The 72089-nt window shown below is 43.5% G+C and overlaps 1 protein-coding gene across 1 annotated transcript; it reads right to left on the reverse strand.

Moving 5' to 3' along the window:
* Nucleotides 1-12282: 12282 nt before the first annotated feature.
* Nucleotides 12283-55765, reverse strand: LOC308305478 (calpain-1 catalytic subunit-like; the record flags this gene model as incomplete). The annotated part of the gene is made up of 20 exons (XM_080750274.1): nucleotides 12283-12309; nucleotides 13384-13436; nucleotides 15852-15968; nucleotides 17438-17516; nucleotides 19664-19732; nucleotides 22677-22738; nucleotides 23110-23167; nucleotides 23926-24000; nucleotides 25646-25694; nucleotides 27574-27782; nucleotides 29503-29684; nucleotides 30346-30506; nucleotides 31974-32048; nucleotides 42739-42824; nucleotides 43117-43191; nucleotides 46694-46868; nucleotides 48984-49117; nucleotides 51562-51680; nucleotides 54997-55066; nucleotides 55529-55765. The coding sequence occupies 20 exons, from the start codon at nucleotides 55763-55765 to the stop codon at nucleotides 12283-12285; spliced, it is 2112 nt and encodes a 703-aa protein (XP_080606400.1).
* Nucleotides 55766-72089: the final 16324 nt, after the last annotated feature.

Here is a 72089-nt window from a genome sequence, read left to right on the forward strand (position 1 = left end):
TCGCTCTGTGACACATGTCCTTAGTGTTGCGTCAGACTAAAGCCTGGGTTTCTATTCGCTGCTCGGCGCGCACATCCGGTCCAGAGCCCGCCCACCGCATGCGGTGAATTCCGCGCACACACACATGAGCGGACCGTCGGCTGTTTCCGTATCCGCTCTAGACCGGATATGTTAAATGCAAAGCAAATTGATCCCAGTCTACGTGACAAACAGGAGAGCAAAACTCAGTGAAATTCAGTGAAAGCAAAGTGAAATTCTAATGAATTTAACCATTTTTATTACTTTATTATTATGCAGATGAAGTTAAAAAAAATCAGTGTTTTAGGGACAAGCTCAAAACAGTGAAGTTTTGCAACTTTTCTGTTTTCAACATACTGAAAATATTTTTACAATGTCATCACTGACATAATTCTCCAAAAACCTTTCGTTGAGCTCAGGGCGTCTTCAAGGTAGAGTTTGTGTTCATAAAGGGACAGTGTTTAGTACTGTTTATATTTCCGAAAAATAAATAAACCAAATAAAATCCCAAACGTGGACAGAAAAGAGCGACCTCTACAGCCATAGGATTCCATAGGACACCAATGTCAGTGTGACAGGCAGCCTGACTAAACAAACTCTCTCTCTCTCTCTCTCTCTCTCTCTCTCTCTCTCTCTCACACACACACACACACACACACACACACACACACACACACACACACACACAGAGTTTGATTGATTGATTGAAGAATTTATTAGAAGTTTGCAATAGAAAAAAGTACAGTTTCATGACAGTACAAATCACTGGTACAAGGTCAACTAAAAGGAGATCCTAGAAAGCCGAGGCTTATTTCCACAGGAACCACACTTTAAGTAGGTCTATATTATATAACATTGAAAGACAGACGGATAGAACATAGTACTTCATCTAGGAAAATATCAGTTTCAAAAGCATAACATCAAATACAAAGGCAGAAAAAAGAATAATAAAAAAGGGGGGGGGGGGGCATGGGGGCTTAGTCTATTTACAAGTCACGGGTAGCAGCTATATGAAGGTGACTTTTCATACCAATTTTGAAGGAGGCTAGGGATTTGCTCTCCTTTAGGGCTTGAGGAAGGGCGTTCCACATGTTGATGGTGTAGCAGGAGAACGAGTTAGAGCCTTGTTTAGTGTTAAATCTACGTTGATGATGATTAGTGGAGCTGCCTCTGGTGTTGTGATTGTGAACATCCTTGACCTTTAAGAAGTAGTTTGTCAGGTACATGGGAATCTTGGAGGTGTAGTGTATCTTGTACACCAGGCCCATTGCAAGATGCTGTACTCTGTCAGCTACTTTGAGCCATCCCACGCTTTCGTGGTGATGCTCGGTAAGGTGGGTCAGAGGAGGGAGACCAAGCACAACCCTAATTAGTTTGTTTTGGGCTGTTTGGAGCTTTAACTTTAAGGCAGCTGGGGCGTCGCGATACCAGACAAGGACTCCATAATCAATGAGGGGCCCAATAAGAGCACCTCCTAGTGTCTTTCGGGATTTAATATTGATCAGCGGGGCAACCCTTTGCAAGAAGCGAATTCGTTGGTTGACTTTATTGATTACCTTGGTGGTCATTTTTTCACTGGATAGGTTAGAGAGAGAGAGAGACAGAGAGAGAGAGAGAGAGAGAGAGAGAGAGAAAAGAGAGTTGGCTATATGAATTATGTTTTTTTCTCATGAGCCAATATATTATAATAGCGGCCTATATCTGCTATGACATGCTAGTTGCATGCATCTGAAGAACACTTGTTTAATCTTTATTTTATCGTATTTTATTTTATTTTATTTTATTTATTTCTCAGATAAATACAATTGGTAAAACCCTCCTTGTTGGCTGTAGAGCAGGAGAGAGGAGTTTAGTCTTGGCAAGGAGGAGATGACAGTGATTTGTATTAGAGTATTGGAAATTGGAAATACTCCAGTAAAGTAAAAATACCTAAAAGTTGTACTTAATAACAAAATAAATCAACCCATAGATGCACCCAGGACGTATCCTCAGTGTAGCCCAAGCTCAGCAGGGTTTCGGGTCAGGCAACATCATACCCCTCACCTGGGTGACCCAGCCGGGGTTGATCAAGTCCCGACTATCGGACTTACGTCCCAGTAGCTCCTGTACCTACGATCAGTCCTATTAGGGAAAAAGGTATTGGCAAGGCAAGCTTCCTGAATTCTGAAGCATGCTTCCTTCTGCGTGCGTCACAGAAGGGGACGTTCAGTAGACCAATCAGAGGCGGGACTCCCTCTATCCCAGAGTCACTTGCTTTGGCAATGTAAACATTTGCTTCCTCATGCCAATAAAGCTCTTTTGAATTGAATTGATGAGCCGAAAAATGGTTCGTCCCTACATGCTGCCATTCAGACGCCCCCCCCATTCCGACACTAACCCTATACCTAACCCTAACCTCTATGGAAGTGCCCCCCCCTCCCCCGGGGAAAGATGAGCTGCAGTGATTGGCCAGTATAGTCACTTTGACTGGCAGCGTGCTTTCCAAACTTGCGCACTTCCGCTAATACTTTTTGACAGGTCAATGAGGTATGAGGTAGCTTTTTATATCTGAGTAGGCCTACAACCGGTACACAGGAAGGTCCATGAGGCCAGCAACGGTCAAGGCCTCCAGGGCCTCCAGGGCCTCCAGGGCCTCCAGGGCCTCCAGGGCCTCCAGGGCCTCCAGGGCCAGCCAGGTTGTCCTGGTGGAGCTCAGCTCTCTGGACATGCAGCATTACAGCAGCTTCTGGCTTCTTTTTTTTTTTTTTTTCTTTCTTTCTTTTGACACACAGTTGTTTTTTTCTGTTGGTCTGCAGAGTGTCAGTCACCTCCTCCCGCTCTGATTGGACGATTCAGTTTGCCTGGCTGAGTGAGAGGAGATGTGGTTGGACGGAACCGGTCCCGACCGGGGCAGAGTCGCACTGCCCAGATCATATCACACACACACACACACACACACACACACACACACACACACACACACACACACACACACACACACACACACACACACACACACACACGCGCACACACACACACACACACACACACTGCCCAGTTCACACACACACACACACACACAACCTACCCACGCACACATGCACACACACTGCCCAGTTAGCTGCACAGCATGGAAGGAGTAGAAGTACTCTGATTATTGTGTTTACTGAAGTAAAAGTAGCAATGATACCACAAAGTAGAAATACTTTATTTGTTGCAAGTCAAGTCAAAGTCCAGCATTTTAGCCATGTCTGGAACTGTCTGCTTAGAGGATTCTGGCTCTCACATACATGCTCACACACGCACGCACGTGGACCCCATCTGAAAACGTTTGGTGCCAGGGACCACCCCATGCAGAAGAAGAGAAGATGTGTTAAATAATAATCATAACTATTTGTAAATGCTGCATGGGTTCTTGGATTCCATTAATCTTCAAACAGCTCTAAGTGCACTGATGTGTGTCTTCAACACAGGCCAAGAATAAGACAAGTTGAAATGTGTGCTTTTTTTACTGCTTCCCAAGACCGACATGTCGCCACTCCGAAATTGACTTCTTATTGTCGGAGTGGCGACACTTTAAATCCCTTTTAAAAACCCATTTCTACCGAATGGCCTTTTTATCCCCTTGAGTTATATTGTTCTGTTATTCTGTTTTAACTGTTACTTTTTATTGTTATTTTTATTGTTATTGTATTTCTGTTATGTAATTACTGTTTGAGTTTTTTGATTGTTCAAGCACATTGTAACTTTGTTTAAAAAAGTGCTATACAAATAAAGCTTTATTATTATTATTATTCCATAGGGGTTAAGTTTAGGGTAAGGGTTAGAGATAGGGTTAGTGTCGGAATGGAGACATGTCGGAGTGGCGGGTGCAACCGCTTCCCAAAGTGCAAGTGCATTATGAACAACAACAAACATCTTCTTGGCATGATCTTCTCCATTGCACTTATGGTAAAATCACACCCGTGTGAAGTGGAGCTGTGTGTGTGTGTGTGTGTGTGTGTGTGTGTGTGTGTGTGTGTGTGTGTGTGTGTGTGTGTGTGTGTGTGTGTGTGTGTGTGTGTGTGTGTGTGTGTGTGTGTGTGGATCATGTGTACCGATTTTTGTGACATTTGAAGAAAATATGTAGGAAAAGGAGCAAAAAGTGTGTTTTGGAGAAAATTCAAGATGGCGGAAAATCTATCATGGCGCAAATGGGCGTGGCCTATATGGGGAGATGCGTCATGACCCAAGGAATCCAGGGAAAAAATATTTTTAATTTTCCGACCTACGGTTCAAGAGTTACAGGCCAAAACGTAAAGTGGGGTGTTATGGCGCCACCATGCGGCCAAATGACACAATTATTTTTTATTTAATCCTTGAAAGCATTATGAACCTCCTCTCCAAGTCTTGAAACTCTAGCCCCTATGGTTTGCGAGAGACAAATAATTGAATGTGAGTTTTTGCAATTCCCATTATAAGTCAATGGGGAAAATTAATTCACTAATAAATTAATATCAATTAAACTATAGAACCTTTCTCTTAGAAAAGTAATAGCCCACGATTCCTGAGTAAGCCGGTCGATTTGACATATGGCGCGAGTGTGTGGTGGCAAAACTGTGGGACTAGTGGCGTGCCGAAGTTTAGGAAGTTCAGGCTACATACACACAGACAGACAGACAGACACACAGACAGACACACACACACACACAGACCCACACGGCCACGTATAGGGAGCCTGTGTTTCACACAGCTCCAAAAAGTGTTTGTTCCCAACTGCCCTCCCCCCTCACCTTCTCCCTGATATGCCCTCTGTACCAATCACCCCCAGCTGGGGAGAGGCTGCCCGCATTGGCAAATCAACCAAAGTAGCCAATCATTTCCTTAAACCTAATAATAATAATACAAAATGAGCTAAAACAGTCAAAATGGCTTCTACACTATATGTTCCAACCATTTTCAATATATTTTTTATATACTTTCCTGTTTCATTGTGTGTAGGCTATATGTTTTCTGTGTTATGGTGTGTACTTTGGTTGACCTCTGACTCAGAGCAGAGAGACTCCAGTTGTTCATGAGAGCAAAGACTGACAAGGAAAGAAAGGAACCCGGGCATATGTTCAGAAAGAAACAGGAGGTGGTATAAACTAACTTACCATAGCCTCATTTCTAAAGTAGTGAAAATAGTAGATCTACAAGTGTAACGGCCAGGATTTCGTACCCGTTCTCCCTTGTGGAGGTCTTACATCTTAACCACCAGAACAAAGGGACACCAAATGCATTTGGGTCTCCATCCAGAATCAATGTGGCTAAATCGATTGACAAAAAAACAATAAAATATTATTGAACTCATGTCTCCATGGGGTGAGTCATTGATAGAATAAAAGTCATTTTGGGGGTGAACTACTCTACTCAACATCTGAAGCTATTCCTCACAAAAACATAAGTAAAATGCATGTACTATTGTTTTTGGTGATCATTATAATGTCTAGAACATTGCTTGAAAGCCAGTATTGTATTTATCATTTTAAAAATGATTTAAACTAGTATAGTGAAAACAGCTGATCTACAAGCACACAACGCCTCGCGGTTGAGAAGAAACGTACACATTTGAAACTTGGAGATACAAGGTTTCTTCCCGACAGTGACGATATTTACACCCCCGTATTATGTTGGTGTGAACATGGATTCTTGGTACATGAAAAGTGTGGCCATGCAGAAAAAAGGTTGAGAAACACTGACCTACCCACCTGCCCACTGACTCTTATGTAAGAGAGGATTATTACCTCCCAACATTCATATCAAGCATCAAATGCATATTTTGAAATTAATTTATTAGGAATAAACCCTTGAGATGTATCATCTCGTTTTGGAGCGTCTCCAACAGATTTACATTTTCATACATTTAACAAACACATACAGTTCAGACAACATCAACAAGACAGAGAAACAATGCAAATGCATGAACAGTAGAAAACAGTGTGTTGTCTACTGGGAGCTTATCCAGTAACTACGGTAACCGTGGGGACTCCTGCCCTGTCAGAGAGGCAATGCTTAACATGTAGGTCACACAGATAGTGTTTCAGGTCACATGGTACAGTAGGCCTAACAGTTATGGCCTTTTTTACAACTTTACAAAGAACCTTCCTTCCTTCCTTCCTTCCTTCCGTCCTTCCTTCCTTCTCCTGAAACTTAAAACCTGTCAAGTTTCTGTGATGGTTCAATTATTGTTTACAAACATTGAGACTGAATTTACAGGTTTAAGCAATAGAGGGTATGCGCATGAGGCATGACGTCATCATCATCATACCTGGAAGTTATGCAGGAACGCCTACTGAGTGGCATAAAACTACTTTCTGGTCTTGACAGCCCAAACATCCAAACTGAAAGGTCCAGTCTGATTGCATTAAACGACATTAAACTCACTTTGCCACTCACTTTGCCACTCACGTTATGCATGCGCATACACTCTATTCCCAACAGATCTCCAAACCAGTTGTTGGGGGATCACAGCTGCTTTCAGTTCATTGAACCTCGTCGTGAGTGTTGTCTGTTGAGGTGCACCCTAACTAGACATTATATACTTCATCGTGCAACGGTATTGTGTGCAGAGAATAGCTAACATACAAGCTCACATCGCGCCGCGGATGCGACCGTCGTGAGCTTGGAGGTTTGCTGTTCTCGGCGCGCAACACCTTCGAGAGACGGAGCTTAAATTAGGCTTGATGGACTGCAGCAGCGGCGCGAGGAAGGTTTGAAGGGCGACTGTTTTGAATCGTTACATGTTTACACACAACAGAAACCAAGGATTACTGTATATATTTCAAGAGCGAGAAATCAAAGTAAAAGCATTCTTCCTCCACACTGGGAGAAAAACAGCAAGTAGAGATGTGCCGTTTGATCGGTGAGTGATCGCGATCGGCCGATAATGCCTCTATCGGCTTTGATCGGTATCGGCTTTGCCGATCTACAAGCTAGATCCGCTGTATCCGCTCACAATATTTATCTGTGGGACTGAATGTAACCTCAGCTTCAACCCCTACAAGTGGACCTCAGCCTACAATCTCCTAATGTTTATACTTAATATACAATGTCAATGTTTTGTAAGAAGAATCATTAAATATATAAATGCTGCTACAGTAACACAATACATTTAAGAATTTATGGATTTGACGCTGTGATCAGGTATCGGCAGATGCTGATTCCAGTTGATCGGTGATTGGTATCGACCACACAAATCGGAGCATCTTTATCCGAAGGTTTGATGGGTTGCATGTGTACTTGCCCCTGCCCTGAGTGCACTGACAACTTATACATGGCATTTTATGAGCAGTGGGGTTCATTTGGTGCTGACCTGTGTGCACATTGGCCTACTTGTTGTTATCAGGGTGGCGTTGTATGATAGATGGTTCATTCATAACTGTACCTTCTGGCTTCCCAGAACCAGGGCATTTTTCACATATTGTCCCCAAGAATTGTTTTATCAGATTAATGTGATTTCTGGTTTCTACATGTGACAGGCGTGTTATAATTTAGACAAGCCTTTTATTGTTTAATGCAACCATTCATTTATTAATCACTTTCAATGTGGCATCCCTTTTTATATTTTGATGTTGATACTTTTGTACTTTTACTGATGTACATTTAGAATGTGTGACTTTTGCAGAGTTGTTATCTACATTGCAGTGTTGATTATTTTATTTAAATAAAAAGTGAATAAACCCACTGGAGTCCTTCTCCCACCACTGCTGTGTGCAGTGATGATGACTGTTGTGTCCTGTTGGCAGAGAAACCAGGAGGTCAGTGGTCTGTATTGATCCGTGTGTCCTCTGGTTGACGTCCCGTTTACTAAACTCATGATGCCCCTTAATGCCCCTTGATGCCCCTTGGTCCCAGCTGGCTGCCCTCTGCTCTGCTCTGCTGTGAGGGACGTTGCTTTTACCCTGCTATGACCTGCTGCTTTAGCAGCTCCTTTCAGAAGCTCTCCCTACGCCACAGTATACGTCTCTGAGATGAGGTTCCTCACAGTAAAGCCCTTTGCACACAGGCACGTTTAACCGCAAGGATAAAACGGACAATATAATTTTTTGAAAAGAAAACAATGATTCTCTATGACCTCATGCACACCGGCTCCGAATTAGCCGTGCGACGAGTGGCTGCCGCCGTGCGTTTTTTTCTCGATCGAACCCAGTTCGATTCGTGCGTCTTGTCGCATGCGGTAAAAAACTCATCACTCCTTTTATGACTCCTTTTTGGATCCGCAGCGCCGATTCCGCACAGCCTTGCACACCAAATCCAATGCGTTTTATTCATGCCGCAAACGAAAAAAACGCAACTGTCCTGTGTGCAAAGGGCTTAACACAGTCATTTGGCCCAAATTAGATTCCGGCGATAATTCGCCACGCTTACAAGATTCTTACCTTCACCAAACATCTCATCCAAAAAGTAAAGGTCCCATACCCATCTCTCTACTTTTTAAGCTTAAAGCCCTTTTGGAAAAAACGGACAAATCCATTTTTTAAAAGAAAACAATGATTCTCTATGACCTCATGCACACCGGCTCCGAATTTGCCATGTGGCAGGTGGCTGCGGCTGTGCGTTTTTTTTCCCGATCGAATCCAGTTTGATTCGTGCAATCTTGTCGCATGCGGTAAAAACTCAATGACTCCTTTTATGACTCCTTTTGGGATCCGCAGTGTGGATTCCACACAGCCTTGCACACCAAATCCAATGCGTTTTAATCATGCAGCAAACGGAAAGAAATGCAACGGTCCTGTGTGCAAAACCCTTTACTCACTCGTTTTGTCAGCCAGTTTATTTCCCCAATGACATTTTACAGAAGCAGTAATCCTCATGCGTGACTGGCTATTAATCTGTGTTGCAGAAAGGTTTCACCACCAAGCGGTCGGGGCAAGAAAACTGTCCACAAGCCGACTAAAACATGGAACAGGCTGACAAAATAGCGATTTAAAAGTATTGTTTCAACATCACATCGCTTCGATGTTCTCCAAAGCTTAAAAAGCAGACATCTGAGAATGTGTTTGTGCAAACCAGTTCTTGTGGCATATTAATAATATATACTGTAGATAATATAAAGATAATATAGAATCTGAGGTATTATTTTTCTACCACGAGTAGTAGGCGGCATTGGGGTTTTAGATCATAATAGGCCTTATGTTTGCTGCATGCTCAGCCAACGGCTATCTTAGTGTGAAGAAAAACAGTTTTGTATCTAACATACTTTTGTCTTTGCAGTGAGTGAATTGTGTGCTTGTGTGGAGGAGAGACTTTCACCTCTTCTCTCTCATTCCATGTCTTCCTCCTGTGTGCCAAACCTTTGGCTCCTCAGTCACTAGTATAGTATAGGGTGGTATTGTCATTTTGATCCTTGTGATATGGATATATTTTGGAAGTACATTTTAAATGGTCTTTTGTAATTGATAAATAAGTCTAGTGTAGTTTTAATGTTATAGAGTTATGTAACTGTTTCAGAGTAGTTTTTAACCCTTTAAAAGTTAGTGGCATTAATCACACACTGTCATTGACAGGCTGAAACCTGCTGTTTGGACGCCATCTAGTGTCCACCAGCGGTCACTACATGAGGATATCATGGATGTAACTACTGTACTGTATGTGTTAAAGTCTGTTTCTCATTTTAAATAATTGATTTTTTTGTCTAATCAGAGTTCCAACTTTATTTTTGTCTGAAATTCAGTGCCTGATGAAGGTCTAAAATAGACCATAACAATGATTTATCATTGAGAAACTTTTTTCATATTAGAGAATAGCTTTAGGGCTCTAGCAGTGATTCATATTAGAGAATAGCTTTAGGGCTCTAGCAGTGATTTTCAAACATTTTAATTTCAGGGACCCCCAGTTTGACATGCATTAGGCTACGGGCCCCCATTTAATGGCATTTCTCTGGGACCCCAACTTAAATTGTAAAATCAATGTTAATTTAACTCCGAGAGTGTACAAATGGAACCAAATGGACCCGTTAGAGTCTACTGTAGTGTTTCTCAACCTGTGGGCCGGGATCCCCAGATGATTACTGCATCATCTGGTGCAACATTGTTTTCTCACTCAACAGAAAACAAAGTTTAAGTGTACAGAGGGAATTTGCATTTCTAAAGCGACAATTTAAGGACTTTTTAAAATCTATAAAATGACAAACCTTGGCCAAATTGTCAAATATTAGAGGCAGAAATTGTGAAAATAGCAGATCTACATGACAAGAATGGTTACTTTGCTTACACCAGCTAAACAGAGACACCCACCCTGCCTCGCACTGGGGGTAAAACTATAAGCATTTTATAAGAATAAGAGTCAAATCAAACCAATGTGTTTAAAGGCACATTTATTTGTTTAAGAATCGGAAGAGTAATACGTACAACAAGTAAAAAAAGAAGTAAAAAACTAATCAGTAACTGGATATAAAGACAGTACAACTATTACTGTAGCTATTCTTAAACATAGACAATAGTCTGAAGAAAAATACATATACATGTAATGTAATGCAGGAATATTTTGCTGTAATGTTTACAATAAAACATGCTGTGTTAAAGATGTCATAAGTCATACTGTACATGTATAGTAAAATAAGAGTTGAATAGCTTATATTGATAGGACTCATTGCTGTAGAGTTTGTTCACTAACACAAGACAGTTGAGTTCCCTTTCTCTGCAGCTCTTTAATTAATAAACAGAAAAATACATTGTCTGAGCAAACTCACGCGGGATACAGAAGAAACACTTGCCATTGCAAATGAAGACACAGAGAAATGAAACTGGAATAATATCAAACTGAAACTGATGAATGTCTCACTCTTTTCTGTATGTTCTGTTTATTAAGAGAGCTGGAGAGACAAGGAGGTTACTGGACAAACACAGATTTATTATTATATATCTCTATTGATTATTATCATAATATAGAGATATTTAACTCTTTGGGGGGGTTGGAAAAACATTTTGTTTTAATCAAAAGATATCTCTTAGTTACACCAGCTTCCAATGTATCCATTTGTAACTCTGAGAGTGTACAAATGGAGCCAAATGGACCCTTGTCCAACCGTGCGTGCGTGCGCGTGTGCGTGTGCGTGCGTGTGTGTGTGCGTGCCACCCGTCAGGTGATAAGAAGCGGCCTGCTCACTCCTCATGCACTGAAGGAAGCATGAGCTCAGAGGTAACTGGCACTGGGGAAAATATGGGTTACAAAATCGTGGGATAAAAAATGTAAAAAATACCCGGTTTCTGGTTTGACACGACCTTTGACATGACCTTTGGCCTGATCCTGTAGGATCTACTACAGTGATTTGACACAGATATTGACCTTTATATGATATAGGTCAAAGTTCTACTTCTCCCATGAGCCAGCAGACAGGCTCTTTTAGCTCAGTGGTTTAAAGAAAAGAGATGATCTAATCTCACAATGCTACAGAATGTTTTGTGAGCTTGTAGATGAGCATTCTTTCATATAAAACATATGAAATAGGGCTGAATGTATATTTTATATTCATAATCTAACTTATTTACTAGTAACTAAAATGTACAAACAACCGTAGTGAAGTAAAAAAAAAAGAAAAGAAAAAAAGAGTACAATAATTGGAGTAAAAGTACAAAGTACTTTAAACCACTGTGTGTCCAGTTATAAAGCTAAATGTTTGTTTTGTTTTAGTGTAGGTGTTATAAAGCAAAATGTGTCCTGTGTTATTTTGTGATTAGGTGTTATAAATCAGACTGTGTCCCGTGTTATATTGTTATTGTAGGTGTTGTATAGCTACATGAATCCTGTGTTATATTGCTTTAGTGTAGGTGTTATAAAGCAAAATGTGTCCTGTGTTATATTGTTACAGTACGTGTTATGACTCAGACGGTGTCCTGTATTATATTGTTACAGTAGGTGTTATGACTCAGACGGTGTCCTGTGTTATATTGTTACAGTAGGTGTTATGACTAAGACGGTGTCCTGTGTTATATTGTTACAGTAGGTGTTATGACTCAGACGGTGTCCTGTGTTATATTGTTACAGTAGGTGTTATGACTCAGACGGTGTCCTGTATTATATTGTTACAGTAGGTGTTATGACTCAGACGGTGTCCTGTATTATATTGTTACAGTAGGTGTTATGACTCAGACGGTGTCCTGTATTATATTGTTACAGTAGGTGTTATGACTCAGACGGTGTCCTGTATTATATTGTTACAGTAGGTGTTATGACTCAGACGGTGTCCTGTGTTATATTGTTACAGTAGGTGTTATGACTAAGACGGTGTCCCGTGCTGCACTGCTCCTCTTCAGTCCTCCATCCTCATGTGTACATAGAGATGTACATCCACTGCAAAACACAACAAACATGCTTGATGAACACAGGTTTAGGTGTTTTTTTTTAAAAGTAGCCTACAGTACCCTTCACAAGCAGTGGAGGAGAGAAAAAAACCTGTATTTGTATCTGAAAAGTAACATAAGTCGAACCTAACCTCGCCTACCAGGCTTTCTGGGGGAAAGCCTGGTGTTCGTTCACAACAGGCCGTTTGGTTTCCGCCTAAAGCACGGAAACCACTAGAAGAAGCGGCGTCGCTTTGTTTTGGTTCCCCCCGTTTGTTTCCCCAATCCCTATTAAAATGCTGGAGTAGCCTAGTGTAGTCTTGCCAGTCGCTACCAGTTGGACTAAAAGATGCATATACCAAACGATATTTTCAAAAGCAAAACTACTCCGCATCAAGGAGTTTATTAGGTAGGCCCTAAAAGTATGTCCTTGAGCGCAGGGGAATTATTTTGGGTTAAAACTGAATCCAGTTTGATCTTTCCGGCAAATTGTAGTCCTTTGAGGACTACAACATGACGTTTTGTGGTTTCCGCTCCAGACCGGTTACAAACCCAAAAAGTGAAGTGATCCCACACTAAGTGGAACCAGACCTGTTTCAGAATAAAACCATTGTGTAGAACTGGATAACTGATATTGACCCATGTTAATCATAACTATAAAAACAAGTTGTCCATTCTGGAAAAAACAAATAAAAAAGAAGGAAAATGATTTTGAAAAGGCAACAACGCCTCTTTATTCCAAAAACTAGGGATGACCCTATGACCCCATATCTGACCTTATGACCTTATGACCTTATGACCTTATGCCGGGTGAAAACCCGTCCAGAACTGTTACTTTTTCAGGATTCAAATTCAAAAACACCAAAAGTAGCAGATATTCAAGAAAGAGTTAAAATATTGAGATATGATGTGTTGTGAAGTCTGTTCCTCTCAGAGCCATGTTCTGACCATCTGACAGTGTGTGTGTGTGTGTGTGTGTGTGTGTGTGTGTGTGTGTGTGTGTGCGTGTGTGTGTGTGTGTGTGTGTGTGTGTGTGTGTGCGTGTGTGTGTGTGTGTGTGTGTGTGTGTGTGTGTGTGTGTTACCTCTGACTCTCTCAGAGCCATGTTCTGTCCATCTGACAGCTGTTTGAAGATCTCTGCAGAGAGAATGAGAAACTCCATCACATGACTGACTTACAATATTAACTCCATTACATGAATGACTTACAATATTAACTCCATTACATGAATGACTCATAATATTTACAATGTATTCATTATGAGCGATTTATAATAATAAGCAAGGCCAGCACAAGGTAATTCATCAAATGCATAAAGAACAGGTACTAGGTACTAGGTACACCAAGAAAGAAGCTATTCGTGTTGTGAGCTTGGAGATCAGCTATTTCCAGTGCTTGATAACACACTAAACTAAGCATAATCAAGTGAATACTGGAGATGTGGCATAACGGCATGGATTTCTACACAGAGAGGGCAATTCTTTCAACATAAGATGCTGCATTCAAGTTCAGGAGAGTTTGGACAAGACAATTCTCTTGAACGCTGCCTTCAGGTATGGCATGGAAAGAGGAGGCATTTGCATTTCTTTCACCATAGTGAAAACTGCATTCATGGTCTGGAGAGGGCACTTTTTACAGACGGATTAAAGGGCAGGGGCTCAAGCCTCCTTTGATGTCTATGTGTGCATATGCCTGGATAGGATGCCAAGATGAAAACGGTCAGGCATCAGTCTGTATAAAAATGCTAAATAAAGTACATTTTAGCCTTTACCCTTGTATGTGTAAAGGCAGATCCCAAATGAGTTGGAAAACATGGCCAACAATGAAAAACTCCCATACTGTACCATACTGTACCTCCTGGGAGAAATACAACAATGTGCGAACACAGCAGCAATATTTGTGAACTGTTGTGATAAAAAAAAAGGCTAGAGACTGGAACACAACCACCCTAAGGACTACAAACCATGGATTGGATCAGAGCTGAAACAGAGCTGCTACCTTTACATGCATTTTGAGAAAAACAAAACAAAACAATGCTGCTATTTGTACCAAAAGCTTTATACCCTGTATATACTGTATGTAAAATGTCACAATGCGACATAGCTCTGTTTACCCAATGTATATATGTTCCCCATTTTCAACTGTTTTTATTTTATTTTTGACACTTGCTTTGGCAATGTAAACGTATGTTTTCTCATGCCAATAAAGCTCCTGTGAATGGAATTGTATAGTCATCGAGGGTAGGCTAGTATAAACTCCAATATAAACTCCATTAATTTACATTACATGACTGGGGGAAATCTCGCTCTTTCAAACGACCGTCATTTCGCCAACAGAGCGTTGGGAGGGTTAGCGACTCACCCCATGGAGGTTAGGTTAGGGTAAGAGTTAGAGTTGGGTCTCGAACAGATGACACGTAGTAACAGCGAAACGCTCCCACATGACTGCACCAAATTAAATGGAAATACCCAAGTACCTCCAAAGTGTACTTAAGAGTAGAGTATTTAATATACTTAGTTACTTTCCACCACAGAGTTCAGTCTCCCCCCCCTCCCTGCTGAACACATACCCTGATCCACCAGCAGGGGGCACTAGAACCCCACAGGCTGCCAACTCCCAGAGTCTGGAGTTACTGATGTAAAACCTTATTCCTTATAGGTTTTACTATACATTCAATCAGCACTGATCTTCTGTAACATGTCAAAGATTAAAGAGAAAACGTCCTTCAATAATAATAGCAATAATAACAATAATAGTAACTAGAATGATGCAATTGGATATTGCAAGTGTGGTTGCCGTGACGTGAATTTCGCAAATGAATTTCATCTTGAATTTTCCCCATTCAAGCACAGTCTATGCATTCCAGCACAGTCTATGCATTCCAGCACAGTCTATGCATTCCAGCACAGTCTATGCATTCCAGCACAGTCTATGCATTCCAGCACAGTCTATGCATTCCAGCACAGTCTATGCATTCCAGCACAGTCTATGCATTCCAGCACAGTCTATGCATTCCAGCACAGTCTATGCATTCCAGCACAGTCTATGCATTCCAGCACAGTCTATGCATTCCAGCACAGTCTATGTATTCAAGTCAACAGGGAAAATGAATTCACTAATAAATGAATGGACATATATGGAGACCAGTCCTTGTCCCTTTTATGTCCATATATGGAGATTCCTGATGTCATCAATATTAAGCCCATATCTTGGACATACTGCGTCAGTCTCACGTGGTCTATGATCCATATTTGGGAAACGTTTAATTTTGAATTAGTGTGGTTGCCCCCGTAAGGGCAACCACACTATAGTTCTTGTCCGACTTTACTCCATCTGTCTGGCCTTTCAGCGAGCCTACAATAACAATATTAAGAGACTTACTGGCCATGCACTCCAGGCGTAGGATGATATTAATAATAACAATATTAAGAGACTTACTGGCCATGCACTCCAGGCGTAGGATGATATTAATAATAACAATATTAAGAGACTTACTGGCCATGCACTCCAGGCGTAGGATGATATTAATAATAACAATATTAAGAGACTTACTGGCCATACATTCCAGGCGTAGGATGAGGCTGATGAAACAGTCCAGGGTCATGTGACCAGAGGAGGCGCCGTAGCGCAGAGCCATGAGGTTCAGCATGTCATCACTCACCCTCATCCCTAGTAGACATGCACAAACGCGCACGCGCAAAAACACACGCACACGCGCACACACACACGCACACGCACACGCACACACACACACACGCGCACGCGCACGCACGCACGCACGCACGCACGCACGCACGCACGCACGCACGTGTGGCATTATGATTCATTTCATACAATTACACATTCAAATACAAATCAAGCATCTCTCATGTGTGAATTTAATATAGGACGACTTACAGTATCAGATATAGATATGTATGCTATATGCACAGCCCTTCCCCCGGTCCTATACATGTTTGGTAGTCTTTCTTTTGCCTTTCACCATGCAGTATCCTGATGATATCCTGTACTGTAACTGAAGTGTCCACAGTGACAGTCAGTGAGTGAAGACTGCTTCCAATCCAACATGTGTTCATGTTGGATTGGAAGCTATCTACAAGCTCACACGCCACAGACTGAGACACACCTGATCTCCTCTCGCCTGCCTCGTCACGGGGAAATCTCGCTCTTTCGAACGACCATCATTTGGACCGGAGGGTTAGCGACTCACCCCACTGAGGTTAGGGTGAGGGTGAGGGTTAGAGTTGGGTGTCGAAAAGATGACAGGTAGAAACAGCGACACGCTCCCCCTCGTCACACCTTCTGGAAAAACACTGAACTGGTCAGCTGTGTGGTCGCTGGCATGGGGGTGTGGTCATGGTGCCATGGGGGTGTGGTCATGGTGCCATGGGGGTGTGGTCATGGTGCCATGCCAGTGAGGCCTGGCATGGGGGTGTGGTCATGGTGCCATGGGGGTGTGGTCATGGTGCCATGGGGGTGTGGTCATGGTGCCATGCCAGCGAGGCCTGGCATGGGGGTGTGGTCATGGTGCCATGCCAGCGAGGCCTGGCATGGGGGTGTGGTCATGGTGCCATGGGGGTGTGGTCATGGTGTGATGCCAGCGAGGCCTGGCACGGCTGCCTTGACAAGGCCGTGTGGCAAGGCAGCCGCACCGAAACAGCCACGCCTTTTCATCTTTAACCACTGAGCCATTAAAGATGACTGTTGAGTGTCTAACAACATGAAAAAAATAATCTTGTAACAAAGGGTTTTGGGGAAGCTACTTATAGGCCTAAGCTGATCTAGTTCTCTTGGGGAGGAATCAAGTAATTCAAATAACAAGACAATGTACATGTGTATGTGATAAGAAATGATGACAAATCAGCTTAAATGAATAAAAGGACAAACTCGAATCGAGTGCATTTCAACCACATACTGTACAGGTCATTTCCTGCATAAACCAAAGAAATATAAAACCCAATATTCCTGGGAAAGTGTGAGGAATGTCAGCTTTGGTTTAGTAAACAGTGTTGTGTATGCAGCGTACAGCGGCAGTAATTATATGGGTCTCTCTCTGTCTGTGTCTGTCTGTCTATATCTCGCCCTCTCCCTCCCTCCCTCCCTCTCTCTCTCCGTATCATGTGATTGACAGCTCATACCTGCAGCCATCACAGCGTTCCTCAGCTCACTGAGGTCCAGGGTTCCTGTGCGATCGTCGTCTGTCTTGAAGAAGATGTCCTGAATGGAGAGAACAGTATCAGTCTCTATACAAACACAACCTCTCTCGCCCAGAGAGAGAGAGCACAGTATCTTTCAGTCTCTATACAAACACAACCTCTCTCGCCCAGAGAGAGAGAACAGTATCTGTCAGTCTCTACACAAACACAACCTCTCTCGCCCAGAGAGAGAGAACAGTATCTGTCAGTCTCTATACAAACACAACCTCTCTCGCCCAGAGAGAGAGAGAGTGCACAGTATCTGTCAGTCTCTATACAAACACAACCTCTCTCGCCCAGAGAGAGAGCACAGTATCTGTCTCTATACAAACACAACCTCTCTCGCCCAGAGAGAGAGAGCACAGTATCTGTCAGTCTCTACACAAACACAACCTCTCTCGCCCAGAGAGAGAGAGAGAGAGCACAGTATCTGTCAGTCTCCCTACACAAACACAACCTCTCTCGTCCAGAGAGAGAGAGAGAGAGCACAGTATCTGTCAGTCTCTACACAAACACAACCTCTCTCGTCCAGAGAGAGAGCACAGTATCTGTTAGTCTCTATACAAACACAACCTCTCTCGCCCAGAGAGAGAGAGCACAGTATCTGTCAGTCTCTATACAAATGTAGGCTATACGGTATGTGCGTTGGCTCTCGCCAACGTGCCTGGCACTTTGGCTGACTGGTCAGCGTGCATACCTGGCGTATCGGGGCTCCGGGTTCGCCTCCCGGCCGTGACGCTACATTGGTGGCAGCGGTGCAGAGGGGAAGCATTCATCCCCGGCGGCGGTGCAGGCCTGCCCGGCTAGTAGTCGACGACTGTTCCCCCCTGGTTGTGTTTGCACCCCCCGGTTTCAAAGTCGATCTTAGATCCTGGCCGGCGCGCGTGGTCGCGCTTCCAGATAGAGGGGACGACTGTAGGCTATACGGTATGTGCGTTGGCTCTCGCCAACGTGCCTGGCACTTTGGCTGACTGGTCAGCGTGCATACCTGGCGTATCGGGGCTCCGGGTTCGCCTCCCGGCCGTGACGCTACACAAACACAACCTCTCTCGCCCAGAGAGAGAGAGCACAGTATCTGTCAGTCTCTATACAAACACAACCTCTCTCGCCCAGAGAGAGAGAGCACAGTATCTGTCAGTCTCTATACAAACACAACCTCTCTCGCCCAGAGAGAGAGAGCACAGTATCTGTCAGTCTCTCTACACAAACACAACCTGGGAAATGGGACAGATCCATGTTGAAATGACTTTAGAGATACTGTACGTGTACCGAATCGACCTGATGGTGGTGCTAGAAGAGGGCCATGTGAGGAATGAGGGGTGGAGGTTGTGATTTGCCAGCCAAGGAGTGAGTGTGCAAAGTTTGGCATGGATGGGGGCAACGGTGCCAGAGATAAGAGTAGGGGAAAAAGTGTGACGTGACGGACAGACGGAGGGACTTTTCATAGTAACTTGCGACATGACGGTCGCAATAAACACAAACTCACAATATCTGTCAGTATCTGTCAGTCTCTCTGGTCCCTACAGCAGTGGGCAGTGGTAGATTTTCGGGCCGTGACGCCCAAAATAATCATATTTTAACACGGTTTGTTTACTGTTGAGTGAGAAAACAATAAGTTAATCATCTGAGGGAGCCCCAAAATAATTTGGGGACCCCCCTGGGGAACGCCCTATCGAAGGCCTTAAAGGAGGGTAAGAATACGTTCCTTTAAAAGCACTCTGAAAAGCCTCTTACAGGAGGCTGCTACTCCAAACTGCTAACAATAAACCTAGCCTGAACACCTGACCTTTCTATAGTAAATACCTTTTATTTTATTTGTTCTTATTATCTCTGCATAGCACTGTGTTCTGTTGGTCTGTCATTCAATGTTATATGAGTTATAAAAAGGATCTCAATTAAAATAAGTCATGTGCTTACTTGATTCTTTTAGTTGACCTTGTTGAAACAGTGAACTGTACTGTCGTGCAACTGTACCTTTTCCTATGCAAACTGACAATACATTCTTCAATCAATCATGTCCATACCTTGTACATTGTTAACACATGACATCGTGTCCATACCTTGTACATTGTTAACACATGACATCGTGTCCATACCTTGTACATTGTTAACACATGACATCGTGTCCATACCTTGTACATTGTTAAAAACATGACATTGTGTCCATACCTTGTACATTGTGACTTTCTTCCACAGACGAACAAACTCTTCGCTGTTCAGCTTGCCGGTGATGGAGGACTGTGAAGCGTGACGTTAAGGTGGTTCTTGTGTTTGTTCATAGATTTTAGTCTTGAATTCTTAAAGGCCAAATGATGTGTGTCGTTCCAACGACAAGTTGGAAAACATTCTAGTTTTGTTTGTGTGACTACGGTATGTGAGCGTGATTGAGTGTTCAGAGTTCAATTTGTTCAAAACGCATGCAAGACGTTACACCTTCGTACAACAAATAGTGAAATTAGCCGATCTACAAGCTCACAATGCATCAACATGTCAGTATGGTTAACATGCATTCCATTCTTCATTAAAGGACAACTTTGTTTTTTTGTTTTGTTTTTTACATCAAGATTTTATGTTTTAAATTGTCATTAGAGAAGAGAAAAGACATTACCTGACTTTCGCCAGATGGTGGCAGCATTGCGTTGCATTGCTTTACCATCTGGGCTCGGTCCGCCAGCGTTGATAACACTCGTAAAGTCCCGGGCCGGACCAATCAGCGGCAGCTATGGGCGGGCTCTGAGCGGCTCTGAGCCAATAGAGTGACGTTGCCTGAGTGCATGACGTTGCCTGTCTGCAACGTCATGCAGACAGGCCAATATGAGTGGTTGGAGTTGGCACTCCCAGACTGTGATAGAAACGGCCACATCCAATCACCTGCTACAGAAATTCAAAAAAAGGCCCGCCCCTTACATAGAGTCTGGCCGAGAGATCCCAGATGTAAAGCAGAGCGTTACGCACTGCTGCAACTATCTGGCGAAAGTCAGGTTAGAAAAGACAAGGTTAGTGTTAAAATGTTTTAATTTACTGCTTTCTATCGTTTTAGTCATTTTAAGGATTTGGGGGCATTTTGACAAGTGGCTAAATATGTCTTTTTAGACACAATAATCCAATTCCCAAGATGCACCACAATCTTTCATGGGCAGATGTGACCTAGTATACCGTAAATAGTTATAAAGAAATTGCTGGCTTATTGTATCTAAAAATACATATTTAGCCACTTGTACGCATGGCCCCCCCCCCCCCCCCATGCACTGAAATCAACATCATTAAACTGATAGAAAGCAGTGAATGAAAACATGTTAACACTCATCTTCTCTTTTCTCTGATTACAATCTAAAATATGAACCCATAAAAAACAAATTTGTCCTTTAGAGGGATTAGTGCTTTTATCAAACATAAATCAATCAAACATATCAGACATTTAATTCAGTCAGGGATCAAATGTACCTCAAGCGGTGCACTAAAGTAAATGTACTTTATAGCAGTGGTTCTCAACCTTTTCAGGCTGTGACCCCCGAATAATCATATTTTAACTGGGGACCCCCAGTTAGAATATTGCGAGGCGTTGTGAGCATGTAGATCTGCTATTTTCACAATTTCTGCCGCTAATATTTGACAATTTGGCCAATGTTATTTGTCATTTTAGAGGTATTAAAAAGTCCTTAAATTGTCATTTTAGAAATGTGCAGATACCCTCTATACACTTAAACTTTATGTTGGTTTGTTTACTGTTGAGTGAGAAAACAATGTTGCACATTAAGTTAATCATCTGGGGACCCCCCGAAATAATTTGGGGGGTCCCCCTAGGGGTTGAGAACCATTGGATTATAGTACAGAGTTATGGAGCACTTTGGAAGCAGGGTGGAATTCACACACAGGTCTGAGCCTGTCCTCCAGTCATAAACATGTCTCTGGTTACCTCAGGATCCCACCAGTAAATCATTGTATTTCTGTCACACGGTCGTATAAGGTTAAGGTGCTTTAAGTGACACTTTTCTGGTTGTTGTTTAACAACACATGAAGTGCTTCATGCATGGTAGTAATAAACTCATATTCATTCTGGTAGTAATAAACTCATATTCATTCTGGTAGTAATAAACTCATATTTCAGGTCAGGGGATTCCACACCGGCCAACATGTCACGCTATGCAGCGAGCTGCACCCGCAGTGCACGAGCCACCGCACGCAGAGGCGTGCGCACGTGCACAGACACTCCCTTTTTGTCACTGCCTTCGTTTATGTCAGCCCTGCTGTTTCATTCTCTGCTGTTAGTACACTTGTCCCACTGTACACCATTTGTTAATTGAGTACCTGAGAAAAATAACCCTAAATATAACCCTAACCCCATATTTTAACATTTTGAATATAGATATTTTTTGATTTACCAGACTGTAAACCACAAACTAGAAGTTTTGAATCTGTTAAATTCTTAATGCACTCCACCCTCATTTTGTTGAATTAGATCTTTTTACTTAAAGGAGCTATAGTCAACTTTTTCATTGTAGGGCCAACACTTTGTTTACATCCTAGTCTATAGACTAGAATGTTAACAAAGTGTCGGTCTGACAATGGCCAAAATGTTTATTTTATCATTATTTTACGCTTTTTGTGGTCATTTTTGAATAGAAACACATATATGAAGCTTTTTTTTTTTATAAAATATTTTCGAAACATTATTTTTATTTTAGCATCCGTTTTTCAAGAAAAAGTTGACTATAGCTCCTTTAACTCATTAGGAATCATAAGTCCGTACAAGCAATATTCAGCAGACAAAGGGAGCAGATAACATTAAAACAGACAATTGAACAAAATGAGGGGGGGGGGGGGCATTAACAATTTAACAGATTAAAAATGACTAGTTTGTGGTTTACAGTCTGGTAAATTAAGAAAATATCTATATTCAAAAAACTTCAAACATGGACTTAGACTGTTATTCGTCTCAGGTACTCAATTATGAATAGAAGATTACTTTCAGATGCACATTATATAATGACTAAACAGACAGACAGACAGACAGACAGACAGACAGACAGACAGACAGACAGACAGACAGACAGACAGACAGACAGACAGACAGACAGACAGACAGACAGACAGACAGACAGACAGACAGACAGGTAGGTAGGTATAGTAAGGTATATATAAGGAAGGCAAGGTAAGGTGTATATAATGAAGGTAAGGATACATCCATCAGAGCCACCATGCTGCGACAGGCGTCCAGACTGAATCCTTCACCTCTCATCTCCCCTGAGTGACATGGGACACCAATCAGAACAAGGCTTTCACAGCATGTCATACAGCCAATCAGAACAGAGCTTTCACAGCATGCCATAGAGCCAATTAGAATGAGACGGGACACAGCCAATCGCGAACCAGAGCGTTCGAACATTTTGCTGAGAAATCACTTTTGTCAGCAGCAGGCTGTATCACTGTTTTAGTGCCGAGTTATGTGTGTGTGTGTGTGTGTGTGTGTGTGTGTGTGTGTGTGTGTGTGTGTGTGTGTGTGTGTGTGTGTGTGTGTGTGTGTGTGTGTCACCCAGTCCATTCATGTCCTGACAGGCTGACAGGTTGTAAAGTTGTGCGTGCGTGCAGTGCAGAAGGTTATAAAGTTCACTCACCTTGCAGGATCTGTTCGTTCAGCAGCCTCTGCAGCTTCTCTGCATCAACCTCTTCATACTGGGAAAGAAAACACAACAAGATGCTCCTGGTCAGCTTTACTGCTTTAGAGTTTACTGTTGTTTTCTTTCAGTCGCAGTGCGACACGATGTTAGCTTGAGCCTTGTGAAGATCTGCTAGCTCACCCTACTGTAGATACACCCAAGGAGGATGCTATGCTGTGTGTAAATGTAGGTGCTATAAATACACCATTTAATAATCAACTATACAGTATATATCTGTACATGTGTGTTTGCAGAGAGCAGCCTTTTCAGACTGCTGAGATGAAGAACTGAACGTTCCATGTTGAATGCTCAAAGGCAGCCAAATGCAGTGAATAAAACACCTATGCCACCACATACATGTGGGGATTCTTGATAGGAAAACGTTTGAGAACTACAGGGTTGACTTAAAGGCCCTCCACACTACAGGCGGTTGCCGTCGGGGTTGCCGCTAGGATCAGCAGTGGCAGCACCACTGTGAGACACAAACACACTCGCTCAGTGAGTAAACGCTGCACGGTATTTCACAAAGATGAACACAATCCATCTCTCACAGCCCGGTGCCCGTGTACGCATGCACAAATGAGCACGCTCGCGGTGGATTCCGCGGGACCGCGCCTGCTCGCCCGTCGCTGAAAAAGCCGCCCGCCTCTCATTGAAAATGAATTGCTAGGAGGCGGTGACCGCGCCTAGTGTGGAGGGCACCTTAAGTGTCAGAACAGGACTTAATGGATTATTAGACAGTTCAATATGTTTGGTATTAAACTATTCTCTCACCTGGTCAGAGTACTGACGGAACAGAACCTTCTTGTTCTCTGTATCTGCAGTGTGGCCGTTCTCCTTTTCTCTGGGCTGGAAATGAAACAGAAATAATAATGATGTAACTAAAACTATGATATTGACAAAATCTTAATAAAAAACTAAGCTATGATGACTAAAACTAAGATAGGCCCATTGATAATTCCGTCAACAAATAAAAACTAGACTAAAATGTCAGGGAGGGACTAGTGGAGAAGAGATCTAGTAGAACTAAAAGACAAGTCGTTTTATCTTTGGTTGTTCGATATGCAAGTTGTAGATCTTCTATTTTCAGCATGCAACCAAGTGTAAAATCAGCCATTACCACGCCTTCAAGGCACGGCCAAACTTACATTTCTGATGAGTTTCAGTAAAAATATGACAGTGTTTGTATTGTGTATTGTATCATAATAATATGACTGTTTGTATTGTGTATTGTATCATAATAATATGACAGTGTTTGTATTGTGTATTGTATCATAATAATATGACTGTTTGTATTGTGTATTGTATCATAATAATATGACAGTGTTTGTATTGTGTATTGTATCATAATAATATGACTGTTTGTATTGTGTATTGTATCATAATAATATGACTGTTTGTATTGTGTATTGTATCATAATAATATGACAGTGTTTGTATTGTGTATTGTATCATAATAATATGACTGTTTGTATTGTGTATTGTATCATAATAATATGACAGTGTTTGTATTGTGTATTGTATCATAATAATATGACTGTTTGTATTGTGTATTGTATCATAATAATATGACAGTGTTTGTATTGTGTATTGTATCATAATAATATGACAGTGTTTGTATTGTGTATTGTATCATAATAATATGACAGTGTTTGTATTGTGTATTGTATCATAATAATATGACTGTTTGTATTGTGTATTGTATCATAATAATATGACTGTTTGTATTGTGTATTGTATCATAATAATATGACAGTGTGTATTGTATCATAATAATATGACTGTTTGTATTGTGTATTGTATCATAATAATATGACAGTGTTTGTATTGTGTATTGTATCATAATAATATGACTGTTTGTATTGTGTAATGTATCATAATAATATGACAGTGTTTGTATTGTGTAATGTATCATAATAATATGACTGTTTGTATTGTGTAATGTATCATAATAATATGACAGTGTTTGTATTGTGTAATGTATCATAATAATATGACAGTGTTTGTATTGTGTAATGTATCATAATAATATGACAGTGTTTGTATTGTGTAATGTATCATAATAATATGACAGTGTGTATTGTATCATAATAATATGACAGTGTTTGTATTGTGTATTGTATCATAATAATATGACAGTGTTTGTATTGTGTATTGTATCATAATAATATGACAGTGTTTGTATTGTGTATTGTATCATAATAATATGACTGTTTGTATTGTGTAATGTATCATAATAATATGACAGTGTGTATTGTATCATAATAATATGACAGTGTTTGTATTGTGTATTGTATCATAATAATATGACTGTTTGTATTGTGTATTGTATCATAATAATATGACAGTGTTTGTATTGTGTATTGTATCATAATAATATGACAGTGTGTATTGTATCATAATAATATGACAGTGTTTGTATTGTGTATTGTATCATAATAATATGACAGTGTGTATTGTATCATAATAATATGACAGTGTTTACTGTACTCACCTCTTCAGTGTGGATGCCATGGTCGTGGTCGTGATCCCCGGAGTTCTCACTGTTAAGAACATGGCAACATTTACCAAGATATCATTTATATTTACAGTATACTATGGTCATGAAGTGTGTAAGCACGCCTAAAGTCGTCCACCTTCAGTGGTCCAAATTAGGTTAATCTGTGTGATTTACTGTAAGCAGCAGAACCTCTTCAAAAGCCTATATTAAGATACATTTTTAAGCAGTAAAGCAAAATTGCATACACTGTTAGCCCTTGCTGTAAATTTATAGCAAAATCTGAACAGTATTATACTGTATTAGTATCAGACAGTATTATATTGTAAACAGCAAAGCATTCTGGGAGAGAAAATTACTTTTTTACAAAAAAATAAGAAAATGTCATTATCATAGGAATTTCTCTAAATTTGCTGTTAACAGCAAAGCATTCTGGGAGGGAAAAATACATTTTTACAGCAATTAAAGAGAATATCATTTTTGTCAGGAATTGCTGTAAATTTGCTCTTAACAGCAAAGCATCCAGGGAAGAAGCATTTGTCTAGTTATTAGGGGCATTTTCTAAGCCTCTGGGAGCTACAAATGCTTAATGTGTCATCTCCATGTGTCTGCCTAGGCAAGCTGACTGACATTATGTCAGAATTTGATTTATCAGTATTTGAGCCTCAACCCTAACCCTAGCTGCTATCTCTAGGTTAGGGTTCAGCTCCCTCACCCTGGTGGTTGGAAAAAGAAAACTTCTAAGAACTCTAACAGGGTTCTCTGTATTGTTCCAATTTTAAGAATGTCACAGACATTGTTAAAATTGGGACTATACAGAGATGATTAGCATACCATGCAAATCTTCTCTGTGTTGTCCCAATTTTAACAATGTCAACATTCTGCAGAATCTGCACATACTATAGATTTAGTTTAAATACTATAATATACAGTAAGTTACTGAGACACTTTGAGAAGGAATACAGTAAGTTACTGAAAAACCTTTAACAGGAATACAGTAAGTTACTGGAAAAACTTTGAGCAGGAATACAGTATTTAACCTTTACATCTATTTTCAGTAATATACTGTAATTCCAAATACAGGAAGAGACTGCCAAAAAGACAGCAATTAAAAGATAACGTGCTGCCAGTACTTTACTGTAATTCTGCAGTGAAAAAGTCTTACAGTGTAGGGTACAGTATACGTACTGGACATGTGTCTCTGCCTTGGACAGAATGGACCAGGTTTAGAGTGTGTAGGGTACAGTATACGTACTGGACAGAATGAACCAGGTTTATAGTGTGTACGGTACAGTATACGTACTGGACAGAATGAACCAGGTTTAGAGTGTGTACGGTACAGTATACGTACTGGACAGAATGAACCAGGTTTAGAGTGTGTACGGTACAGTATACGTACTGGACAGGATGAACCAGGTTTAGAGTGTGTAGGGTACAGTATGCGTACTGGACAGAATGAACCAGGTTTAGAGTGTGTAGGGTAGTATACGTACTGGACAGAATGAACCAGGTTTAGAGTGTGTAGGGTACAGTATGCGTACTGGACAGAATGAACCAGGTTTAGAGTGTGTATGGTACAGTATACGTACTGGACAGAATGAACCAGGTTTAGAGTGTGTATGGTACAGTATACATACTGGACAGAATGAACCAGATTTATAGTGTGTAGGGTACAGTATACGTACTGGACAGAATGAACCAGGTTTAGAGTGTGTATGGTACAGTATACATACTGGACAGAATGAACCAGGTTTATAGTATGTAGGGTACAGTATACATACTGGACAGAATGAACCAGGTTTATAGTATGTAGGGTACAGTATACGTACTGGACAGAATGAACCAGGTTTATAGTGAGTATGGTACAGTATACATACTGGACAGAATGAACCAGGTTTATAGTATGTAGGGTACAGTATACGTACTGGACGTGTGTCTCTGCCTTGGACAGAATGGACAGGATGAAGGAAGCGGTCTCGTTGGGTTTGAAGGTTGAAGGAACGATGAGGTATTCTCCAGGCTTCAGCTGGAAGAACTCCATCACCTCCCTGGCGTTCATGTAGTTTTTACTCTGAGCCACCGGCATGTGACTGCTGAAGAACGACGCAGGGAACTTCCCTCGCAGCTTCTTGTACTGAGAATCAGGAATGTTATCAGGACACATTTATAGACGTACGGTAACATACTGTAGATGAGAGATGTTTATAGTTTGGTATAAAAGAGACACTTACCTCTCCAGTCACCTTGGGTATTTGGGTTTCAATGAGAACAGGAAAACATGTGGGGGGTGGGGGGGAGACAGAGAGAGAGAGAGAGAGAGAGAGAGAGAGAGAGAGAGAGAGAGAGAGAATGAAACAAATAAACAGTCAATTATTTTTTTCAAAGTTTCACTTTGTTATATTGAGATTGATACCGGGAAAGAATCTTCTTACTAGATTAATACTGAGCTTTTCAGTGAACTCATATATTGTATGTCTGGTTAACTATTAATTAAGTGTTTCAGAAAGACTAAAGACTACTTGTTGAACTTAACACTGGTGAGAATCTCCAGGCCTTACACTAGTAGATAATCGGGCGCGATTGAATCGGGTAGCATTATAAACACTACAGGATCATTATTTCAGATTCTCTGACAAGATAATCTAACCGCGCTCACACTAGCCGGTTTGAAAAGTCAGGCGCTCCGCACGCCATAGGATTCTATCCAGATTGAGTCAGGCTCGAACACAGCAACAATAAATAATATAATGAATAGAAAATTCCACGGGGGCTGTTATCCACTCACTCAACACAACACCGCCTCACGCAACGAAAAAAAAAGCTTCAATTGTGTCCCATTTTGATGATAATAGGAGTTCACTTGGACACGTTTCATGTCCATCCATGGACCAACTCTGACATCTCTCTCTCTCCACTTCTAAACTAGTCAAGTGCTGTGTGTCGTCTGCTTCTCATGGAGCCTGATTTATGATTCGTATGACTGTGTAGCGCACAGAACATATCAGATCTCTAAGACCAAACTGTGTCCCTCCGCGCCACGTTGTAGGCTTGTAGATCAGGCTGGGTGTGTACTTTGACTTGCAAGGGCAAAGCGAGATGTGCTGTTCGCACTTCGCAGTATGTGACGGGTGTGACAGACTGCAGTGACTGTCACTGGTAGCGGTTATTTCTACTGTTTGTGTTTGATAGCATCCTAAAACAAACCAGCTACCGTTGAGTTTTAATTCACATCCTAATCATGACACAACCTAATGGACGGACAGACGGACGGACGGACAGACGGTATGACTATGAAAAGTGTGTCTCTGTGTGTGTGTGTGTGTGTGTGTGTGTGTGTGTGTGTGTGTGTGTGTGTGTGTGTGTGTGTGTGTGTGTGTATGTGTGTGTGTGTGTGTGTGTGAGAGAGAGAGAGAGAGAGAGAGACTACTAGATACTATGGTCTTGCGTCCGCACAGCGGCTGTATTTTCCCCCGCTGCTGTTCCAGACCAGTAGTGATCCAGAAAATATCAAACATTTTTGAAAAGAGTCGGGCTGGCCCCGATCGTCCTCCGAGCCACTCAGCTGGGCTCAGATTGGATCTGTGAGACCTCGCGCTATACGGCATTTATGCCCGATTCAGTCGCAGGCAGCCCGATTATCGGCTTGTGTAAGGCCGCCTTTAGAAAATACAAGTAAAACGCTGTAATGGCGACTGGCGACTGTCAGTCTTAAGTCCTTAAATTGTGACTTCACGTCACAAAAAAAACAGCAACCCGTGGAAGGGGGATGGAACAGACTCATTCTGTTTAAAGAATGCACAAGTGTTTAAGTGTAAGATAGTATATAGTATGATATAAAAACAATACGAGTACACACTGTGACCTCTCACCTCGAATATGGAGAAGCCGATGTGGAGGTTCTTGACCAGCCGGCGGTTCCTCTTGTCAGGTTTCTGCATGAGAGAAACCAGCATGTTGTTCTCTCCCTGCATCTCCTCACACTGCTTCTCCAGGCCCTCGATCTTAATGCGGAACTGAGGGTTGGTCCAGAAGCTATCTGGAGAGGTTTAAGAACATAATTAACTGATGGTTGGTCTAGAAGCTATCTGGAGAGGTTTAATAAGAACATCATGAACTGATGGTTGGTCTAGAAGCTATCTGGAGAGGTTTAATACGAACATCATGAACTGATGGTTGGTCTAGAAGCTATCTGGAGAGGTTTAATAAGAACATAATGAACTGAGGGTTGATCTAGAAGCTATCTGGAGACGTTTAAAGGACAACTTTGTTTTGTTACAGGCGGTGATATTTTTGCCCATTCCCAAGATGCACCAATCTTTCATGGGCAGATTTATGGGGGCTGGTAGTGTTACTGTAAATAGTAATAAAGAAATCACCAGCTTATTGTGTCTAAAAAGACATATTTAGTCACTTGTAAGCATGCTCCCACCCACTGAAATGAAAATCACTAAAATGGCTCAAATAGAAAGCAGTAAAGACATTTTATGTTTTCTTTGTTCTAATGACAATCTAAAATATGAAACCTTATGGTAAAAAGTTCAAGTCCTTCAAGTAAGTGTACTTTGTTACTTTACACTACTGCATATGTTTTAGAGGCATTCATGTGGTCTACCTGCACAGTCTTTGTGAACTACTAATATCACAATCTACCTTTTGGGCACCGCTGCTCTATAATCTAAATGATGGTTTAAACATACCTCTATAGTTCATGCAGCCTCCGGCGGTGGTCCCCGCCACCCAGCGCCCGTCGTAGAAGGAGGGGGTCCAGTGGCAGGAGGAGTTCCCGTCCAGGAAGTCTGGACACAGACAGCAGATGTCCAGGTCAGAGTAGAACCGGCAGAAATCCTCCATGGTCATCCTGTAGGGAGGAGACACAGACAGACAGACGTCCAGGTCACAGTATAGAGAGAGGAGACAGACAGACAGATGTCCAGGTCACAGTATAAAGACAGGAGACACAGACAGACAGACAGACGTCCAGGTCACAGTATAAAGAGAGGAGACACAGACAGACAGACGTCCAGGTCACAGTATAAAGAGAGGAGACACCACATGGGGACGGTTGGTTGGTTGGTTGGTTGGTTGGTTGGTTCGTTGGTAGTGATTTTAGTATTTAGATTTCAGTGGGTGGGGGCATGCGTACAAGTAGCTAAATATGTATATATATTAAGACACAATAAGCCGTCAATTTCTTTGTTACTATTTACACCAGCCCATGAAAGATTGCGGTGCATCTTGGGAATGGGCTTATTGTGTCTAAAATATTTTAGCAAAATCGTTAAAATCGTCAAAATCGTTAAAATCACTAAAACGAAAGAAGTTAATGAAAACATTTTAATACTCATATTTTCTTTTCTCTAAAATACGAACCCTTGTTGTAAAAAAAAAACAAAGTTGTCCTTTAAAAGGGTGGCATTTGTTCCTCAATGTAGTGTGAATGTACGTTCAATCGGACGCTGCGTTCATGATTTGCGGCATTGTGTTATCAACGGGCCACTACGTTTTGGACAAAATCTGTAGGATTACAGTAAAGAAAATGTTTTGCTCAAATCGTCCTCCTGGTGGCGCTATAACAGGCCCGTGCGAAACATTGGGAGCAGAGGTTCTGCTCTGCCACCCAGGGAGTGTGTTTCGCTACAGACAGCGTGCTAAACATCAGACATGTTTTTCTGCCTGGTAGAGACAATGTTTCACTAGATCTCTATACCAGGGGTTCCCAAACCTTTTTGTCTCAGGGCACCCCATAAATATTTTTTAAATCCGAAGCACCCGTAAATTATAATTTTCACTCCCAGCACCTTATATTTATAGCATATTGTCGTTGTCGGGTGGAAACCTTGTAAGTCCAAAACCGTTCGTTTTGTATTTATCATCTATAAAATGTACTGAACTGGTGAAAACAGCAGATCTACAAGCACACATCGCGAGGCGTTGTGTGCTTGTAAATCGGCTGTTTTCACTAGTTTTGTGAGACAGTCTTGTATGATGAAGCAGGGCTTTGCTTTACCAAAAGACGTACACATTTGAAAGGTGGAGATACAAGGTTTCTGCCCGACAGTGAGGATATTTTAGTGATTATGTTGCGAGGAAAACGTTGAGATAAAAGCCATTTTGGTTAGAACTGACTGAAAATAACTTTGTACTTCAAGTTTAAAATGATACTAAATATTTTTTCAAGTGTCCAAATAAATTCCAAATATTATCAAATTATCTTGCGGCACCCCTGGACTGCCGTCACGGCACCCCAGGGTGCCCCGTCACCCCAGGGTGCCCCGTCACCCACTTTGAGAACCCCCGCTCTATACCATGTGTAAGCTTCTCTCACCAGAACTCTCCGTCGTCTCGGACTGACAGGCACATCTCTCTGTCCTGAGGGCTGACCGTCTGCCACAGAGGAGACCTGGAGGACAACGATGAGTTAAATACAAACACATTCATATAAATACACAAACAAGTTGAGCAGATTGCTGGGCAATAATGCACTGTTCAGTTCAGTTCAGTTTCACTGTCTACTTTAGCATGATATTATTATGTCTACAATATGCAGAGGAGAGCGTCATATCTCTCTCCCCCCTCCCTCCCTCTCTCATTCCTTCTGACACAGCTTGTCGTGGTGTCAGAATATCATATCTTGCAGCGTACTGTACCTACTGTATAATAATATGTCCTGTTGCAATCAACAATTTCCCTCCATCTGTGAGCAACAACTCATAAACAGGCCCTCTCTCACGCACGGCCGCTCACTAGTGTTTGGTACAATGGTACACAAATGTTTTTGGCTGTAAATGGCAGGAGTTCAGGACTTTGTGACCCGCTGTCATTTTATTTTGGAGTGGAGGGCAGAAATTAACTGGGTGGTCAAATTGAAATCATTGCAGGGAAGGGCGAGAATGATTATTACCGGTGTGTGTCTGTGTGTGGTTGCATGTGTGCACTGTGCCCGGTGTGTGTGTGTGTGTGTGTGTGTGTGTGTGTGTGTGTGTGTGTGTGTGTGTGTGTGCGCTTGCTCGACACTTAACTTCTGTCGCTGACCATTTCACTCTGAGCTGTGTCCCATGAAAGCGTGATGATCAGAGAGCTCAAATGTGCAGAAACATTTCTATTTGATGATATACCGTTACCTTTACGGTACTGTTACTGGGGACTGCCCATAAGTCTGAAGGTTCATTAGTCCGAATTTAGTTAGGATTACTGAGGCATAGTATTCTTAACAAATTCGGACTAATGAACCTTCGGACCAATGAACCTTCGGACTAATGAACCTTCGGACTAATGAACCTTCGGACCAATGCCATGGCACCACTGTTACCTTTATATATGGTACCGTTACCTTTCACAAGTTAGAGGTACAGTACAACATATGCAGTGTAAAGACAGTGTGTGAGGTGTTTGCTTTGGAGTTGGTTGACGGAAAACAACCGTTGCATTTCAGTGCATTGCAGGCAGCACTGAAATGAGCCAAAGAGGGAGACACCATCTTGGCTCAGAGCTGTTCATGATGGGTGCGTTCGGCTATACATCACAGAGTGTACTGAGCGCACTGGTCAAAACAAACTGACGTGAGTGCGCTCCCGGTACATTTCCAAACACACCCTATGACTAGGCGATGACTAGGTGGTCGGAGGATATGCAGACTGGCTGCATTGCATGCAAGCCGGTGAAGTGGGTAAAATGTATACTCACATATGTCAGCCCCTACTCTACAGTATCCACAGTATACACAGTACAAGGCCTCTCCCATATGTGGCCGTCTCCCATATGACTACGCTTGTTAAAAGATAATTGGCCTGAGGCAAGGGGCCCCACAGCGAGGCCAGGGGCCCCATCTGGTCTTGTTCCATCTGCGTTTACTTTGCACAGAGTAGCCTAAACCTCTTAGAACCAGTTGGAAGTCACAGAGAAGGAAGCTAAGCTTTTGTTCATACAAAGACAGACACCTGCGGTGTTCTTTAAAAAAATATATTATTACTCTCTCTCTCTCTCTCTCTCTCTCTCTCTCTCTCTCTCTCTCTCTATGTATTATTTTACTTGTACAGCAGTTCTTTTTAGCTCGAGAAACCAAAAAAAAAGGGGGAATACGGGGTGGGCCTCAAACTAGTGAAAATAGACAATCTGCAAAGCTCAACAACATTGTGAGCTTGAGATGCTATATTTTCACTCCTTGAAGTTCTTTTGAAATGCTTGTTACCGATGTTTCCTGTTGAGATTGGCACATTTCACCCAGTTTTTTTTCCTCTCACTCACGTCACTTTGTCTGCTGACCTCACTCAGCAACGTGATAAACAGAAAATAAACAAAAATAAAAATAAAACAATTCACAGGAGGGAAGCAGTGACCACCCCATGATGTGCACTGCAATGTAATTTCAAATGCACTGCTTTTTTTAGAGTAAAAAATATAAAAAATTTGTGTGATCGTGTTTGGCAGGTTAACCCAGGAAATGTGCCAATAATCATAAATAATTGTGCATTGTGTGTATTACAGAATACGTGTATTACAGCGTGTGTGCATGTGTGTGTGTGTGTGTGTGTGTGTGTGTGTGTGTGTGTGTGTGTGTGTGTGTGTGTGCGTGTGCTAAACCGGTTAGTGATCACCAGGAGGTGAATCTTCAGGCAGGGAGCAGTATCCTTGGCACGGTGCCAGCAGTCATCAAAGCTTACATAACAGACCTGAACAAAGATGGCTTCAAATCCTTCCTTTCACTGGAAACCCAGTGAGGAGCGCCTCAGGGCTCTCTGTTAGAGCCTCCCTCCACTGCTAGAGCCTCCCTACTATGATCCTATCCTCAACCTTTTCAGGCCGCGACCTCCAAAATAATTTGAACTGTGGACCCCCCCCCACCCTGACGAGCACTAAGAGTTGAGACAATACATTTTGTATAAAACAGTTCTATTGTGAAAACAGCAGATCTACATGCTCACAACGCCTCGGGTTGCGAGGCATTGTGAGCATGTAGATCTGCTATTTTCTCAATTTACGCCTCTAATATTTTACAATTTGGCCAATGTTTAATTTTTCATTTTAGAGGTATTAGACACTAGTGTCTACAGGAAAAAGTGGTACAGTCAGCTGGGGCACTGTGGCCTCAGGGGCACAATTTTTAATACCTCATTTTAGAAGTATTAGAAAAGATACTTAAATTGTCTCTTTAGAAATGTGTAGGTACCCTCCATACACAGTGTTGCACGAATGAATGAATGAATGAATGAATGAATGAGGGCAAAAAAGGGAAATAAGTTAAACTTGTTTTAACCAAACACTACCTTTAAACTGAAGTGTTTTGGCTTTTCAAAGTAAACTGGACAACTGTCTGGGAAAGGGCTTGAACTCTAACAATGGGATTGTCAGTGCATCGCTAATCCCCACATCCTGTATGAGTGCTTTCCAAGAAAGAAGAATACATCCTCTGAGTACTTTCTCCCAAAAAACACATGAAAACGGCACAAGGAGGACAAAGTCTTCACGTTTCACTCAGTGACAAAGAGAGAGACGCGTCTCACACTGTGGAGATGATGAGAGACACATCAAACTGTGAAACGTGAGGATTATGTCCTCTTTACGGTGAATATCCCTTTGTAGTTGTTAAATAAATAACAACAAACAACAAGATTATTCAAGTTGAATGAACACTCAGGATTTCACTGTGTGTTCCATGCCTGGAATTTCATCATTTTAGGGGCGTGGCCATTTTGCCTTAGTGTTGGAAATGTATTTAGGGCACAAAGGCCAAATGCCAGGGCAGGAAGGCCATAAGATCTTAGTCCATTGAAAAAATTAATTGAATGTAATACATGCAATCTTCAATGTTTGATTGAACTCCCCATTGCAGCTAGAACTGCAGACTCACTCCCAAACTTCTGCCGTAGTCTGAAGACTCACCTCTTCAGACTCCACATCAGCACGTAGCTCTTGCCCTAGCCTCGAGAACTTTGCAGCCTTATGCAAAGGCTAAACTGTAATGTCGCGACTCGCATTACGTCGTGTCGCGGCAGTGCAGTAACCCTTACCCGTCGCTCCAGTCCCCCTTCCATTCTCCCTGTCCCCACAGTGTCCTTACCCATCACTCCTTCCATTCTCCCTGTCCCCACAGTGTTCTTACCCATCACTCCTTCCATTCTCCCTGTCCCCACAGTGTTCTTACCCATCACTCCTTCCATTCTCCCTGTCCCCACAGAGTCCTTACCCATCACTCCTTCCATTCTCCCTGTCCCCACAGTGTTCTTACCCATCACTCCTTCCATTCTCCCTGTCCCCACAGAGTCCTTACCCATCACTCCTTCCATTCTCCCTGTCCCCACAGTGTCCTTACCCATCACTCCTTCCATTCTCCCTGTCCCCACAGAGTCCTTACCCATCACTCCTTCCATTCTCCCTGTCCCCACAGTGTCCTTACCCATCACTCCTTCCATTCTCCCTGTCCCCACAGTGTTCTTACCCATCACTCCTTCCATTCTCCCTGTCCCCACAGAGTCCTTACCCATCACTCCTTCCATTCTCCCTGTCCCCACAGAGTCCTTACCCATCACTCCTTCCATTCTCCCTGTCCCCACAGAGTCCTTACCCATCACTCCTTCCATTCTCCCTGTCCCCACAGAGTCCTTACCCATCACTCCTTCCATTCTCCCTGTCCCCACAGAGTCCTTACCCATCACTCCTTCCATTCTCCCTGTCCCCACAGAGTTCTTACCCATCACTCCTTCCATTCTCCCTGTCCCCACTGTGTCCTTACCCATCCCTCCTTCCATTCTCCCTGTCCCCACAGTGTCCTTACCCATCACTCCTTCCATTCTCCCTGTCCCCACAGTGTCCTTACCCATCACTCCTTCTATTCTCCCTGTCCCCACAGTGTTCTTACCCATCACTCCTTCCATTCTCCCTGTCCCCACAGAGTCCTTACCCATCACTCCTTCCATTCTCCCTGTCCCCACAGAGTCCTCACCCATCACTCCTTCCATTCTCCCTGTCCCCACAGTGTTCTTATCCATCACTCCTTCCATTCTCCCTGTCCCCACAGTGTCCTTACCCATCACTCCTTCCATTCTCCCTGTCCCCACAGAGTCCTTACCCATCACTCCTTCCATTCTCCCTGTCCCCACAGTGTCCTTACCCATCACTCCTTCCATTCTCCCTGTCCCCACAGAGTCCTTACCCATCACTCCTTCCATTCTCCCTGTCCCCACAGTGTCCTTACCCATCACTCCTTCCATTCTCCCTGTCCCCACAGAGTCCTTACCCATCACTCCTTCCATTCTCCCTGTCCCCACAGTGTCCTTACCCATCACTCCTTCCATTCTCCCTGTCCCCACAGTGTCCTTACCCATCACTCCTTCCATTCTCCCTGTCCCCACAGTGTTCTTACCCATCACTCCTTCCATTCTCCCTGTCCCCACAGAGTCCTTACCCATCACTCCTTCCATTCTCCCTGTCCCCACAGTGTCCTTACCCATCACTCCTTCCATTCTCCCTGTCCCCACAGAGTCCTTACCCATCACTCCTTCCATTCTCCCTGTCCCCACAGTGTCCTTACCCATCACTCCTTCCATTCTCCCTGTCCCCACAGAGTCCTTACCCATCACTCCTTCCATTCTCCCTGTCCCCACAGTGTTCTTACCCATCACTCCTTCCATTCTCCCTGTCCCCACAGTGTCCTTACCCATCACTCCTTCCATTCTCCCTGTCCCCACAGAGTCCTTACCCATCACTCCTTCCATTCTCCCTGTCCCCACAGTGTCCTTACCCATCACTCCTTCCATTCTCCCTGTCCCCACAGAGTCCTTACCCATCACTCCTTCCATTCTCCCTGTCCCCACTGTGTCCTTAGCCATCACTCCTTCCATTCTCCCTGTCCCCACTGTGTCCTTAGCCATCACTCCTTCCATTCTCCCTGTCCCCACAGAGTCCTTACCCATCACTCCTTCCATAGGCGATTCTAGCCTCTTCCAGCAGGGGGTGCACGACCTCTATTACCTCACGCACGCGCGCGCAGCGCGCGTGCACGACGTTCGCGTGCGCGCTTTGCGCGCACGCGAAAAAAATTGCGTACCCAAATGTAACACAATATAAACAAAAAAAAGTGTAAAACAGGTGCTTCTTTTTCTAGACACCATATGTCTATCTATAGGATTTATTTACTTATTTTGCAGACAGAGGCAGCACAGCCAGGACATATAAAGCCAAACATCAAGTTAATCATCATTCATCAAGCAATCAAGCAGTCATTTACAGTGTCAAATAAGCATTTCACAAAAACAAATAGTAGACACATCCTTATTACACAATGAACTGCAGCCTCCGGGTTTTGGCACTTGCAAACCTTTCAATTATTTTCTGCACTTTAATTTCGTGTATTTTCTCAATCTGTAAAATGTCATCAGTCATGGTTGTCCGTAAATACGTTTTTAGTTGTCTCAAAGTAGAGAAACTGTGCTCAGCTGAAGCACTCGTAACTGGTATGGTGAGGTACAGTGTGTAGACGTGTTTTAATGTACCAAATGAATCAGAATTATGCATTCCCTTCTCTTGAAAAAAAGCAAGTTTCTTTTCAAACAGTGTCGTGTCCTCCATTTCTTTTTTTTTGCGCACATTCTCTTCAATATAACGAAACAGTTGAAAAAAGGGAACATAATAGACTATGCACTTGGAGGGAGTACAACAGCATTGTGTAAACAGAGATGTGTCTTTATGTACCTGTCCTCCTGAAAGCTTGCTCGGCGTTCTCAGAACCAAAGGCCCGACATGGAAAGCAGAACGCCCGGTCATGGCGCACGCTATACTCCAGCCAGGCAAAATCTTTAAACCACTCCTTTCTGAATTTGCGTTGTTTTTCGCCAGCGGCCTTTAATGGACATTCTACATCTTCTGGCTGATATGGACCCAAAGCCAAAAACTGCTTGGCTTTATCCGGGCCATGGCAAGGGTCTCTTTCATGAACAAAGTTGGCTTCATTTGGCTCCTCTGGGTCTGGGCCTGGGGTAACAACAGTTGAGTCTGGAGTGGGGCTTGCTTGCTGTGGAGGAACCGGGGCCTCGGTCTCCGGCAACGGCGAGCCTTCCACAGTGATGTCGGTGGCTGGATCACTGCTGCTGCAAGCTCCGTCCACCTCCTCTGGTTCACGTTCATTAGCATTACTGTCAGTGTCGAGTGAACTACTATACTTGCCCCTCCACCTCTCTTTTTGCGCACATTTTACAAATCACGATCACTGTTTTATTTAATAATTATAAAATAAAGTTACATTACAAAAAAAAAAAAAAAATCAAAATGGCCGCCTGGCGGCCAGGGGGTGCACGTGCACCCTAGGACACCCCTTAAAATCGCCTATGACTCCTTCCATTCTCCCTGTCCCCACAGAGTCCTTACCCATCACTCCTTCCATTCTCCCTGTCCCCACAGAGTCCTTACCCATCACTCCTTCCATTCTCCCTGTCCCCACAGTGTCCTTACCCATCACTCCTTCCATTCTCCCTGTCCCCACAGTGTCCTTACCCATCACTCCTTCCATTCTCCCTGTCCCCACAGTGTTCTTACCCATCACTCCTTCCATTCTCCCTGTCCCCACAGTGTTCTTACCCATCACTCATTCCATTCTCCCTGTCCCCACAGAGTCCTTACCCATCACTCCTTCCATTATCCCTGTCCCCACAGTGTTCTTACCCAATAGCTCCTTCCATTCTCCCTGTCCCCACAGTGTCCTTACCCATCACTCCTTCCATTCTCCCTGTCCCCACAGTGTCCTTACCCATCACTCCTTCCATTCTCCCTGTCCCCACAGTGTCCTTACCCATCACTCCTTAAGAGTTAAGTTAAGATCTGTTTATTTGACAGGGACCGTGCTCATTAATGGACATGTCAGTTTTCACTTCAATGTAAATGAGCCAGAGTTAGCCCGCCGTGGGCTAATTTTCATCTGTAGTCCCTGGACCCCCATTGGTGGTGATCAACCCCCCCAATCCAACCCTTGATGCTGAGTGCCAAGCAGGGAGGCATCGGGTCCCATTTTTATAGTCTTTGGTATGACCCGGCCAGGGAATTGAACCCCCGACCTCCCAGTCTCAGGGCGGACACTCTAACCACAAGGCCACTGAGCTGGTCAGTCAGACAGTCAGACAGACAGACAGACAGACAGACAGACAGACAGACAGACAGACAGACAGACAGACAGGATCCCCATTGGTGGTGATCAACCCCCCCAATCCAACCCTTGATGCTGAGTGCCAAGCAGGGAGGCATTGGGTGCCATTTTTATAGTCTTTGGTATGACCCAGCCGGGGAATTGAACCCCCGACCTCCCAGTCTCAGGGCGGACACTCTAACCACAAGGCCACTGAGCTGGTCAGTCAGACAGACAGACAGACAGACAGACAGACAGACAGACAGACAGACAGACAGACAGACAGACAGACAGACAGACAGGATCCCCATTGGTGGTGATCAACCCCCCCAATCCAACCCTTGATGCTGAGTGCCAAGCAGGGAGGCATTGGGTGCCATTTTTATAGTCTTTGGTATGACCCAGCCGGGGAATTGAACCCCCGACCTCCCAGTCTCAGGGCGGACACTCTAACCACAAGGCCACTGAGCTGGTCTTCCATTCTCCCTGTCCCCACAGTGTTCTTACCCATCACTCCTTCCATTCTCCCTGTCCCCACAGAGTCCTTACCCATCACTCCTTCCATTCTCCCTGTCCCCACAGAGTCCTTACCCATCGCTCCTTCCATTCTCCCTGTCCCCACAGTGTTCTTACCCATCGCTCCTTCCATTCTCCCTGTCCCCACAGTGTCCTTACCCATCACTCCTTCCATTCTCCCTGTCCCCACAGTGTCCTTACCCATCACTCCTTCCATTCTCCCTGTCCCCACAGTGTCCTTACCCATCACTCCTTCCATTCTCCCTGTCCCCACAGTGTCCTTACCCATCACTCCTTCCATTCTCCCTGTCCCCACAGTGTCCTTACCCATCACTCCTTCCATTCTCCCTGTCCCCACAGAGTCCTTACCCATCACTCCTTCCATTCTCCCTGTCCCCACAGAGTCCTTACCCATCACTCCTTCCATTCTCCCTGTCCCCACAGAGTCCTTACCCATCACTCCTTCCATTCTCCCTGTCCCCACAGTGTTCTTACCCATCACTCCTTCCATTCTCCCTGTCCCCACAGTGTCCTTACCCATCACTCCTTCCATTCTCCCTGTCCCCACAGTGTCCTTACCCATCACTCCTTCCATTCTCCCTGTCCCCACAGTGTCCTTACCCATCACTCCTTCCATTCTCCCTGTCCCCACAGTGTCCTTACCCATCACTCCTTCCATTCTCCCTGTCCCCACAGTGTCCTTACCCATCACTCCTTCCATTCTCCCTGTCCCCACAGTGTCCTTACCCATCACTCCTTCCATTCTCCCTGTCCCCACAGAGTCCTTACCCATCACTCCTTCCATTCTCCCTGTCCCCACAGTGTTCTTATCCATCACTCCTTCCATTCTCCCTGTCCCCACAGTGTCCTTACCCATCACTCCTTCCATTCTCCCTGTCCCCACAGTGTTCTTACCCATCACTCCTTCCATTCTCCCTGTCCCCACAGTGTCCTTACCCATCACTCCTTCCATTCTCCCTGTCCCCACAGTGTCCTTACCCATCACTCCTTCCATTCTCCCTGTCCCCACAGTGTCCTTACCCATCACTCCTTCCATTCTCCCTGTCCCCACAGTGTCCTTACCCATCACTCCTTCCATTCTCCCTGTCCCCACAGAGTCCTCACCCATCACTCCTTCCATTCTCCCTGTCCCCACAGTGTTCTTATCCATCACTCCTTCCATTCTCCCTGTCCCCACAGTGTCCTTACCCATCACTCCTTCCATTCTCCCTGTCCCCACAGTGTCCTTACCCATCACTCCTTCCATTCTCCCTGTCCCCACAGAGTCCTTACCCATCACTCCTTCCATTCTCCCTGTCCCCACAGTGTTCTTACCCATCACTCCTTCCATTCTCCCTGTCCCCACAGAGTCCTTACCCATCACTCCTTCCATTCTCCCTGTCCCCACAGTGTCCTTACCCATCACTCCTTCCATTCTCCCTGTCCCCACAGAGTCCTTACCCATCACTCCTTCCATTCTCCCTGTCCCCACAGAGTCCTTACCCATCACTCCTTCCATTCTCCCTGTCCCCACAGTGTTCTTACCCATCACTCCTTCCATTCTCCCTGTCCCACAGTGTTCTTACCCATCACTCCTTCCATTCTCCCTGTCCCCACAGAGTCCTTACCCATCACTCCTTCCATTCTCCCTGTCCCCACAGTGTCCTTACCCATCACTCCTTCCATTCTCCCTGTCCCCACAGAGTCCTTACCCATCACTCCTTCCATTCTCCCTGTCCCCACAGAGTCCTTACCCATCACTCCTTCCATTCTCCCTGTCCCCACAGTGTCCTTACCCATCACTCCTTCCATTCTCCCTGTCCCCACAGAGTCCTTACCCATCACTCCTTCCATTCTCCCTGTCCCCACAGAGTCCTTACCCATCACTCCTTCCATTCTCCCTGTCCCCACAGTGTTCTTACCCATCACTCCTTCCATTCTCCCTGTCCCACAGTGTTCTTACCCATCACTCCTTCCATTCTCCCTGTCCCCACAGAGTCCTTACCCATCACTCCTTCCATTCTCCCTGTCCCCACAGTGTCCTTACCCATCACTCCTTCCATTCTCCCTGTCCCCACAGAGTCCTTACCCATCACTCCTTCCATTCTCCCTGTCCCCACAGTGTCCTTACCCATCACTCCTTCCATTCTCCCTGTCCCCACAGAGTCCTTACCCATCACTCCTTCCATTCTCCCTGTCCCCACAGAGTCCTTACCCATCACTCCTTCCATTCTCCCTGTCCCCACAGTGTTCTTACCCATCACTCCTTCCATTCTCCCTGTCCCACAGTGTTCTTACCCATCACTCCTTCCATTCTCCCTGTCCCCACAGAGTCCTTACCCATCACTCCTTCCATTCTCCCTGTCCCCACAGTGTCCTTACCCATCACTCCTTCCATTCTCCCTGTCCCCACAGAGTCCTTACCCATCACTCCTTCCATTCTCCCTGTCCCCAGTGTTCTTACCCATCGCTCCAGTCCCCCTTCCATTCTCCCTGTCCCCAGGGGTTCCACAGACGCACCAGGTTGACAGCTGTCCCTCGGCTCATCATCTGAACATCACAGAGACAAATGGACCTCCGTTGATTGATTGATTGTCATTGGACAATAAGAGACTATGTTTGACAAATCAATGCCCCTTAATATAGCAGCCCTTAGCCCTATAGTCTTCACCACATTACAGGCTTATGCCAAGGATAAAATGTTATGTAGACTGATACCAGGTTCATCTGTAGACCATGGTAATACAACACTAATATTAAATCAACTATGAACATGGTAATAATAAAACACTAATATTAAATCAACTATATGAACATGGTAATAATAAAACACTACTATGACCTGCTTGATTCCAGTGACAGTGTAGGCGTGTCCATCCACCAAGCCATTGTTTGCCACGGTGTTGTCAGACGTCTCCTGTAGGAACACAACACAAGACGTGTGTCATTAAAACATGGATTATTTAAATATACATCATCAAAGCATGGCTCACACCGCAGGATAATCGTGGAGATTTGGGGTCGGGACACACTGACGGGTCAAAGATAAAAATCCTTTGCTCGCAGTCGACCGGGGGTGGGGCTGCCGAGATTCTTTTGATTGAGTGAATGTGTCTCTGTCAGGGCCGATGCATACTCCACTTTTAGAGATGAATTTAGTTTGGTTTGGTTTGGGGAGTCACAAAGTCTCTGCGGCACCGAACTGCCAAACAAATCCCAAGACTAAAATGTATGTTCAGATCATGTCCCAATATGTGATCTTTGAAACACACCGATATTTGGGGTGTTTCCCTGACGTTCTGAACTGCCTTCACTGAATGTGTGTCTCTCTGTGTGTGTGTGTGTGTGTGTGTGTGTGTGTGTGTGTGTGTGTGTGTGTGTGTGTGTGTGTGTGTGTGTGTGTGTGTGTGTGCCAATCCATGCTTCATTTTATAGAAGTATCTTCTGAAGTTCTGTTGAACATAGAAGTTCTATGCTAGTCTGGCCAAATTCCAATACTCATATCTTGAAATTATAACTTTTGGAGATCACTTGACTAGCGTTTTGATGACTTTGTCATTCACTCCACGGCCATCGCTACACCTCCCCCTTATTATTAGTATTTATTCATTTCTTTTGCGGATCTGCACTGATCTCAGAAATAAACAGCCCCTATGGAATCCTCAAGACTGAAACCAGTCCCCAGGACTGAGATCTTTAACCCCTGAGATAAAAAATACTTTGATCAAAACAAGGAGCAGACGACAACATGTTGGGACATCAACAGGTCTTCATCAGGGCAGCAACATGTTGGCGTTTGTCTTGTTTTCATAAAGGCTTTTGTTATCAGTGCCCTGATCTTCTGTTGTGTCCTTACGGTATTTAAATCTTTCGCACTACAGGAGAATCTGGTCAGATTTCCTTTCTTTTTTCTAATCTTGCACATTACCAGACATGACAGTAGGTGCCCTGAGCAACGCAGCAGCTCACCTGATCCTAACTCTCTGATCACATAACGGAAGCAGAGAGGAACAATAGAGCTGTTATACTTGCTGTGGTAACAGACACGGTTATGTCTGTGAAGACAAGACAACGTTACTGTCAGTGGTTCTCAACCTGGGGGTCGGGACCTCCAGGGGGCTCCCCAAATTATTTTGGGAGGTCCCCAGAAGTGACAATTTAAGGACGCTGCTTTTTGGTTATTTTTTTTTTGTAGCTTTGCTACTCAAGTTACAAGCAACACAGTTGGGCAATGACATGAAATGTGAATATATTAATTTTGATTTACCATTGTTCTTGTACCAGAACCCTCTTTAAAAAAGCAACTGTCCCTTCTTCTGTTCTGATTGCTTTGAGGGCATGTCAGCCCTACACTAAAGAAAATGTCAACCTTTTTTGAAATAATAGTATAAAAATCAGTTGAGAGGCATATTTTCAACTGATTTCAACTAACCCTAACCCTAACCCTAACCCTAACCCTTTTTTTACCAGGATACTATATTTTGTTTCATATTACACCACATGTAAAGTTACATTTCTCCGGGAGTAGAAATGTAGCTTGATCAAGCTACTGCCACGGTGAACTACTTAGTTGTAGCTTTACAAGCTAAACTTTCAAAGTAGCTTCCCCAACAATGCCTGTAGGGTCAGTGGCGGCCCCAAGGGGGTGCTAGCGGGGCGATTGCCCAGGGCGGCACTTTGCGGGGGCGCATGAAGAAGAAAAAGGGAAAAAAAAGTAGAGTGAACGCCGTGCAAAAACAGCTCGGGTCCGCATCCGTGTTCCGACGGTCCGGTATTCCGACACTAAAACTATAACCCTAACTCTACCCCCAACCCTAAACCTAACCTCAGTAAACCTTACCTCAGTAACTAACCTGCCGACGCTAAGTAACTAACCTGCCTTACGCTAAGTAACTAACCTGCCTTACGCTAAGTAACTAACCTGCCGACGCTAAGTAACTAACCTGCCGACCATGTCGGAACAGCGGATAGTCGGGATAGTGAGCGCTTCCCAAACAGCTCAACCGTCCACTCCCTTGTCTGTTTAAATCAGACCGAATACAACAACACCACCTGGTGGTATGATAGAGGCTGGCAGCTCCAAGCAATACACTCCGCCCCCCCCCCCTCCCCTCCTTGTGATGTCATATCCACGCGCCAGTATTGAAATATTGAAAACAACAACAGCATGGAGTTCCTCTCATCTGTGGACATGACTAGATATTATAATATAGTTGCTTGCCCTGAAACATCACATGGAGAGGATTATTTTGTTCTTGAAAACATAGACCTCAGGCTCTATATCAGCCAGGATATAGGAACTCTTGTCTCACTGTGCGTGACTGTGAAACAACCATTTTTCCTGACCAGCACAAAGGTAAGACAGTCAGATCATAAACCCTATTATATTAAGCCCAAAATGTTTCTGCCGCCGTGTAGAACCGAACCGATTTTAACTTAAAAAAATGCATAATTTGCCCAGCAAATATCCGATTTGCGGCGCTATACTACCTGGCACAGGGCGCAATATACGTACGAACCGCTACTGTGTAGGGTTCACTAAACATCAGAGGGTGCCCTCTCTCTCTCTCAGGCACATGCACACATAGCCATTAAAGGGGGCTTGAGCCCCTGCCCTTCCATCCGTCTGTAAAATGTGCCCTCTCTCCAGACCATGAATGCAGTTTTCACTATGGTGAAAGAAATGTACATGCCCTTTTTCTCTTGTCCAAACTCTCCTGAACTTGAACGCAGCATCTTATGTTGAAAGAATTGCCGTCTCTGTGTAGAAACCCATGCCACTACATCTCCAGTAGGCTATTGACTTGATTATGCTTGGTGGTATCAAGCACCAAGGTCTGCTATTTTCAATATTTTCACCAAAAGGCCCTTTTAGAAGTGTAATCTTTTCTAACATTCTCTGGACATCCCTGTAATCAGAGGGTCCTCTCTCTTACTCTCTGTGTAGTTCAGTAAACAGAGGGTCCTCTCTCTTACTCTCTGTGTAGTTCAGTAAACAGAGGGTCCTCTCTCTTACCCCCTCATCAGAGGGTCCTCTCTCTTACCCCCTGTCAGAGGGTCCTCTCTCTTACCCCCTGAGGTGTCCACAGCCCACCAGAGGGTCCTCTCTCTTACCCCCTGTGGTGTCCCACAGCCCACCAGAGGGTCCTCTCTCTTACCCCCTGTGGCCCACCAGAGGGTCCTCTCTCTTACCCCCTGTGGCCCACCAGAGGGTCCTCTCTCTTACCCCCTCATCAGAGGGTCCTCTCTCTTACCCCCTGTGGCCCACCAGAGGGTCCTCTCTCTTACCCCCTCATCAGAGGGTCCTCTCTCTTACCCCCTGTGGCCCACCAGAGGGTCCTCTCTCTTACCCTGAGGCGTCCCACAGCCCATCAGAGGGTCCTCTCTCTTACCCCCTGTCAGAGGGTCCTCTCTCTTACCCCCTGTGGTGTCCCACAGCCCATCAGGGCTCTGGACTTGGCTGCTCTCTGCATCAGTTTGAACAGGTTGGGCGGAGCCTCGTTGAGCTGGAAGCAGATGTGGACGCCTCCCGTGAAGTCCACCAGAGCCTCGGCGGGGGTCCCTGCACTCATGTCTGCATAGGAGCCACACACCCTGTTAGGACAGACAGGACATGTTATTATTACTATTATAATACATAGGAGACACACACCCTGTTAGGACAGACAGGACATGTTATAGCAGCGGTTCTCAACCTTCTCAGGCCACGACTCCCAAAATGATCGTATTTTAACTGGGGACCACCAAAATGATCATATTTTAACTGGGGACCACCAAAATAATCATATTTTAACTGATGAGCACTAAGAGTTGAGGCACTACATTTTGTATAACACAGTTCTATTATGAAAATAGCAGATCTACATGCTCACAACGACGCCGGCGTTGTGAGCATGTAGATCTGCCATTTTCACAATTTCTGCCTCTAATATTTGACAATTTGGCCAATGTTTAATTTGACGTTTTATAGGTATTAAAAAGTCCTTAAATTGTCACTTAAATTGAAATGTGCAGATATGTGCAGATTTGTGCAGACCAAATGTAACCAGACGTGCTGGAAGGTAAAAACAATACAATAAATAAAATAGCCTTTCTTTAAGCCCTTCAAAATGAGAACAGGAAACAAGGAATAAATACTCTGTTTCTTTAAGCCCTTCAAAATGAGAACAGGAAACAAGGAATAAATACTCTGTTTCTTTAAGCCCTTCAAAATGAGAACAGGAAACAAGGAATAAATACTCTGTTTCTTTAAGCCCTTCAAAATGAGAACAGGAAACAAGGAATAAATACTCTGTTTCTTTAAGCCCTTCAAAATGAGAACAGGGAACAAGGAATAAATACTCTGTTTCTTTAAGCCCTTCAAAATGAGAACAGGGAACAAGGAATAAAAACTCTGTTTCTTTAAGCCCTTCAAAATGAGAACAGGAAACAAGGAATAAATACTCTGTTTCTTTAAGCCCTTCAAAATGAGAACAGGAAACAAGGAATAAATACTCTGTTTCTTTAAGCCCTTCAAAATGAGAACAGGGAACAAGGAATAAATACTCTGTTTCTTTAAGCCCTTCAAAATGAGAACAGGGAACAAGGAATAAATACTCTGTTTCTTTAAGCCCTTCAAAATGAGAACAGGGAACAAGGAATAAATACTCTGTTTCTTTAAGCCCTTCAAAATGAGAACAGGGAACAAGGAATAAATACTCTGGGAAAATACTCTTGTTTGACGGTGCTGGCGGGCCGTTTATAATACAATTTAGGAATGAAGCCGATGAGGAACATATAAAATGTGTCCTCGGGCCGCATTTGGTCCCCGGGCCGCACTTTGGACACCCCTGCCATAAGGGCTCCTTGAAGTGGTTAAATATATTATACTATTTATAAGGAAAACATGTGTTTCACTGGCTTGTCTTGGCATTCATGTACGGGGGGGGGGGGGGAATCGTGTACCAGGAAAGCATTTGTGCCATTTTAGATTGTAGTGTTGACTGATTCAAAAATAGCAGACGTACAAGCTCACAGCACGTCACTTTGTGCTGCTCGGCGAGCTTGTACATCTGCTATTTTTGAAGAGTTGGAAAAATGTTTGAGAAGCACAGATTTAGAAGGTATTTGTAGGACTTGTGGATAAACTGCAACAATGCTTGGTATTGTAAAGTGAAGGTTGTGCTTACTATATATACATATTGTATATTATATTGTATATTGTATATACATATATACTATATATACATATTGTATATTATATTGTATATTGTATATACATATATACTATAGGCCTATATACATATTGTATATTATATTGTATATTGTATATACATATATACTATATATACATATTGTATATTATATTGTATATTGTATATATACATATATACTATATATACATATTGTATATTATATTGTATATTGTATATACATATATACTATATATACATATTGTATATTATATTGTATATTGTATATACATATATACTATATATACATATTGTATATTATATTGTATATTGTATATACATATATACTATATATACATATTGTATATTATATTGTATATTGTATATACATATATACTATATATACATATTGTATATTATATTGTATATTGTATATACATATATACTATATATACATATTGTATATTATATTGTATATTGTATATACATATATACTATATATACATATTGTTAAGTGAAGGTTGAACTCCATGCTTACTTGGCGTAGGCCTTCTCCAGCAGAGCAGGCCAGAACTCGTTGGGCGTCTTGGAGTGGACGAAGATCAGCCTGCCATCGATGGTTGGTAGTTTGTCATCGATGATCACATCCACCCACTTCCCAAAGCGCCAGAACTGAAACAATATGGCAGTTTGTCATCAGCCGCAACACTGCAACAACATTACGGCTGTACGGAAAGCTTGAATTATCCTTTTTCTATCTGTAAAGTGTTTGTTTGATAAAACATCCACTGTACTTAAAACATCCACTGTAGAGTCTACAGTGGATGTTATAATCTACAGTGTAGACATGTTATTATGAGCTACTTTATGTAAAAAAAAGATCTGTGCGGCCAATTCCATTTTCCTAAGTGTTGGATTTTAGAATTATATGCAATTTAGAAACTGGTGGTACACAACAGAGCCCTTCCAAACTCCAACACTTACCTGCACAGCATTTCTTCACAGAAAGCAGCCCATAACATGTCTACGGTGGGTTTTTATGAAACAAATGCTTTGCAGATAACATGTAAACAATGTCAGTACAGTGGTATGGTCCGTTACACTGAAATGGAACAGGCCACAGTAGTGTTGCGCGGGTCATGTTTTTTTCATAACCCGCACGACCCACAGCCCGCACGGAACGTAACCCGCCCGCACCCGCGCCGCAGAACAACCGCCCGCCCCGCAACCCGCATTTAAAAAAAAGATGGTATATCATCTCCACAATAGCTCATCTTTATATACGGCTCTTCTAAGTACCCAAAGTCGCTTTACAGAAAGGTTTACAGTAGCACAATATTGTCATGGGCTAAATAAACAAACGTGGTGTTCAAATTGGCGTTTAGCCTAAAAGACATTCATTCAAAGACGTTCATTCTCTCTGGGGCATCGTCGGGGTGAGAATGGCGTTTCAGGTTTTATGTCAATCATATTTATACAGCGCCTCGCACATCAGAGTTGCCGTGCGACGACCCATACCTTTTCTGAGCTGAGGTCTCGCAACAGGGTGTTTTTAACGCTTCCAGTGCCAGCCCCTAGATGGCGCCATAGAATGCCAGGCTTTCTCCCATAGGCGACTGCATTAGCATCCGGGGACTCACGTTGCAGTGACGCGCGTGCTCACGTTCGTGCACGTCATGGAAAGGTCCCGGATGATAATGGCTACAGAATAGCTATTCGCATTTTGGCATTTTAAAGATCATTTTTCGGCGATTTCGCCGTAAATAAACCTCGCGCCGCTTCCCTAAAAACACAATCCAGAGATATGGCCCTTCAAAGATGTGGTTTTTCATTGGATTCGGCGGCGATTCGCGGCGGCGTTCGCGGGTAACGGCCGGCCGGGCGGCCCCCGGATTTCGGACACTGGCTTGAAAATTTAGGCCCAGGCTTCAGAAGGCCTCGGATCATTTTATTCATTTCATTAAAAAAGCCGAACTAATTCGGGATCGGCACACTGGACTACGTTCCGGAAGCGGCGCTGAACATTCGGTGAACATTGGGGGGCTCAAAAATGTATTTTAAACCATTTTTAATGGAATATATTGTCGGACCATGTAAAATGGCTAGCTGGCAAGCGTAGGACGAGCCAGGACCACCCACGACTCTACAAGCAGCTCAGGGTAAGTCAATTAATAAAAAAAAAATTGTATTGGATTGAAATAAAGCCGAACTAGTTCGGGATCGGCACTCAACAAGTTAACAAAGAAACGAGCCTATATCCATATCAATAGACCTGTATAGTAGGTGTTGAACGACCTTCGCGGGACGTCTCTAGAAGAGCGACCCCCCAAACATTGAATCAGCGCTGCAACACTGCTCGCACTTTAAACAGACAGCAAGAGACGGACAATATTAAATCCTGTTGGTTATTGATTAATCACCAGATTGGAGAGAAGGGAGCGACTCGACTCGAGGTGAGCGTGGTTGGTTCATTCAGTCAAAAAATCCTTCTCACTTGCGAAAGTTGTGTTTCAAATCGTATCCGTTGACTGGCTGGTTATAGGATAACTTAACCGACACAAAGTAGGCCTATTTATAAACGGACTTGTGTGGATGAGAGACATATTAGTGAAATCCTGATCAACGACACGCGTTGAATTGTTTGTGCATCTTCTCTCTGCTGTGCTCACGTTGTGTCAAATGTTGGCAAAATGTTGTTCGCGGCCCCAACAGGAGCGGGACGGTCCTCGCACCAAGGAGCGGAGGAGAAACCTCGCTCCTCTCTGGCGCATTTTAAAACTCGCTCCCTCGTGCTATTCAAACGTTGTATTCTTATAGGCCTACTCTTATTAAGAATAAAAGGCAAATAAGAACAGGTGATTATTCTTATTTATTTTTTGCACATGAGAGTGGTGATAACCCGCCCGCCCGCCGCCCGCCAATTGAGTCTGAAAACCTTGACCCACCCACCCGCATGCGGGGCGGGTTGGCGGGCGGGTGGGGGCACCGGGTCGGCCCGCGCACCACTAGTCCACAGTATATTAACGGGGGTTACCCTGAAATGGAACAGTCCACAGTATATATTAACGGGGGTTACCCTGAAATGGAACATTCCACAGTATATTAACGGGGGTTACCCTGAAATGGAACATTCCACAGTAGTCCTCATCAAAGGACTGCTCCATTGGTACGACCTGCTGCAGGATGTGTTCCTGGAAGGTCAACGCTCCGATGGACGCCAGAAACCAGCAGTTCCCTGAAACGACCATATTAGGCATTTAGTCCAGAAACCAGCAGTTCCCTGAAATGACCATATTAGGCATTTAGTCCAGAAACCAGCAGTTCCCTGAAACGACCATATTAGGCATTTAGTCCAGAAACCAGCAGTTCCCTGAAATGACCATATTAGGCATTTAGACCAGAAACCAGCATTTCCCTGAAACGACCATATTAGGCATTTAGCCAGAAACCAGCATTTCCCTGAAACGACCATATATGGCATTTAGACCAGAAACCAGCAGTTCCCTGAAATGACCATATTAGGCATTTAGACGAGAAACCAGCATTTCCCTGAAATGACCATATTAGGCATTTAGTCCAGAAACCAGCAGTTCCCTGAAACGACCATATTAGGCATTTAGTCCAGAAACCAGCAGTTCCCTGAAATGACCATATTAGGCATTTAGACCAGAAACCAGCATTTCCCTGAAACGACCATATTAGGCATTTAGCCAGAAACCAGCATTTCCCTGAAACGACCATATATGGCATTTAGACCAGAAACCAGCAGTTCCCTGAAATGACCATATTAGGCATTTAGACGAGAAACCAGCATTTCCCTGAAATGACCATATTAGGCATTTAGACGAGAAACCAGCAGTTCCCTGAAATGACCATATTAGGCATTTAGACCAGAAACCAGCATTTCCCTGAAACGACCATATTAGGCATTTAGCCAGAAACCAGCATTTCCCTGAAACGACCATATATGGCATTTAGACCAGAAACCAGCAGTTCCCTGAAATGACCATATTAGGCATTTAGACGAGAAACCAGCATTTCCCTGAAATGACCATATTAGGCATTTAGACGAGAAACCAGCATTTCCCTGAAATGACCATATTAGGCATTTAGACGAGAAACCAGCATTTCCCTGAAATGACCATATTAGGCATTTAGCATTATACATCATCACTGTTATAACGGACCCTACACACAGTTCAGTACATGTCTGTATGTCAGAATCTGAACATTTGGGCTTGGTACATTTTTTTTTTTTTTTTGTATTTTTCTATATATTTATATTTTTGTATTATTGTTGTATTGTAACTGTGATATGGATCTCCCTGGGTGTGAAATAAAGATTGAATTGAATTAGCAGAATAAGTTAAAGGGCTGTTTCACTTTCAGACGTGTTTGGGGTCATTTTATCGTCTACTCAGGCTTTAAACTGAGTATTTATATGGTGCTTTATTCCAAAGTGCTTTAGGCCTACGCGTAACACCCGGGATTCGAACCCAAGTCCCCCGCATAAAAGTCCAACATCTTAGCCATCAGACCAAAGGGACATTTGGACTGGGGAGGATATTAGACTTTTGAGGCCATTGGGCTGAGGCAGTGAGTCACTGTGCTACACATAGATTTTGCATTACATTCACCCATTCACACACATATTCATTACATTCACCCATTCACACACATATTCATTACATTCACCCATTCACACACACATTCATTACATTCACCCATTCACACACATATTCATTACATTCACCCATTCACACACATATTCATTACATTCACCCATTCACACACATATTCATTACATTCACCCATTCACACACATATTCATTACATTCACCCATTCACACACATATTCATTACATTCACCCATTCACACACATATTCATTACATTCACCCATTCACACACATATTCATTACATTCACCCATTCACACACACATTCATTACATTCACCCATTCACACACACATTCATTACATTCACCCATTCACACATACATTCATTACATTCACCCATTCACACACATATTCATTACATTCACCCATTCACACACATATTCATTACATTCACCCATTCACACACACATTCATTACATTCACCCATTCACACACATATTCATTACATTCACCCATTCACACACACATGCATTACATTCACCCATTCACACACACATGCATTACATTCACCCATTCACACACATATTCATTACATTCACCCATTCACACACACATTCATTACATTCACCCATTCACACACACATTCATTACATTCACCCATTCACACACATATTCATTACATTCACCCATTCACACACACATTCATTACATTCACCCATTCACACACATATTCATTACATTCACCCATTCACACACACATTCATTACATTCACCCATTCACACACATATTCATTACATTCACCCATTCACACACACATTCATTACATTCACCCATTCACACACACATTCATTACATTCACCCATTCACACACATATTCATTACATTCACCCATTCACACACATATTCATTACATTCACCCATTCACACACACATTCATTACATTCACCCATTCACACACACATTCATTACATTCACCCATTCACACACATATTCATTACATTCACCCATTCACACACACATTCATTACATTCACCCATTCACACACATATTCATTACATTCACCCATTCACACACATATTCATTACATTCACCCATTCACACACACATTCATTACATTCACCCATTCACACACATATTCATTACATTCACCCATTCACACACATATTCATTACATTCACCCATTCACACACACATTCATTACATTCACCCATTCACACACACATTCATTACATTCACCCATTCACACACACATTCATTACATTCACCCATTCACACACACATTCATTACATTCACCCATTCACACACATATTCATTACATTCACCCATTCACACACATATTCATTACATTCACCCATTCACACACACATTCATTACATTCACCCATTCACACACACATTCATTACATTCACCCATTCACACACATATTCATTACGTTCACCCATTCACACACACATTCATTACATTCACCCATTCACACACATATTCATTACATTCACCCATTCACACACACATTCATTACATTCACCCATTCACACACACATTCATTACATTCACCCATTCACACACACATTCATTACATTCACCCATTCACACACACATATTCATTACATTCACCCATTCACACACACACATTCATTACATTCACCCATTCACACACACATTCATTACATTCACCCATTCACACACACATTCATTACATTCACCCATTCACACACATATTCATTACATTCACCCATTCACACACACATTCATTACATTCACCCATTCACACACATATTCATTACATTCACCCATTCACACACACATTCATTACATTCACCCATTCACACACACATTCATTACATTCACCCATTCACACACACATTCATACAGCGATGGTGGAGGAAACCATGAAGCACCAACCTTATGGCATGTGTTCTGTGTTCACTTACCTACTACTCCTTGGCCAAAGTCGAACCTGGAGACTCCGTCCACGACGAACTCTGGGTTTGGAACAATCCTCTGCAACAGAACAAGACATAATTATTATTAATTCATTATTAAGTAAGACAAAATTATTTTGGGGGTTCCCCAGATGATTAACTTAATTTGCAACATTGTTTTCTCTCTCAACTGTAAACAAACCAACATAAAGTTTAAGTGTATAGAGGGTATCTGCACATTTCTAACGTGACAATTTAAGGAGTTTTTAATGCCTCTAAAATGACAAATTAAACATTGGCCAAATTGTCAAATATTAGAGGCAAAAATTGTGAAAATAGCAGATCTACACGCGAGGCATTGTGAGCATGTAGATCTGCTATTTTCACAATAGAACCGTGTTATAGAAAATGTAATTCTCAACTCTTAGTGCTCGTCAGGGTGGGGGGGTCCCCAGTTAAAATATGATTATTTTGGGGGATTGCGGCCTGAAAAGGTTGAGGACCCCTGCCTTAGCAGTGCAGTATATGTAACTCCTCTCACCCGGGGCCTCATCCAGACCACCCTGGCCAGGTCGGTGGGGCTGAGGACCCCCTGGCCGATGGAGTTGGCGTCGGGGGTGAACATGTCGTCGATGTAGCGGACCCCCCGGACCAGGCAGTACTGGCTGAGCTGCTGGTGGTCCTGTTGGAGGAACATCTCTGGGTTGGCCAGGCTGCCGCGGCCCTCCTTACGGTGACGTTCCTCCATGATGCTCATGCACACGCCTGGGGGAGGCATCTCTGCTGCTCCTAGTGGTCTGGAGGACATGGAGGACATGGAGAATATGAAGAATATCTATCTATCTATGCATCTATCTATCTATCTATCTATCTATCTATCTATGCATCTATCTATCTATCTATCTATCTATCTATCTATGCATCTATCTATCTATCTATCTATCTATCTATCTATCTATCTATCTATCTATCTATCTATGCATCTATCTATCTATCTATCTATCTATCTATCTATCTATCTATCTATCTATGCATCTATCTGTCCTTCTGGTGGTGTTCCTCCATGATGCTCATGCACACGCCTGGGGGAGGCATCTCTGCTGCTGGTGGTGGTCTGGGTCTGGAGGACATGGAGGACATGGGAATATAACAGCATTCTAAGTTAAAGGTCCGTACATACTGAGGGCGAATTGGCGAATAGCGAATTAGCGTATAATTCGCCTTTTTTTAAAAACCTTATAAAGTCAATGGGAGCATCCACACCAAACGCGAATTTCGAAAAAGGGAAAAGGCGTCTGTTTTTTATTCGCCCTTGTGTCGAATTTAGCGAACGTTCAAAGGCGAATTCCTCTCTCTCTCTGTATCAAAGTAAGCTCACTCTACCCTATTTCAAGAGAGAGAGAGAGAATGGTGGAGGGACCTTCACATTGCATTGAGGCCGAGGGGAACGGTGTTTTTCTCCTTTTCCGTGTCTCTCTCTGTGTGGCAGCGTGGCTGCTTGGAAAAACTACTCGAATGTATTACTGGTAAAAGCATGGTATGTTATGTTTTAGGCTAATTTATAACTGCAAAAAGACTAATGTTTTAAAATAAATCGCTGGGTATTAAATACAAAAGGATCCGAAGTGTAGTGGAGTAGAAGTAAAGTACTTGAAATTGGACTCATCTACAAGTACAGGCTACTCAAGTAAATGTACTTTTAGTTACTTTCCACCAGTATGCAGGGACACGGGCGGAGGAGGAACGGTGAACGCTCTGCTCCCCTGGCTTCCCCTCTCTCTCTCTGGCCAAATGCACTGCATGCAGACTCAGAGAGATGCGATATAATATGAAGAGCGCACCTTTCTGATCTCATCGATCCCTACGTCCCCAACCCGATCCCTCAGGTCCAGTGAAGCCAACCTCCTGGAGGTCCTCACAGCCAAATACCGTACGGGACAGGGCCTTCTCTGTCTCTGCCCCCACCCTCTGGAACGCTCTCCCCAACCACCTCAGAAGCGCTCCCTCCCTCCCCTCATTCAAAGCCTCACTCAAAACTCACCTCTTCAGGATTACCTATCCCAGCTGAGGTCTGGCAAATTATGCCTCCCTATCTAGTCCTTGACCTACTTTAAACTAATTATTGTGGGCTCGCCTGAAAGAAATGATCATTATTGTCATTATTTATCTATCATACAAGTCAGTCATATCAAGTTCTCCTCAAAACCTTGGCACCTTTATAGGTTGCTGCATTCAGGAAGGAGATTTAGATACGGTGTTCCAGCATAAGGTCAGACTAAAAAGGTCCTTTGTCCATCAGTCAACTTTAAGGCTTAATCAGGAGTTTGGCCAGAGGTAGGCTTAGTGTTGGACATTGCTCTTGTCTGTATTATCCTTATGTACTGTATGTAATCCTGTTTTGTTCATTTTGTTGTTTATTCAAATGTCAGGATTTCAGAGTGAACTGACAATAAATTACTATAACATCATATCATTATTATATGAAGACAATCTATCGTCTATCTTCTATCTATCTTTGTTTTTGTCCCACTCATTTGTAACCCTTTTTTCATCCAGTGCCAGTTGCCTAAGCTGTAATCCTGGGCTCTGCTCTCCCTCTGCCAACCTGGGCAGAGCCCTGAACTGAGCTCATGCTTCCTTCAGTGCATGAGAGTGAGCAGGCTGCTTCTTTTCACCTGACAGGGGGAGATTCCCCGGTTGGATGTAGCGCGTGGAAGGAACACGTTATTCCAAACAGTTTGACCAGGGGGAGGCAGTATAGAGACCAGAGATTGATTGATCGATCTATCTATTGATCTATCCAGGGACGATTTAAGAATCCCCGGGGCCTGGCGCTTCTCCAAATCAAAGGGCCCGAGCGACCGGTTAAGCACAGGTTAGTCCAATGGTTAGTCCGGGCCTGGATCTATCTATCTATGAATTCCAGAAACAGTGTTCGTCTGTGTCTACACCCGTAGCCAACAAAATGAGACCCACCCCTATTTTCCTCCAGGGTTGCAGTAAATGCTAAGTGGTGCATTTTTATCTAGCGCTTTTATCCAAAACGCTTTACAGAGATTGTGCTTTACATTCACCCATTCACACACAGATTCATACACTGATGGCAGAGGAAACCATGCAAGGCACCAACCTGCTCACCGGGAGCAACTAGGGGTTCAGAGAAAACTAATAGTAACTCAAGTTTTTAAATAACTGCAGGGGAGAATAAAGTACAATATTTTCCCCAGCGATTTAGTGGAGTTAGAAGTAAACGTTCCAGCCCTGCTCATGTACAATAGCAGGGTGTCTCTTCAGAACCATGCTGTTTTCATTCATTAAGCCCCTCCCTCCTGCTCATCCCACTGAGAGCCAGTCAGCCAAACACAACAGTGTGTGTGTGTGTGTGTGTGTGTGTGTGTGTGTGTGGCCCTGGTGGCCACCCACCCACACACACACACACACACACACACACACACACACACACACACACACACACACACACACACACACACACACACACACACACACACACACCCCCCCCTGGGCTACACACAAAAACCACTTCTTGTAAAGCATGTTTTAAACAATCGTTTTGCTCACAGAGGAGAGGAAACCCTCACAGGGTGAGTTGGACCAGTTGGAACCTGTTAGCAGAGACCATGCATGGTTAAAGTAAGACCACTACATAACCACACTGTGTAGCAGAGACCATGCATGGTTAAAGTAAGACCACTACATAACCACACTGTGTAGCAGAGACCATGCATGGTTAAAGTAAGACCACTACATAACCACACTGTGTAGCAGAGACCATGCATGGTTAAAGTAAGACCACTACATTACCACACTGTGTAGCAGAGACCATGCATGGTTAAAGTAAGACCACTACATAACCACACTGTGTAGCAGAGACCATGCATGGTTAAAGTAAGACCACTACATAACCACACTGTGTAGCAGAGACCATGCATTGTTAAAGTAAGACCACTACATAACCACACTGTGTAGCAGAGACCATGCATGGTTAAAGTAAGACCACTACATAACCACACTGTGTAGCAGAGACCATGCATGGTTAAAGTAAGACCACTACATAACCACACTGTATTCATCACCTCAGAACCTGTAGCAGAGACCATGCATTGTTAAAGTAAGACCACTACATAACCACACTGTGTAGCAGAGACCATGCATTGTTAAAGTAAGACCACTACATAACCACACTGTATTCATCACCTCAGAACCTGTAGCAGAGACCATGCATTGTTAAAGTAAGACCACTACATAACCACACTGTGTAGCAGAGACCATGCATGGTTAAAGTAAGACCACTACATAACCACAGTGTATTCATCACCTCAGAACCTGTAGCAGAGACCATGCATGGTTAAAGTAAGACCACTACATAACCACACTGTGTAGCAGAGACGCATTGTTAAAGTAAGACCACTACATAACCACACTGTATTCATCACCTCAGAACCTGTAGCAGAGACCATGCATTGTTAAAGTAAGACCACTACATAACCACAGTGTATCCATCACCTCAGAACCTGTAGCAGAGACCATGCATGGTTAAAGTAAGACCACTACATAACCACAGTGTATTCATCACCTCAGAACCTGTAGCAGAGACCATGCATGGTTAAAGTAAGACCACTACATAACCACACTGTATTCATCACCTCAGAACCTGTAGCAGAGACCATGCATTGTTAAAGTAAGACCACTACATAACATCACTGTATTCATCACCTCAGAACCTGTAGGAGAGACCATGCATTGTTAAAGTAAGACCACTACATAACCACAGTGTATTCATCACCTCAGAACCTGTAGCAGAGACCATGCATGGTTAAAGTAAGACCACTACATAACCACAGTGTATCCATCACCTCAGAACCTGTAGGAGAGACCATGCATTGTTAAAGTAAGACCACTACATAACCACACTGTATTCATCACCTCAGAACCTGTAGCAGAGACCATGCATTGTTAAAGTAAGACCACTACATAACCACACTGTGTAGCAGAGACCATGCATGGTTAAAGTAAGACCACTACATAACTACACTGTGTAGCAGAGACCATGCATGGTTAAAGTAAGACCACTACATAACCACACTGTGTAGCAGAGACCATGCATTGTTAAAGTAAGACCACTACATAACCACACTGTATTCATCACCTCAGGTGAGTTAAAGTATACTCTACAGCAGGGGTTCTCAACCTGTGGGTCTGGACCCCCAGGGGGGTCCCCAAACAGCGAAATGAATGAACCCCGGACCTTTGTATGACGTCATATTGTAGTTAGGACAAAGACGAACTGAAATAGATTCAGCTCTAAGGGATCATTCCCACTGGACACGATAAAGATAAAGATAACGATAATGATATATTGGCGTTCACATCAATTATGACAGCTTTATCGTTGTGGTAGTGGACGCTGACATCCACTTCAATTGAAAAACATGTGTTTTTATCCTATCGTTATCGCACCCAGTGGGAAAGGGCCTTAAAGGAGTAGTTCACCCCCAAAATGACTTTTTTTCTATTGATTACTCATGCCATGGAGACTAGAGTTCATTAATATTTTGGGGTATTTGTCGCATTCTTAAGACAAAAATTTGATTAGAGTAAATTTACCCCCATTGATTCCGGATGGGGACCCCGAATGGATTTGGGTCCCCATCCGGAACGAATGGGGGTACATTTATTGTTATCACATTTTTGTCTTAGGAATGCGACAAATACCCCAAAATATGAATGAACTCTAGTATCCCATGGCATGAGTAATCGATAGAAAAAAAGTCATTTTGGGGGTGAACTACTCCTTTAAGAGTGGAGTATGAATTGGCCCTAAGACTCCAAGGTCATCAAGGCAACGGTCTGAGGTGGTTTGTTTTAACTGCGATGTTCCACAGTTTGTTTGTTTTTACGTTGCAAACACAGCATCTGAATTAATCATAATTATATTCTTCCCTCCTCACGTAACATGTTGAAGTTGAACTGAGTTGTGACATCCAGAGAAAAGCCTGCAGGCGGACAGTGTTGAGGACAGCGTGTCTCACTGTGAGCTCACATCACTGTTGTTCCCACATGCATTACTCTCCCCGTTAACCTAGCTCTGGTCCAGAGTGTTAGCCAGGTCTCTCTAACTATCAGATACAGGGTGTATTTTACAGAGAAGGTGGGGTAAACTGAGACGCTTCCCACCCCAGAAGAACAGACTTTCAACAACGCAAAACTGCCTTCGTTTTGGTGAGTAGCGAAGTAGTTTAGTTTATTTCTACTGAAGTCATGCCATCGTAGGACAGTGGAATTCCTGGTCCTGCATCCAGAGCCATCTCTAACCTTAACCCTAACCGCACACACAGCCACGTAGTGGGACTAATGAGAGGTGCCCCGTCACACAGTGCAACACATCACTGGAGCTTATAGGCAGCCTCTACACCAGGGGTTCCCAAACTTGTTTGTCTCAGGGCACCCCATGAATATTGTTTTTAATCCAAGGCAATAATTTTCACTCCCAGCGCACCTTATATTTATAGCATATCGTCGTTGTCGGGTGGAAACCTTAATTGTCCAAAACTGTTCGTTTTGTATTTATCATCTATAAAATGAACTAAACTAGTGAAAACAGCAGATCTAAAAGCACACAACGCCTCGCAATGCGAGGCGTTGTGTGTGCAACGGTCTTGTATGATGAAGCAGGGCAAAAGACGTACACATTTGAAACTTGGAGATAGGCGGTTTCTGCCCGACAGTGACGATATTTTAATGATTATGTTGTGAGGAAAACTTTGAGATAATAGCCATTTTGGTTAGAATTGACTGAAAATAACTTTGTGCTTCAAGTTTAAAATTATACTAAATAATATATACATTAACTAAGTGTCCAAATAAATTCAAAATATTATCAAATTATCTCGCGGCACCCCTGGACTGCTCTCATGGCACCCCAGGGTGCCCCATCACCCACTTTGAAAACCCCTGCTCTACACATCACTGGAGCTCATAGCCAGCCACAGCACAGTACAGCACAGCACAGCACAGCACTGCACATCGCAGCACAGCGCAGCACAGCACAGCACAGCACAGTACAGTACAGTACAGTACAGTACAGTACAGTACAGCACATCACACTGAGCACATCACAGCACAGCGCAGCACAGCACAGCACAGTACAGTACAGTACAGTACAGTACAGCACAGCACAGCACAGTACAGTACAGTACAGTACAGTACAGTACAGTACAGTACAGTACAGCACATCACACTGAGCACATCACAGCACAGCGGAGCACAGCACAGCACAGCACAGTACAGTACAGTACAGTACAGTACAGTACAGTACAGTACAGCACAGTACAGTACAGTACAGTACAGTACAGTACAGTACAGCACAGCACATCACACTGAGCACATCACAGCACAGCGCAGCACAGCACAGCACAGCACAGTACAGTACAGTACAGTACAGTACAGTACAGTACAGCACAGCACAGCACACTGAGCACATCACAGCACAGCGCAGCACAGCACAGCACAGCACAGTACAGTACAGTACAGCACACTGAGCACAGCACAGTACAGTACAGTACAGCACAGCACAGCACAGCACAGCACAGCACAGCACAGCACAGCACAGCCGGAGGCCAGAGCTTGGCTCCTGGATTTTACTGTCATTCATTAAATAAATGAACAAATGAACAAATGATTGAACCCCATGATTTACTCTCCCCCTCCTGTCCCCTCCACCGCTCACTGCTCTCTCTCTCTCTCTCTCTCTCTCTCTCTCTCTCTCTCTCTCTCTCTCTCTCTCTCTCTCTCTCTGTCTGTGGACACAGTGGTCATCACACACAGTGCAACATAAAATGCTAAATGGTGCATTTATACAGTGCCTTTATAAGGCACTTTACAGAGATTGTGCATTACATTCACCCATTCACACACACATTCATAAAGTGATGTCGGAGTAAACCATGCAAGGCACCAACCTGCTCATCAGGAGCAGTTAGGGGTTCAGAGTCTTGATCAAGGACTCTTCCACACTAACTCTGGGGGAGCCCGGGATCGAACCGGGGAGCCCAGGATCGAACCGGGAACCCTCCGTGTTCCAAGATGGCCACTCTACCCCTGAGCCACCGCCACACCATGGAGAGAGTGTTTTTTACTGGTGATTCAGTCAGAGTGTATGAAAGGGTGCGCTCGTTTTATTGTCCACGACATTGCAAGCGGCGCGAAGGCCAGCGGACCTTGGTCCTGCTCTTCGCCCCCGAGCGCCGCAGGCGCGAGTGGCCGCGAAGAGCGGGCCAGGGCCGCGCGGCCGGCGGAGCGCCGCGCGAGTTACGAAGCCGTGGTGAATGCAATCGTTATATTTATGCCCAGGCCGTAAGGCCTGGGCAAGCCCACGATAAACGCCCGCGCAGTCCGGTGCGCATTTCCGAACGCACCCTTTCCCCACACTCGGACTGAAACACCAGTAAAAAACACCATCCCCACACCATGGGAGAGGCCATATGGCACACACACACACACACACACACACACACACACGCACACGCACACGCACGCACACGCACACGCACACGCACGCACACGCACACGCACACGTACGCTCTAACGACACGCATTCTGTGTTTTAACAGTGATTATAGTCAGTGGCGCCGGTTTCACACACACACACACACACACACACACACACACACACACACACACACACACACACACACACACACACACACACACACTGAAAATAAACTCTTTACAAGCATCCTCACAGCTGTTCTGTTCTGGGGGGGGGGGGGGGGTTACATGGCAGCAGTGGTTTCCAAAGTGGGGTCCGGGGACCCATAGGGGTCCTCCAGGTGGGGGTCCCCACTAATTGCTAGTAAGGAACCAAATATAATGTCAGTACTCCACTGTCTGCCTGTCATGTTTAGTTGTTCTGCAGATGTAGACTAGCAGGACATTTACTGTTCAACATACCTCTGCTTTTATTAAAGGTTTGGGCTCATTTGAACTTCTACCCAGGGTTTAGTGACCCCCCCCCCCCCCCCCCCCAGACAGACACACCCCCTTCCTATACAGAGTACAGACCCCTTGGAACTTAACCATGTTAAAACCACTGATTGAAAACACCCGACCCAGCCTTAGTTCTGCTGACATTTTTTTGCAATATTTTCTAAATGTAAAAAGGATTAATATTACATAGTACACATATTAGACGGACAATATCAATCAATGAATCTAACATGGGAGTTTGAAGTCACGATGGGTTCGCACAGGAAGGGGGACGTGTCTGATAAAAAAAAATATTTAAAAAATGAATCAAAGCAACTTAAAAACTGTATTCAACCACAGCCAATAACAACCAGTCTTGTCTTGTTGTTTGCCACAACAAGACAACCTCAGACAAGACCATATAAAACTCATATTCATATCTCTAGAATCTGATTCATACCTGTATATCAGTTCATTACATGCACCCATTCACACACACATTCATACAGCGATGGCAGAGTCAGTCTGTAACTAAAACCAATCCTTTCTCCAGACCCATCTCTACATGCCAGTGGACCAACAGTTCACACAGCAGCCGACAGCCTGGGGATTCTGCAGTGCACTTATTTGACAGCGTAAAATCATTACAAGTTTTATGTGGAGTAGTAAAAAGGTTATGCAAGTCATACTGTGGATGCAGCCATGCATGCTTTGTAAAACAAACATGAACATAAACTTCACAAGCTACACTGACTCTGATGCAAGGTGCTTCTGATGTGCTTTTAAAGACTCACCTTTAGACAGGGTGGAGAGGCTGGGTGGAGGTCCTTTAGACAGAGGGGTGGAGGTCCTTTAGACAGGGTGGAGAGGCTCAGAGGTGCAGGTCCTTCAGACAGAGGGGTGGAGGTCCTTTAGACAGAGGGGTGGAGGTCCTTTAGACAGAGGGGTGGAGGTCCTTTAGACAGAGGGGTGGAGGTCCTTTAGACAGAGGGGTGGAGATGGCTGGGTGGAGGTCCTTCAGACAGAGGGGTGGAGAGGCTCAGAGGGGTGCAGGTCCCTTCAGACAGGCTGAGCAGCAGCTTGTGAGGATCTGAGAGAATGACAGAACAGCTCTGTGTAACACCTGAGATACTGTTCACTGTAGACTCCTCCTACTGAGAGAGAGAGAGAGAGAGAGAGAGAGAGAGAGAGAGAGAGAGAGAGAGAGAGAGAGAGAGGTAGAGGGAGGGGGAGAGAGAATATGTGTGTGTGTGTGTGTGTGTGTGTGTGTGTGTGTGTGTGTGTGTGTGTGTGTGTGTGTGTGCGTGCGTGCGTGCGTGCGTGCGTGCGTGCGTGCGTGCGTGCATGTGTGCGTGCATCTGAAAACCAGTGTGACTTGTCAGCAATCAATGTTAATCATTTGTCACGTCATTAAAGGTTGACATTTAGATCAGAGTCGCTGCCAAAGAACTTCCACTTAAAAACCATTACTGTTGATAAATTGTTATGGTTTATCATATCTCTACATGTCAGGACGGTGTTTCATAAAACATCAATCAATCTATTTTAATGTGTCAGTCAGAGGTGTCAGAAGGACAGTGTTTCTCAAACTGTTTCAAGTCAAGGACCCCCACAATGACATGGTTTAACTGCAGACCCCCAAAACACCCTGTTTCCAGGGACCTCCCCCAGATTGCCCAGAAGCAGAGATATGAGTTAAAAAATGTCAAAAGATTTGCTAAATAATTCATTTTTTTCCAAAAGTAGCAGTAGCAGATGTACAAGAACATTTCAACACGTCACTTCAATGAGCTTTACATATAGAACATCAAACAGAAAAAACACAATTAGTTAGTTAAAGTAATCATGCATTGAATCTATTATTATGCAGATTCCATTTGTTATTCTTCAAGACCAAAGGACTTATGTTTTGTAAAAAATAACATGAATCTAAAGTAACTTCTAAGTAAAGTTCTCAAATGATTGCAGAGGTTATAGGGTTAGGCTTAGGGTTAGGTCAAAAGTACAATATTTGCTTCTGAGATATAGCTACTTTCCACCACCTCTGACATTAAAGACAGTAATTTAATCCTAAAAGCCTTTGCACACAGGACCGTTGCGTTTTTTCACTTTGCCTTGTGAGTAAAACGCATTGGATTTGGTGTGCAAGGCTGTGCAGAATCCACACTGCGTATTCGAAAAGGCATAAAGGGCGAGCTGGAAAAGTGGCATTAGACATGTGTCAGGCATGTGCCTGTTGCCAAAGTGGCATATGCTGTCTAGCACATGTCAAATGCCACTTTTCCAGCTCGGCCTCTCTCCGAAAAGGAGTCATAAAAGGAGTGATGAGTTTTTACCGCATGCGACAAGACGCACAAATCGAACAGGTGAGAGAAAAGAACGCACGGCGGCTGCCACTTGTCACACTGCAAATTTCAGAGCCGGGTGTGCATGAGGTTATAGAGTATCATTGTTTTCTTTTTAAAAAAATGCAATTGTCCGCTTTGTCCATGCGAAAGAACGGGTCTGCAAGTGTGCAAAGCCCTTTAGGCTTTTGGCATCATTAAGTATAAACTGCCAGATAGTTGCTTTGTTCCAGAGCGCAATTATTTTGTTCAGATAAGTGAGAGTCATTTGACAGGCGCGCACACACACACACACACACACACACACACACACACACACACACACACACACACACACACACACACACACACACACACACACACACAGGTTGAGCAGGTTCCATCACCATAGAGGATATAATCCCTCTTTGTGTGTTTCAACATGGAGAAATGGGTCATTGAGCTGAGATATCATGTGTTCATAAGGCAGGTCTTTTAGAACGAGTCTGACCAGACCATGACTTATTGTCTCATCGCACGCTGTTTTAAAAAAACATAGCACTGCGCGCACGCACCACCACATGCACGTCTCACACACGCACCACCACACGCATGTCTCACACACACACACCACTGCAAGCACCGTCGCATGCGGGGTGATTGGGCCTCGCGGCACGCGAGACATGCACACGCACGGACATGCACATGCACGCGCAGTCGCGCACACACCTCTTAAAACATAGAGGCACAACATACTTAGGCTATAGAGGCACGCACAGCTCTTTAAACCAGAAGGTTCCAGTAATGTTAAAACCTGTACAGTAAAAGTGTGCAGTGAAATACAGTCTGCACACGTTTACAACCAACATGCATGCACTGGCTCCCTGCATGCACTGGTTCTATACATTGTTTCTATACATTGGTTCCATGCATTGGTTCCATGCATGCACTGGTTCTATACATTGGTTCCATTCATGCATGAAACCGATGCATGCATTTGTCTTCTATGTTGTATGAGTTAAAAAAGGACCTCAATTGAAACAAGCCCAATGGCTTTTTTTTAGGAATCCTTTTAGTTGACCTTGTACCAGTGAACTGTACTGTCTATATACCTTTTCCTATGCAAACTGACAATAACGTCTTCAATCAATCAGCTATACAGTAAAGCCCTTTGCACACAGGCGCATTTATCCGAACGGATAAAACGGACAATTTTTTTTTTTTTAAAGAAAACAATGATTCTCTACGACCTCATGCACACCGGATCTGAATTAGCCGTGCGACGAGTGGCTGCGGCCGTGCGTTTTTTTTCTCGATCGAACCCAGTTCGATTTGTGCGTCTTGTTGCATGCGGTAAAAAACAAATCACTGCTTTTATGACTCCTTTTGGGATCCGCAGCGCCGATTCCGCACAGCATTGCACACCAAATACAATGCGTTTTATTCATGCAGCAAACGAAAAAAGAAAAAAGAAAAAAGAAAAGAAAAAAAAAAAAACGCAACTGTCCTGTGTTGCAAAGGGCTTAAGTGGGATAACTGGGTCATTATTGAGGGGATACATAAAGACCCTGGTTGGGTTTTCTTTCTCAATAATGTCACTCCGCTCCCTGCAGATCGGCTCTTACACAACACAACCTTTACAATGTGCTTTACATTCAAACACTCTGTATTTATCTCTCTCTAAACACTGCTGCCTCGGGCCATGGAATACATGGAGGGAGGAAACCTCATCTTTATGACCTCATCATTATGACCAGAACTAAACACTTCTCAGGACTCAAAGATCAGCTACTGTTGTATGCTGTTGTGTGTGACGCTATAAGGATGGTCAACCTCTCTCACATAACACTATGTAGTGGGGGTCCCTGATTCATCTATCATCTATATAATATGTAGTGGGGGTCCCTGATTCATCTATCATCTATATAATATGTAGTGGGGGTCCCTGCTTCATCTGTCATCTATACAATATGTAGTGGGGGTCCCAGCATCATCTTTCTCAGCTAAGGGGGTCCCTTGGCCTAAAAAAATATTGACCCCTGAAAAATGTTGCGATGCGTTGCAAGCTTATCTTTTCTCCTACAAAGCTTGTTTGTGTACGTCTGGTTCAGAGGAGCTCGAGTGAAGTGAAACACTCTTGGAACAAAATGTAGCAAATACAAGGTGGTCTGGGAACAATGAACAATGCAGATAATATTCCAAACAGAACTTGTACAGTAGGTCATACAGTAGGTCGTACAGTAGGTCGTACAGTAGGTCGTACAGTAGGTCGTACAGTAGGTCAGGGATTTAAGGAACTTGATCTTTTACTGAGGAGTGGCAGCAAAACAAAACGTGTTCGGACCACAAAGATAACTAAGAACATTTACTCAATATGTTTTACTTGAGGACCATATCTAGATCAGTGGGTCTCAACATTCTTTGGCTCAGATCACGCCTGACAACTTTTTCATCCACGTCACCCCGAAATTACTTCATACTGTAGCACCTTTGTCATATTTACGGTACTTAAAGGAGTAGTTCACTCCCAAAATGACTTTTTTTTATTGATACCTCACGCCATGGACACTTGAGTTCAATATTGGGTCTGGTCACATTGATTCCGGATGGGGACTGACATGCATTTGGGTCCCCATCCAGAATCAATGAATGTGACAAACACACAAAGGTTTTCTCCATAGCGTGAGTAATCAATAGAAAAAAAGTCATTTCGGGGGTGAACTACTCCTTTAATATGGAAATACTGTATGTGTAAATATTTCCTCCAAAGATACAGTATGTCATGAGGAAGACTGGATAGGAAATCTGTTTCCATTACAGGACACATTGAAATAACTTTTATACTTGTTGTTTAACCACTTAAACCCCAACATTATCATTCTGGGGGGAAACATTCACCAAAAATAGCCACTCTGTGATCTTGTAGATCTGCTATTTTTGGTGAAGAGACTTTTGGTGCACTGTGGGCTGAAGTACAGTTTAACTCAGGTCCGTTTAACTAAGCATATGAGGCTTTAAGTGGTTAAACTGCTGATACGCAAAATCTTTTTCATATTAAGGAAAATATTGTTCTGTTTACTCCACTACATGTATTGATAGATGTAGTTACTATAGTTACTTTGCATATTGAGATTAATACATAATCTGATTATTTGTTATTAATCGAAAATAGCAGAGCTACAAGCTGTATAGGTCTGTGGACACACGTTGCATCACGATGCGTCTTCACTCGTGAGTTTATAGATCGGCTGGTTATTAGGAATGCGACAAAAACCAAAAAATATTATTGAACTCTAGTCTCCATGGCATGAGTAATCAATAGAAAAAAAGTCATTTTGGGGGTGAACTACTCCTTTAATGATCAATCATTATATTCAGTAATACAGTGTATGATTCTGAAATGGATTGTGCAGAATATAAATGTTACTTTAGCTACTTTAAGTACATTTAAATGGCAATACCTTTTGTACTTTTACTCAAGTCAAATTGTATTTATTTTAGTCGTTACAAAGTATATTTACTCTGTTGGTATAGCGCTACTTTTACTCCAAAACATGAGTACTTCCTGTAAACAGTGGGACTCCAACCTTACGGAGGGTATGCGCATCCTTAAAGTGAATGGCAAATCGAGTGGCAAAGTGAGTGGCAAAGTGAGTTTAACGTTGTTTAACATCCTTTAATGCAATCAGATAGGACTTTTCTGTTTGCATGTACGGGCTGTCAAGGTCAGAAAGTAGTTTTTTGCCACTCAGTAGGCGTTCCCGCATAACTTTCGGGTATGATGATGAAGTCATGCGCATACGCTCTATTCCTGCACTGATTGATTGATTGATTGATTGATTGATTGATTGATTGATTGAAGACTTTATTAGAAGTTTGCATAGGAAAAGGTACAGTTTCATGACGGTACAGTTCACTGGTACAAGGTCTACTAAAAGGAGATCCATGAAAAGACTAAGCTTATTTCCACAGGAAACCATTTAAGTATCTCATATAACATTGAATGACAGACGAATAGAACACAGTACTATGCAGTAGATATGTAAAGAAAAGAAAAATGAGAGAACAAAAAAAAGAGTCTAAACAGTAAGTAAGTAATATACAAAGAAGGGGCAGGGGAGGGTAGGGTTGGGCTAGGTTAGTTTTTTTTTACCAGTTGCGAACGGCTGCTGCCTGTAAGTGGTTTTTCAGGGCAATTTTAAAGTTAGAAAATACACTTACTATGTCACAAAGTAAAGTAAAATACACTTAATGTGTCACAAAGTCAAAGTACAAAACCTGTTACCAAAATGTATAAAACCTTTTTTTAAATAATAATAATAATACATACAAAAATGCTTTTCTAGGCACTCAAAGTTGCTTTACAGAAAAAAAAGGAAAAAAAAGTGTAACACTATATAGTACCAGTAAGACTCCCTAATCGGGAGATAAGCGACCGTAGGTGGCTTATCTCCACAAATAGGGCAAAAATGTGTTTTTCCCAAATCTTCCTGATCCATGTTGATGACATGAGTGTAGACATGCTGTGTAGTGATTTTCGTGATTTTAGGGCAAAAACTGTAGGAGCAGTGTCCAAAGATCGGCCTGAAGGTGGCGCTAGAATAGGGCCATGTGAGAAATGAGGGGTGGGGTCTCCGCGATGCCTTGGCGGACGAATAGGTACCGGCCCCGGCTCTCCCGGACGCTCCTAGCCCGAGTTACGGCATTTTATGTGAGCTGCAGTGGAGGGGGTCCTCCACTGGGGGCGCCACCACTTTTGCATCCGTTCTGGAGCACCAGGAGTCGGTGGTCCCCGGGAATTCCCCGTGAGCAGCCCCGTTGGGGTGGTCATTTGGTCATTTTTGCACATTTGGTAATTTTTTACATCTGGGGGTCCCCCAGGGACCTGGGGGTCCCTGGGGCTCCGGGGTCCTTGGAGGTTGTAGTTTGGGAGGCAAGGAGTGTGTGTGTGTAAAATCTGGCATGGATCGGGTCAACGGGTGCGGAGATATAAGCAGGGAAAAAGTGTGACGTGTGACATGTGAGCACATTTGGTCATTTTTTACATCTGGGGGTCCCCCAGGGACCTGGGGGTCCCTGGGGCTCCGGGGGTCCTTGGAGGTTGTAGTTTGGCAGTCAAGGAGTGTGTGTGCAAAATTTGGCATGGATGGGGGCAACGGTTGTGGAGATATGAGCAGGGCAAAAGTGTGACTGACTGACTGACTGACTGACTGACGCACAGACAGCCCGTGGAGCTTTTGGTAGTAAATGCGACCTACGGTCGCAAAAACAAAAGGTGGCTTACAGTTAGGTAGGGGGCAATAGCATTGTGAGCTTGTAGATCAGCTATTTTTGAATGACCAATGTAATAATAAACATAGTCTGTTTGTAATAATCATTTAAAGTCTGAATTTAAAGATTTGTCATCATGATTTAGTTTTTTACATGTTTTGTGTCCTGTCTTGTATTCGTAACGTCGCTCCCCAGTAAATATGTACTTATTTACAAACAGCTGTTTTACATCAAGGCCACATTCCAACACTAATGAACAGCAGCTGTCTGTTCCTTTTCATCATGTCGACTCCTGACAATAAAGAGCTTTTTTCTTTCTTTTGGTTTTAACAGGCCTGTTGGTTGGCCTGCTTCCTGCTGCTGTTGTAGAGAGGCTGGGACCTGCAGTTTGAGGAGGAGGGTTTTAACAGGCCTGTTGGTTGGCCTGCTTCTTCCTGCTGCTGTTGTAGAGAGGCTGGGACCTGCAGTTTGAGGAGGAGGGTTTTAACAGGCCTGTGGGTTGGTCTGCTTCTTCCTGCTGCT

Source organism: Nannobrachium achirus, assembly GCF_963921795.1.
Source record: "Nannobrachium achirus genome assembly, chromosome: 20".
In the NCBI taxonomy this organism is placed as follows: domain Eukaryota; kingdom Metazoa; phylum Chordata; class Actinopteri; order Myctophiformes; family Myctophidae; genus Nannobrachium; species Nannobrachium achirus.